We start from the raw sequence: 72,089 nt of genomic DNA, 5'->3' as shown, positions 1-72,089 counted from the left end.
GGATAGGGCCCCCTTCGTACCCCTGAATAAATAAATATATACATCAGAGTACCAAAAGCTAGGATCCAATACAGTGGAGCTTTTCCCAAACTTGCCGAGTGGAACCCTAGGCTGGCGAATCCCTAAAGCGCGCGTCGGTACCTACGGGCATGAAATGCAGCCCCCCGAGAAAAGGGAGTCAGTACGACATATGTACTGAGTATGTAAGCATGTAACAGTATATGAAGAATTATAGTTAAAACAGGGATGCAGGGGCAATTATAATATTTAACCATTCACCATGCCTGTTTTATGAAATAAAGTCGTACATACTATTATCACATACCGTACTCGGCCAGTTCAGGGACTCGAGGTTACAAATACATCATCTATCATGATAGGCATATGCATATTATTAGCACTATGGGACGTATAGCCCGATCTATGTATATAGCAAACACATGTCGAGGAACGACGGCCCGATCCATATGTCATAAGATAATGCCGAGGTACGACAGCTCTATCCATATATTACATGATGATGCCAAGGTATGATGGCCCGATCCGTATAATGCATAATAATGCCGAGGTACAATGGCCCGATCCGTATAATGCATAATTTGTTGTGGAACGTACGATCCGATCCTTACATACCAAAATGTGTCGAGGTATGTACGGCCCGATCCATATATATATATCATAATGCATATACATGCACGCAAAACTCTGTAACATATCAAACATCCCTTAGATATCATCATAAAGAATGTTCAAGAGCCCCTAGGTATAGGAGCTTACACATCCCAACACTATTCAACCTATAAGAGGCTCAAGGGTCGTAGTTCAACTACTTCAAGGCCCTTATCATTCAAAAGTGGATACAATTCATGAGTTACATCCAGAATCTATAAATGGGGCTATATCCAAATCCATTTCCTATAGAACCTTTAGTCTAGTCTTTCTAGAAGCAGGAAAAGACAAGCTTTACATGCACCACTTCCTATCACATGGAAGACTTGAAAAGTAATGACTAAACTTATTACAGGAGTTTTAATTAGTAGGAAGTGAAAAAGAGTCTTAACTCACCCTCAGAGTTTTAAGAGTGGAATAACTTCAACTTCATATACACAATACTTACACCTAAGTCATGCCAAAAGAGAGGAAGAATAACTTTACATACACTACTTCTCAGCATATAGAAGACTTGAGAAATGGAAGCTTAACTACTTTAAGAGTCTTAACATTCAACAGTGAACACGAATTATGAATAATGAATCATGTTCAGAGCTCATGAATAGAATTACCCCAGGCTTCATACACATATCATTTGTCACTTAAATCTAAGATATGCCCAAAGAAAGAAAAGATAGGCTTTACATACCTTTTACGTACTTCTATTAATTGCATTCACGTCGTCGTCCTCCAAACCTATTTAACATGGAAGAAATATGAATATCAACCACCTTAGACTTTTCCAGCATCTTATATTACCTACGAGTATTCACAACATTCATTTCCTTGCTCGCCTTCTCGACTAGTTCCTTAACTAGTTAAGGCGTTAACGGAAATCGGGCAGTACCTCCCCTATAATATAGCCTATCCGAATTTCCAATTACACTCCTAATAACTACAGCCAACCAACAACAACAATCTGCATCACATGTATAAGCAGTTCACACCAACATAATACAACACAACCTGCAAATGACTCGCTCGAAACCACGATACCAAAATAGGGTTTCTAGTTTCCATTTTGCAAAACCTTTAACTATACGAAATGGGGGGTTGGGTGGATACAACCAGAAGCTCCCACACCCCTTTTAGTATAATTTTAGTCCCTGCAACACAACACCACAACCTGCAGCACCACGCTATAAGCACAACACCTTCCTTCGACTATAATTCAACTATAGCGACTCCAATTTTGTTTTTAACATCCAGCACTTACATGAAGTTCTTACACTTCCAGAAGAATAAAAGATGTATAAAACACCCTATGATAACACCATAAACTTCAAATTGAAAGGAAATACCTTACCTTCCCCGAAATTGGCCAAAGCTAGCCAAAGAAGTTCCTTAGAGTGCTGAAAAGTAGTGGACTGTTTGTGTCACGTTTTTGCTGCTCCAAATAGAAATTTTTCACTATTAAACACCGTCATATCACTGTAGAATACATTAAATAATTAATATATAGAACAAAATCGTGCCTTACCTCTTTCTTGGCTCAAACCCGTAGCCAGTCTCTCTTTTTCTCTAGCTTTGTCTAGCTTTTTTTTTGCTAAGTATAAATGCTGAAATGAACAAGTAGTCAGGAATATACACTTATATACACCTCATTAGCAGGTTCCACATGGCATCCCCTAAGGGTGACATATGGCAGCCCCCTAGGGTGCCACCTCAATCATGCACCCAATCCAAAACCGCCACGTGGCAGCGTGGGACCCACCTCAAGTAGGTGTGTCACCTACTTGGTCCAAGTAGGTGCATCACCTACTTAGTCAAAGTAGGTGCATCACCTGCTTGCTTCTGAGTAGGTGCTACGCCTCCTTCTGCCTTTCCCGTGGGTTCGTAATCTCGTCTTACTTTAGGAGCCTATGTAATCCTTGATACATAAGCTTAACATGTACTCCAGTGTCTTAGTTATGTAAGTCATCCAAGTTGGTAGCTTACGTAAGTAAGTCGGGTCCTACGACTTGTTATTTTGGCCTCCAACTTGTTTCAAATCCTTATAGACCTATTTCCAACCTTCACTCTTACGGGGCATCACGTCCTCCCTTCTTTAGAGTGATTTAGTCATGTTATAGATAATCTGTGTCACATAACAACTTTTAAGAAGCTTAATAAGACATTCTGAAGCATAAATGTACGGGGTATAACACTATGTATCTAATTGCTTAAGTTGTCAGCAGGTAAAGGTCAAACATTTAAGGCCTGGTGATGAGTTTCAGAGGTTACCCATTCCTAAGTGGAAATGGAAATGTGTCACCATAGACTTTATTATGGGATTTCCTCCCACTTTCAGAGGTGTTGATAGTATTTAGATCATTGTTGATTGATTGACCAAGTCAGTACACTTCCTCCCCATTCATAATTCCTATAGTGTTGAGAGATTTTCTCTTATCAACATTAGGAGGTCATTTGTCTCCATGGTGTACATTTCTATCATATAAGTCTGGGGCTCATAATTCAAATCCATCTTTTTAAGGACTTTTCAGGAGGAGTTTGGCACCCTCAGAGTGATGGTTAGTCGAAACATACTATTTAGGTTCTTAAGGATATGTTGCGGGCCTGGTTAAGGATTTTAGAGGTTAGTGGGACTAATTTTTGCCTTTGGCAGAGTTCGCGTACAATAACATCTTCAACTCTAGTATTCAGATGGCCCTATTCGATGCCTTATATGGTAGATGTTGTCTCTCTGGTTGGTTGGTTTGAGTCTACAAAGTCGAGGTCGCGTGGTACAAACTTGATGGAGGAGGCCTTAGATCATGTGAGAGTGATTCAGGATAGGCTCAGGAAATCTCAGAGTAGACACCAGAGTTATGTGAATCATAGGCGTCTGCCATTGATATTTGTCGTTGGTGACAAATTATTCCTTAAGTATCACCCATGAAAGGCATGATGAGATTTGAGAGGCAGGGCAGGCTTAGCCCCAGGTATATTGGGCCTTTTGAGCTTTTGAAGATAGTTGGTGATGTTGCCTATGAGTTAGCTTTACATCTATCCTTCTTAACTATTCTTCTAGTTTTCCATGTTCCGATGATGCACCAATATGTTCCAGATGAGTCGCCTATGCTTCAGTATGATTCAACTGAGTTAGATCGTCTCTTACCTTTATTACGGAGCCAGTTGACATATTAGACAAAGATGTGAGGCAACTGAGATCCAGATCCATTCCTGCGATTAATTTTTGTTGGAGGCATCATTTAGTCGATAAGGCTACCTGGGAGATTGAATTTGATATGCGGGAGTAGTTCCCCAGCTTATTGGTGCCTTTAGGTACTTCTTGACTTTTACTTTCGCAGACCAAAGTTCTTTAGGTAGTGGATTTTATAATGACCATTCGGGTCATTTTTGAGTTAATGCATTTATTTCATCATTTAGAGAATTCTATAGTGGTCGTAAGTTATTTATGACTTACTGATGCTGACTGTTCGGTTGCCTGGTCGTTCATTTGGATTTTAGGCCCATTTCACTATTTTGGAGCTTTTAAAACTAGAAAAATTGATTTTAGTCATAACATCAGGTAAACAACCTCAGAATGGAATTCTAATGGTTCTATCAGCTCCAAAATGGCCAAATTAGGTTGGAAGTATGATTGGGATGAGTATCAAGGATTTTGGTGCAAGTTTGGACCATTAGGCATGTTAGCCTTTGAAATTTTCCCTAAGTTTGACTTTGGTCTACATTATTGGAAATTACGCTCGGATGAAAATTCCATAAGTACAGTTAGTTTCAGAATGTCGAGTTTGGTCTAGAATGACCCTTCGTGCGTTTCTCGAGGCTTTTGATCTAATCCTGAGGGCCGATGTGGAATTTTGTTAAATATTACACTTGGGTGTTGGACCTATTTTTGTCAAAATGACCTATAACAAGAACTTTGGCTGCCCCATTAAGTCTGAAACGTTGAATTTTCTAGGGTAGCATATCTTGTTTGTGTGAACAGGGTTCCGAAGGAATCACGAGCACCCCATCGGACACTTGGACACTTTCAAAACTCCATTTCACTAGCTATTTCTGTTTGTCGCTAAAGCGGCCCCTAGTCTATAAAGTCACCCTTGCTAAAGAGATAGGGTGTCGCAAAAGTAAAGGGGCCCCTAGGGGCGGGTATCGCTAAAGCGATAGCTCGCTTAAGAAATAGGGTGCCGTAAAAGCGATGTTCTCCTCTTTGAGGTGGTCGCTTAAGCGACCTCGTTGGTCAATTTTGCAACCCTTGGGGACTTATTTTATGTTCAATTTTCAATTTAATTCCAAAAGTCCAAACTCTCATTTCTCTCTATTTTCTTGGAAACATTTGGTGATTCAAAGGCTAAAGTATGGGTAATTGTTGGGAGATCGTATAGGAGTGTTCTGGAGTTAGCGGAGAGGCTTCGTTTGAAATAAAATCATGATATAACTTGTTTCCATTGTTGATTTGAGCTTAAATGGTTAATTATTGTATGATCTTAATTCCGCTGATTCGAGCCTCCAATCTTATTCCATTTTGGAACACAAGTTCAAGGAGGTAATTTTAACCTCTTCACGGATTCAATTTCCAAATTACTCAAGAGGGTCCCATATTACCATTTTTAACTCTGAAATTGTTCTATCTCTATTTTTAGTAAATTTAGTGTCAAAATGGCCATATTGACATTGTGTGCCTATATTTGATAGCATGGCAGCGTTTGAAGGCCGTACGAAAAAGGAAAGCTCCGATTTTGTGTTTTTTAGCACGCATGATCAGCCTATAGGTAGTATACGACTTTCCATTCCTTAGATTGAGCTTGATTATGTAAATACTTGTTGATTAGATGGAATTTGAGGTGATTAGCTCTTGAACCATGCTTAGGTATTTATAAATCATGTCTTAGGTTTATTTTGGGGAATTTTTGGAACTTATGAGCATGTTGTTATTTTAAATGTGATCATTTATACTCGTGGCCTGGTTAATTACTATTTTATGTTGACTTGAAGCATTTTTGGCCTTATTCTAGGTTTGAGTAGTGCTTGCCTTAGTTTTGCCCCGATGTTGCTTCAGCTGGCTTAGATCCTTATAGACTGGTGTAGCAGACTTGGGTCTGATAGTTTGTGCCTTAGTTAGGTGGTAACCGTTCTCCATTGATACTCTATCCTTAATTCCTCGATCATGCAGCTTTGTGACATAAATTGGTGTATTGAGTTATGTTTAGCTCAAGTGGTTGAAATGATAAACTAAGGATAGATGGCATTCCATGGAGACTTATGACCATAGCTTGAGGTGGAAACTCTCAGCAATTACATTGATATTTTTGGCGGGCATACAAATTCAAGGTCTGGCCTTGACCACATTGATACTTTCGGCGGGCATCCAGATTCAAGGTTTGGTCTCGACCACATTGATACTTTCAATGGGCATCCAGATTCAAGGTCTGGCCTCGACCATATCGATATCTTCATGAGCATCTGAATTCAAGTTTGGCCTCGATCAAATGGATACCCTTGAAAATCATTCAGTTTAAGGTTTGATCTCTGTGCTTTCGAATTCTATTTGTTTGGGTTAAGGTTTTGGTACTATATTTTCTAGCTTGTATTTGCGGGTTCAGTTCTCAGTAGTTTTAGCTATTTTGTGTACCCATTGGGCTTATAGGGATCTGCTCAGGTTTTTATTTAAACATTCGCACTAATATACCTTTTAGGTTTATGGATCCCAGTTAGGTATAGATAGCATGTAGATTACCTTAGTTAGTTCTTTTACAATCATGTGCATTACTTTACTTTAGACTTCCGTTCTTGACCTCCGTTCTGTTCTATTCCCTCTTTTTATATTGCATTTACTTTTCAAGCTCAGCCGGCCTATGATTCCTACTGGGTACCTATTGAGTTTATAGTCATACTACACTTTAGATCAGTTTTCATGCTACTGGTCTAAGTACCAGTTACCAGTGCTGATTTGGGCCAATTGCAGTCTACTTCGGAGGCGTGGGTGAGCATTTAGTATTTTTGGATCTTCCTATCTCCATCTGTACATATTTGACTTGTATTTTGCATTTTGAGAGTCTTTATTTCCATGGTCCACTTTTGGTACTTTTATCAATATCTTGTAGTAGGTCTGTACTTGTGATTTCAAGGCTTTGGGAGGGGTCTTATATTTTGAAGTATATACAATCGATGTGCTTCCTCTTACTCTTGTTGTTCCTGCATTTGTTTAGTACTGTTTAGTGTCTACCCTGAATCCTATTACACACAGTTCCAGGGTACAGGTTGGATTATCTACTAATGGGTTATAGTAGGTGCCATCATGACTCGTGGCATCGGGTTGTGACAAGTCACATGAGGTAACTTTATGAAAAACTGAGGTCGGGCAATCTCTATAGACCCTCTTAGCTAAAACTGAATCCCCAATAGGTGTATAGACCAAAAAGGGTTCTAACAAGATTTAAGGGCTAGCGTCAAATTTTATAGCAAAATAAGGAGTAACAATAGACAAATATTTGCCCGGATCAAGTAAGAAATAAACATTAAAGTGGAAGTCCCTTAACATACTAGTAACCGCATCAAGAGACTCCTCTAAATCCTGCTTATTCTGAAGAGCATAGAAAAGATTTTGGAGCTGACCACCACGAGAACCTGTAATAGAACCCAGTTAATCCAGTCGGTATGTGGTATGAGCCTAAGACTGGGGTCAACCACCACCTTTACACTCTCTATCATGGTAACTTAGCTTGCCAAACCTATAGCATGCACCCAATCCTGTGAAGCATTCTCCCCTATGGTTTCTTCCCTACTTCTTGCATGCGGGGATAACTTGACTACTTGGAGCACCTTCTTGAACCTTAGGGTTAGACAGCCTATCCTTACCAAACTTTGTTGCTGGAGTATTTAAAGATTTTGACCGAAGTACTTTTGATGAAATTGAGGATGACCACCATTTTCATACCTAGAGTGTGAAAAGTCACCATCATCGATCCTTTCCCTCTTGGACTCTCTTTCCTTCTCCTAAGCTTTTCCCCTTAAATTTGTTTGGCATGAGTCATGAGCATTGAGATATCCATTTCCTTGATGAGCATGGCAGTCCTACATTCCTTCACACCAAGTTTAAAACTCTTGATACGAACTTTCTCATGCAAGCTCTAGGGTCGGATACCATGAACTGCATACTTTGAAAATTGTATGAACTTGAGGGCATACTCTCTCACACTGACATTCCCTTGCTTCAAGTTGATCACTTCTTGAATTTTATCCTCCCTTAGATCACAGAGAAAGAAATAGTCGAGAAACTTCTCTTTGAACTTTTTCCAAAGCAACGGGACCCGCTTTTCTAGCCCACTCACTTTTCAAGTATATTTTAATTGATGCATTTCATTACTCTCATACATGATATCATTGAGTTTAATGATTTAAAGTTAAATTGGCTGAACCCATCATGTTTTGCAATGATTTTTAAAGAATGTTGAATTGATTGAAAAGGGGTTCTAACCCAATGTTTACAAAGGTTTATTTCTACGAATGTGAAAGTCTTTAAATAATAATTGAATGATGATGAAAGGTATTCTTATACAAAGAATGGATTCAATGTGATAAGGAAAATTCTCACATATTTGAATCAAATGAGATGTTTTAATGAGTTATTCCACCGAATGATGATTTGATGTCTAAGGTTATATAAATGCTTATGTTATTATGATCTTTAAATGATATTCTATGGGATTGACCTAGAACTTAATGTATCATGTACATGGGGACTTGACCTAAGGGGTCCTAAAGTAAAGTCTCATATTGCATTAACTATGCGCCAACATAGGAGCCCTTGTAGGCTTTTAAGGCTAGTGGATCCACAATCAGGCCTTAAAGTTAAAGTTAAAGAAATGATTAAAGTTGACGGAGTTCTACCCGGTAAGTAGTCTTCCCATTCCAATGTAGGGGGTTATGTTGGATTCCATTAATAGCTCGCATGGTCTTAAATGTCAGTTATGGTCATCTTTCCACAAAATAAATGTTTTAATGCTTTATATGATGATTTCTTATGCATTCACTCATGTACTTTGCTTATAAACATCTTAACGCTTTTCATTATATTGCATGCTCACATACTTAGTATATTCAAAGTACTAATGCATACTTTTTTGCCTCTATGATATCACTATCTAGGGACCGGCGTTGCTCCTCATGCACCTCCACATGGATAGTCGAGATCATTGAAGGATAGATTTTGGTGAGTTCCCATATTTCGGAAATAATAATCCTTTTTCTATCTAGCTTATTAAATATTGAGAATTCTAGACATTTTATTTGACTTTCATTTTATATCATTTGAGGGTGAGCTAGGGACATGTCTTAACCCCCGCCAAGTCTATGATGTAGAAGGTATTGTTGGATATAGATGTATGATGTTTTATTTTGATAATGACACCTATACTACATTGTTTCTCTTAGTCCTATTACCCCTTTTTATTTTTGCTTGTTTAAATGTCATTACCTATGAAAAGCTGAATGAATGCTAAGAGGCTTGGATGAGGTATCTTCGAGTGTCTCATTCACCATCTCATGTGTAGGCCCTAGGCTCGAGTTATGACAAACTTGATATCAGAGCTTGAAATTTTGAATGGTCATCGAAGTCTAACATACCACATCAAATAGGATCTTATTCATGGTTGTGAAATATGTCACAACTATGAATAGGAGACTATGGGATGTTTAGGAAAGTTTTCACTTTTTTCAAATTTATGTCGTGCCCTAGAGTGTTCAAAGACTTCCTCTAACTAACACATTATTTTATGTCTTCAAGATCATGCCTCGAGGAAGAGTACCTCCACCTAGGAAAAGAGTCGAAAATAAGGAACAAGCTCCTCCAGTTCCCGAAGCTCCATATCATGAGGAGGGACTGAATATGCAGAGTTCTGCAATATCATCACATTATAGGCTCAAGCCATAGCCAACCAAGATAACCAAGGCAATGATCCTCCCCCTCCTCCTCAAGTGCCTACTCCGGCTTCTAGGATTCGTGATTTCAAGAGAATGAATCCACCCAAGCTTGATGGTTCCAAAGTTGATGAGGACCCTATGGAGTTCATGGATGAAGTGTATCAAATTGTGGCCACTATGGGTATGCCTCCAAATGAAAAGGTCAAGTTAGAGGCCTATCAACTCAAGGGTATGGCAAGAGTTTGATATGAGCAATGGGTCGTTGAAAGAGGTAAAAGTATGGGGATGATAGAATGGGAAGAGTTCAAAGGTATCTTCCTAGGCCGCTTCTTTCCTTTGGAGCTAAGGGAGGCAAATATTCAAGAGTTTATCAATCTTCGCCAAGAGGGTATCAGTGTGAGGGAGTACGCACTCAAGTTCACCAAATTGTCTAAGTATGCTCCTTTCATGGTCTCTGATCCAAGGGGAAGGATGAGCAAGTTCATTTCCAATGTCTCTAGCTTGGTTTCCAAAGAATGGAAAATGACCATATTGGTCAAAGAGATGGATATCTCCTGACTTATGACTTATGCGAAAAAGATTGAAGAAGAGAAGTTGAGGGAGAGGTCGAGAGGGTTCAAGAAAGCCAGAGTGGATGGTAGAGGTTTCAACCCTCGAACGTCCAATTATAGTGGTAGTAGAAATGGCCAAGGTGGGCAATGATTTTTGGGACAAGGTTTCACCAATGTTCCTCCTTCTCGGTTCAACAAGGAAAAGGGTGCTAACCCGGTGGTTTCAAAGGAGAATGTGGGTGCAAAAGCTTTTCCCACTTGAAAAAAATGTGGGAGGACTCATAAAAGGGAGTGCTTAGCTAGGTCCATTGCATGCTTCAAGTATGGTAAACTAGGATATCATGCTAGGGATTGTAAAGGTAGTGGTGGTGGTAAGCCTCAAGGAAAAATAGCTCATGGTCAACAAGCTCAAGTAGGTGGCCAACACACCAACCGCTTTTATTCTTTGCATGGGAGACAATAGGTTGAGGAAGCACCAAATATTGTTATCGGTATGTTAAAGGTCTTTGCTTTTGATGTGTATGCATTTTTATATCCGAGTGCAAATTTATTAATTGTTACTCCATTCCTAGCTAATATGTTTGATGTGTTACCTAAATTGTTAGTAGAGCCTTATTTAGTGTCTGCCCCCGTTGGTGAGTTGGTTGTTGCTATAAAAGTCGATAAAGGTTATCTCGTGTATATCTTGCATAAAGTTGTCCTTGTGATCTCATTGAACTCGACATGATAGATTTTGATCTTATACTTGGGATAGATTGGTTACATGCATGTTATGCTTCCATAGATTGTAAGACTCATTGAGTCAAGTTTCAATTCCCAAATGAGTCTATTATTGAATGGGAGGGTCGTGATTCGGTGGTGAAGGGTAAGTTCATCTCTTATTCTTAAGGACAGAAAGTTTATTGCTAAGGATTGCATTTATCACATTGTGAGGGTTAGGAATGTTGACTCTAAAAGTCCTCCCATTAAGTCGGTTCCCGTAGCAAGTGAGTTTTCCAATGACCTTCCTGGTGTCCTTCCTAAAAGGGAAGTCAATTTTGGTATCGATCTCCTCCTCGATACCCAACCTAGTTATATTCCTTCTTACCAAATGGGCCCGACAGAATTAAAGAAGTTAAGCAACTATTAAAGGAATTGTTAGAAAAAGGGTTCATAGGACCAAGAATTTCACCATGGGGTGCTCCCATATTTTTTGTGAGAAAGAAGGATGGGTCGCTTTGAATGTGCATAGACTACCGACAATTAAACAAGGTAACCATTAAGAACAAGTACCCAATCCCTAGGATAGATGAGTTTTTGAACAATCGCATGAGAAAAGTCATTTCTCCAAGATTGATCTTTGGTCCAGCTATCACCAACTAAGGGTGAAGGAGTGTGAAATTCCCAATACGGCATTCTGAATAAGGTATGGTCACTTTGAGTTTGTGCTGATGTCGTTTGGGTTGATGAATATGTTGGAGGTGTTTAGGGATCTAATGAATAGGGTGTTCGAACCCTACCTTGATACTTGTGTTATATCTTTATTGATGACATCTTGATTTACTTTAGGGGTGAGGAAGAACATAAGAATTACTATAAGGTCATGCTTCAAGCCTTAAGGGAAAGACAATTATTTGCCAAATTTAGTAAATATGAATTTTGGCTGAAAGAGGTGGCTTTCCTTGGTCACATAGTATCTGGTGATAGGATCAAGGTTGATCCTAAGAAAATGAAGGGGGTAAAAAATTAGCCTAGACCATTGTCTCATTCGGACATTAAGAACTTCTTGGGTCTAGCTGGTTATTATAGAAGGTTCATTGAAGGGTTGTCTTCCATCTCATCTCCTATGACAAAATTGACCCAAAAGAAGGCAAAATTCATATAGACGAATGAGTGTGAGAAGAGTTTCTAAACTTTGAATATCGACTTACCTCCACTCCTATTTTGACTCTACCAGAAGGATTAGAAGGGTTTTTGGTTTATTGAGACGCTTCAAAGATTGGTTTGAGTTGTGTATTGATGCAAAATGGTAAGTCATAGCCTATGCTTCTAAGAAATTAAAGGTGCATAAATGTAACTACCCTACCCATGATCTTGAGTTGGCAGCCGTTGTTTTTGCTTTAAAGATTTGGCGGCATTACTTATATGGGGTACATTTGGATGTGTATACCGATCATAAAAGTCTCCAATATGTGTTAACCCAAAAAGACTTCAATCTAAGTCAAAGGAGGTGGCTATAACTCCTCAAGGACTATGACATGAGTGTGCATCATCATCCAGATAGACAATGTGGTTGCCGATGCACTTAGTAGAGTGACTATGGGTAGAGTGGCCTATGTTGATGAAGGGAAGAGAGAGTTGGTAAAGGAGGTTTACCGATTGTCTATATTAGGGTTGAAGTTGAGTTGTACCGATGATGGTGGTATAGTTGTTCATAATGGGCCCAAATCCTCTTTGGTGGTGGATGTTAAGTCAAAATAAGACCTTGATCCGACCTTGTGTAGTTAAAGAAGTTGGTGAAGGAAAAGAAGGTAGAGGTCTTTTCATAAGGGGGAGATGGGGCACTTCACTACCAAGGTCGGTTATGTGTTTCAGATGTGGATGACCTAAGGGGTTTAATTTTGAAGGAGAATCATAATTCTTCATACTCTATTCATCCCGGTTTGACTAAAATGTGTTGAGACTTAAAGGAACTTTATTAGTGAAGTGACATGAAAAAGGATATAGAAAGGTTTGTGGCCGAATGCCCAAATTGCCAACAAGTTAAGGACGAATATCAAAGGTTGTGTGTCCTAGCCCAAGACAATGAAATCCCCACTTGAAAGTGGGAAGATGTGAACATGCACTTTGTAGTAGGTTTGCCTCATACTCGGAAACGTCAAGACTCAATTTGGGTGATTTGTTGATAGAATGACGAAGTTGGCTCACTTCCTACTAGTCAAGACCTCTTATAGTGCCAAAGATTATGCTAAGTTATATATTCAGGAGTTGGTGAGGTTGAATGGTGTGCCGTTGTTAATTATTTTGGATCGTGGTACCCAATTTACTTCTCCTTTTTGTAAATCATTTCAAAAGGGTCTTGGTACTAAAGTAAAGTTAAGCACCACATTCCATCATCAAACAGATGGGCAAGCCAAACAAACAATTCAAACAATAGAGGATAAGTTAAGGGCTTATGTGTTGGAGTTCAAGTGAAGTTGGGATGATCACCTACCGCTCATTGAATTTGCATATAATAATAGCTACCACTCAAGTATTGAGATGGCATCGTTTGAGGCTTTGTATGGGAGATGATGTAGGTCTTCTGTTGGTTAGTTCAAAGTAGTTTAGATGACCTTGTTGTGTCCCAATTTGGTGCTTGATGCTTTAGAGAAGGTGAGAGTCATTAGAGAAAGGTTGAAGATGGCTCAAAGTCATCAAAAGTCCTATTCCGATACTAGAAGAAGGTATCTTGAGTTTAATATGGATGATTGGGTGTAAATGAATGTTTCACCCATGAAGGGTGTGGTTCAGTTTGGAAAGAAAGGGAAATTGAGCCCTAGGTACGTAGGGCCTTATAAAATCTTAAGACGTGTTGGTAAAGTTGCCTATGAGTTGGAGTTGCCTTTGGAAATGGCCATGGTTCATCCAGTGTTCCATGTATCTATGTTAAGAAAATGTGTGAGTGATCCTAGTTCTATTTTTCCATTGGAAATAGTGGGTGTTGAAGAAAACTTGACCTATGAATAAGTTCTAGTTGAAATTTTTGACCGGCAAGTTAAGAGATTGAGGAACAAACAAGTAGAATCCGTCAAAGTCCTTTGGAGAAATAAGCAAGTTGAAAGTGCTAAATGGAAAGCGAAAGTCGATATGATGAAGTTTTGTCCTCATCTCTTTCATTCTACACAAGCCTAAGGTACTAAGTCATTCATACTCAAATGTTTAAGACAAATATGTTTCAGTTTCTTCCCAATGTATTCATCTTCATGCATGTTCATGAAGTTGAGTTTTAAAGTCATGTTTTTACCCTAAGTTTGAAGATGTTATGTTCAATGCATTTCAAGTATTATCGTATTCATGTTGGATGGCTAGACCTCCTGTCGTGTCTTTTCCATGCTAATATTCTCATTTGAGGATGAATATTCCCAAGGAGGAGATATTGTAAGACCCAATAAGTCGAAACATCGAAACAAAGGAACAATTATGGAAAAGGGAAGAAAATTAGGTCTACGACTCACTATAGGAGTCGTAGAAGGTCCTACGATCCATAGGACTGACTCATCAGACTCACCATGAGGCCTAGAAATTAGACCAAGGGAAGAAGGGTTTAGGATTCTATTAACAACTCATAGAAGTTTAGATGAGTCGTAGAAATGACTCACCAAGGAATTTTAGAGATCCCAACTTGCAAGTTTTCCAAACCTTGCAGAATGAGTCCATCCTACAACTCATCTTTGAGTCTACAACTCGTAAGAATGAGTTGTAGAGGAGGTTCAGAGGCTCAGTCCTAAGGGTTCCTCCAACCTTGCAGGACGAGGCACTTCGATGACTCGAAGGAAGTATTACAACTCGTAGAAACGAGTCGTACAGAAACTTCAGAGGCTTGGTTTCTCAAAGCTTACATGACGAGTCATTTCTATGACTTATCGACTATTCTATGACCCGTAGGGTCGACTTATAGGGTCAGTTCCGACCAATTTTTAAAAGGATATTTTAGTCCTTTCCCACATTTTAACATCAAAGTATGGTCGTTTTGAGGACTAAATCTAAGGACCCTAAGCTATTTTAATCCATCATTCTAACACTTGAACTCAAAAACACAAATCTCTTCCCCTTAAAGTTCTCCCAAGGGTTTCAAGCCAAGGTCTAGGGTTTTAATTCAATGTCCTCCAAGTCTCCATTCCAGAGCTGCATTAAGGCTTTATTATCCAAGGTACGTGGGTCTCATTCATGGGTTCTTCCACCCATAGAGCCCAAATATTTTCCTCAAACTCCAATTGTTCAATTTCAAATGATGAATTGTATGGGTTTTCATATTATGCCTTTAAATGTATATTTTCTGAATACTTGAAGTCTAATTATCTATCTTAGTCTATATTGACTCTTATTTTCATGAAAATTGATGATTTTATTTAAAGTCCTTATATGAAGGTATGAAAGAGATTTAAGATGAATTGGTGGGTAGTTTTCAAGTATATTTTAATTGATGCATTCCATTTCCCTCATGCATGATATCATTGAGTTATATAATTTGAAATTAAACTGGCCGAACCCACCATGTTTTACAATGACTTTTAAAGAATGTTGAAGTGATTGAAAGGTGGTTCTAACCCAATGTTTACAAAGGTTTATTTCTACGAATGTGAAAGTCTTTAAATAATGCCTGAATGATGATGAAAGGGCTTCTTAGCCAAAGAATGGATTCAATGTGATAAGGACAATTCTCACATATTTGAATCAAATGAGATGTTTTAATAAGTTATTCCACCGAATGATGATTTGATGTCTAAGGTTATATAAATGTTTATGTTATTATGATCTTTAAATGCTATTATGTGGGATTGACCTAGCACCGAATGTAGCATGTACATGGGAAATCGACTGAAGGGGTCCTTAGGTAAAGTCTCATGTTGCATTAACTATGCGCCAACATAGGATCCCTTGTAGGCTATTTAGGCTAGTGGATCCATAACCATCCCTTAAAGTTAAAGTTAAAGAAATGATTAAAGTTGACGGAGAGTAGTCTCCCCATGCCAACGTAGGATTATGTTGGATTTTATGTAATAGCTCGCATGGTCTTAAATATTAGTTACGACCATTTTTCCATAAAATGAATGTTTTAATTCTTTATATGATGATTTCTTTTGCATGCATTCACTCATGTATTTTGATTATAAATGTCTTCACACTTTTCATTATATTGCATGCCCATGCACTTAGTACATTCAAAGTACTAATGCTTACTATTTTGCCTACATGATATCACTATGTAGGGACCGGTGTTTCTCCTCATTGATCTCCACATGGCTAGTCGAGATCGTTGAAGGCTACATTTTGGGTGAGTTCCCATGTTTTCAGGAATAATAGTCCTTTGTCTGTCTAGCTTATTAAGAGCCCGTTTGGATAGGCTTAAAAAAGTAACTTTTATGTATAAAGTGCTTTTAGAATTTTGAAGTGCTGAAAGTTATTTTTATAAATAAGCAGTTGAGTGTTTGGATAAAAGTGCTTATGATATGAATTTTAGGGTTAAAAGAATAAAAAAAAGGTAGTTTGAGAATTTAGTTAAAATATAAAGGATATAAAAGTAATTTCCATGGTCAAAGAAAATGACTTTAAGCACTTTGGAAAAAAAAGTTAGAAATCCTAACTTTTCATTTCTGACTGACTTTAAGAACTTTATGGCTTAAAGTCAGCATTAGGCAAACACGTCCAAAAGCTGAAAAGGGGCTTTAAGTTGGTTTTGACCAACTTAAAGCCAATCCAAACGGGCTCTAAATGTTGAGACTTTTAGACATTTTATTTGACTTTCATTTTATATTATTTGAGAGTGAGCTAGGGACATATCTTAGTCCCTGCCAAGTCTATGATGTAAAAGGTATTATTGGACATAGATGTATGAAGTTTGATGTCGATAATGACTCCTATACTACGTTGTTTCCCTTAGTCCCATTACCTCTTTTTATTTCCTCTTGCTTAAATGTCCTTACCTATAAAAAGTTGAATGAATGCTAAGAGGCTTGGATGAGGTACGTTTGGGTGTCTCATTTGTCGTGTCACGTTTAGGTCCTAGGCTCGGGTCAGGACACCCGAGGGACTTCAATCAAGCCTTTTAGCATACATCACCTTTATTAGGTAATTAAAGACATTAATAAAAGTATAAAGTGGAAGATAATTCTTAAACTGGAGTCTCAACATAAGGGAGAACAATTTCAAACCATCTAAACATGCCTCTACTTCTATTTGATGGTGCTTAGGACATGTTCCTAGCTCACCAAAATATGAGAATCAAAGTCATAGAACATAAGAGAAGTCATAATTTCACGTCATCGACATACGAGGACTCACCAATAAGGAAAAGTAGTTACAACTCTAGCCACGAGCGAGAGGATGAGTGTGATGATTGTCGGATCCTACATTAAGATATAATATAGGCAAAAAACATGCGTTAGTATATGAAATGTATTAAGTATGTGAGAAATATGCATATTGAAGACATGATAACATGATGAATATAAAACATGGGATGCAAGACCAATAATCATCCAAAATATGAGATTTAAAATCATAAGTCATAACGTGTGGTCAATGCATCATTTAAAATTATCATAAGGGCTCATAAGGAAACATTGTTCATTTGTGGATATAACCTTTAACCAACATATAAAATCATGCGAGTTATAACATGGAATTTAGTGTTACTCCCACACCGAAAAAAGAGAGGCTACTTGTCAAGGTAGACTTCATGAGAACATCATAAACTTGAGCTATTTGTGGACCAACTAGCTAGGCCATTAAGTAAAACCTATGGTTGCAACGCAATTTGAGACTAGAAGTTGCTACTAGAGTTCTCTTGGGTTTCTTCTTGAGCTTTCGGACCAAACCCCACCTCAAATTCCTCTTAGTGCTTAGTAAATATTCCAACGGAAGTCATAAATCATAATCATTAATATCATTAGTAAAGGCAATAATAAATACCAATCCACATCATAAAATAGTCAAAAAAAGTAGCTCATTAATATGGTGATTCATACAAGAATGAGAAAACCTATCATCTTTATGGATTCATGTGTCGGTGAAAAAATATTTCACCTCTTAACAGGGTGTTTGAGAAAACCTTTCACAATCTTTATTTTTGCTTGAGAACATACTTGAATAATAATTCATCATCATCATAAACTATTCATCAATCCATGATCATAACTTCATAATTCATACTATGAAAATAGCATAATGCATGGGTCCATGAAAACTCACTTGAAAATATGCAATTTAACTTGAAACATGCATAAATCATAATTGAATTGACTCAATGCATTCTCATGAAAATTCTAAAATCATTGAACTGAAATCAATTTAAAAGGAGAGAAAATATTTGGGATTCATGGATGGAAAGGATCCATGAATGAATTCCCAACATACCTTGATTAAACCAAGCTTAAAATATGAAGAAAACAAAACCTGAATGCTTGAGCCCTAGCCTTGTCCTTAAGATGACCTTGAGAGGATTTTTTTAGAGAGATGATTTTGTAAATAGAGAGTAGTTTAGGGAATAAGGAGAAATTAAAGGGTTTGGGTAGTTATAGGTTTAGAAATAGATTCAAAACGACATAACTTAGGAATTAATTGAGTAGAAAAAGATAGAAATGGCCTTGAAATTTAACAAACGGGGTCAGATTGGTGAGATTGGCCATGCTCGCCGACCCAGTCGGTGAGTCGCCGACTTGGCTTCTATCTCGCCCAATCTCTTCTTTTTCCTACTAACTTGTCTGATAAATTAGGCGAGATGATTCAGCTCGCAGAACACATTTGGTGAGTCGCCAAACCCAACACCTCCTTGCCTAACCTCCCTTCTTTTGACTCAAATTTTTCAAAACTTATTGGCAAACTTATTGCCACTTGGCAAGCCACCAGGGCCCATTCGATGAGTCACCGAGTCCATTGGGCGAGCCTCAGGCGTCATTTTCTCAGTTTTCCTTTTTTAAATCTTAACTTTTCAACTTTCGGGGCCTCACACATGTTGAACGGAGACTGCAAATACCTAAACTTAAAGTAAAATAATGCAAGTAAAATGAAAAACCTCAAAGCTTTATAACTGAAAAATATGCAATAATATTGAATACTAAACATAATATACCTTTAGTTTTTTGGGAGAGTTTCTCTAACCGACAATCATCACTATGAGCCTTGTGATAATACAAATACTGCTCACATTGCCAGAGAAGCTATTGACTTGCTAGGATAAAGGAAGCAAACTCAACTCATGGATCCATATAAAAACCATCAATGAGGCTGGTGAGGAGTCGCCCGAATCAACGGAACGATCATATCCTACGATGGCTACATAGTTTATGAGGTTTGAGTTATCTAAACTCTTACCCAAATTGGGGCTCAATACTATTCCCAAAACATGCAATAGATCTCATAAATACAATAAAATCTATGTGAGTACATAAATCTCTGAGAGTACATAGTCAAAATACTCCTCTGAAATCACAATGAAATTTACTTTAACTAACTAGAAACTCTTCTCAACTCTTTATACTTTCTTTAAAATAGATATATGTTTTCTCAATAGAAATAATGTGTTTGGAATTATTCAAGATCTCTTAAGAATCATCCTCAATAGTAATGCATAATATTTTGACTAACTTAAACTCTGAAAATCATGCATAATGAATAGAATGCAAAAACCTCAAAATCAAATAATGTACTTGGGACACTCATGTTCTCTTAAAACTCTTCTTTTACTCATCATTTTGAAATACATTTACTTTCACCGAAAATAGTGCCTAATGTATAGCAATGTAAAACCTTCAAATAACTCTTTTCTACATATGGTTCATGTGAAAAATAGGCATGAACACAATTAAAAATAAGGAATACATGAAAAATCACGACGTTAATGATAGTATCACAGTTCAATAATGAAGAGTAACAAAAGAACTCGAAATTCAAGGAAGCTTGGGGTTAAAATTCTATATTAAACTCTTACTGACTGAATTTAAATGTAGGGTGTGAGGACGAACTTAGTACAACATTATGATTAGCCTTACATACCTTATTATGAAGCTATTAGACTAATAATTTGGTAGAGGCTTGATTTTTCTTGAGCCTGAGGAAGAACACTAGCTTTCTTGGAGGAAATATTTGAGCTTGGAATTTTGGTACTTGATCTTAAGAAAAGAAACTTTTTTTTGAGTTCTTAGAGTGGACGAACTTGGGAAAACCTTGGATGAAAGGCTTCTCTTGATTCTTGAATATTTTGACTTGGAAGCTTTAAAGTTCATTATGGAGAAGAGGAACCCTAGGCAAATTATATGAGAGAATCTCTTGAGACTTGGATGTTTAGATTCATGATTATAAGAGCAAAACTAGTTAGTTGAATGATATACTCCTTTGAAACACCCAAAAATAATTTAGAATAGGGCTAAAAAGCTTTAGAAAGGGCCAAGATAACCCTAGAAGATGTGCAAAAACTTTTTGGAAAAAAAAGCAGCTAGCTTTTATGGATGGCTTCACTATCCGTGAAAACTTATACCGTCCATATATGCGTCCGTCAAAGTGTAATTGTCTGGCAGAGCTTCACTGAAACAGGCATAACATTTTATTCTAAACTGCAAATGAGGCAAACTTGGTGGTGTTGGAAAGATGATTCATAGGCCTTATATTTGATAGGTTATGGGAAACCTAAATCTTTATATTCTAGGAGATATGATCGTTTGAATTTGACCCAAGTAAAATCTTATATCAAAATTCAATAGGTAAGGAAGCTTCAATTCAACTTTGTGCTATAGGATTATTGTGACATTGATTCATCTCCAAATCTACTCCCACAATAATAATTGACCTTTACACCTATGCGCGGTTAAAAATCACCCGATACGACCTTATACCCATATGAAAAATAGTTTGGGTCTTCACTTAAAAAAATTTGGGGTGTTTCAAATCCAATGATAAATAAGGTAATAAGACTAAGTTAGGGGTGAAAAGATAATTGTGTCTAGTCCATAACTTGATAAAAAGAATACAAAAAATAGATAATATTTTGACTGAAGTAAAAATAGAAAAAAATAGAAGTAAAATGAAAAGTAGTACACCACAGTCATTAGAAGCAAAAAGGTGAGAAGGAAGAGAATTATTTTAAAAAAGGTATAAGAGAGTATGATGTAGTGTTCAAGAAAGACGTAGTCACTATTTTTTTAAATATGTATCCTACCCTTCCCCAAGCCTTCATTACAAGCTTAGAAAGTCCTTTGTGATCTCAATAAAAAAAAGTCCAAGAAAAATGACATTTGAAAATAAGTGCAAGCCTATGGTATTCGCATTCATATCATGTGAATTTCTTTGTCAGTATCAAGTGTTTTCTCTTTCCTTTAGTCTTTTGGTCCCGTTCATTCATTGTAAATATGTGTGAGTATTTTGGGACATTCTTTGGTCTATGTGATGAAACTTGGATGAAAATATTTGAAATAACCGACTTTCCAAATATAGTCTCATATTCATGTTAAGAAGAAATTGTGGTGCCATTGATTGTGGTTGCATAGTTAGTCTTAACTATTTGGGCAATGCATTATGTTTAAAAAAAATGAATGAGGGTTGGTAATATGTGAAGTTGTATGTCGGCAACTAACTGTCAAGACTATTATACGCAAAGTACTTTGTGATATTTGGTGTGGTAGAGTGTCTTGTGTAGTTGCTTGGGGACAAGCAAAGACTGTAAGTTAGGGGGTGTTGATACGGTGATGATTTTACTACTTATCTAAAATTTATTTACTTCAGTTTTATGTCCTTTACTGCTATTATAAAGATATTATGGTATGCATTCCCTTATTTCAAGCACATTTGATGTAGATATTATGGTATGTATTTTTCTTGTTTCAAACACATTTGATGTGGAGGAAGATTTAAGGTGATAAAAATGGAATCAAACAAAATAAAGCAAAAAATGATAAAGGCAGAAAACTGGCAAAATCAGTTTCTGATGTCACAATTACGACATTAGAGCTCGCAATTGCAAGGTTTTCTAGGAGAGCAGACAGGGAAACAGAAGTATGCAAATGCGTACTAGAAGTCGCAAATGCAACACTAGCATAAAACTTCAAAGTTCACAAATGTGAACCCAAACGTAACAAATGTGATTTATGCGGCCCAGATCCAGGACTAGGATTTTACTAATTTTTCAACCTCACATCTATAAAGGGGACCCAGCTACTTCGAATATAGATCTTTGACATATTTTGAGTAATATTACCCTTTAGTATGTCTAGAGCATTGGAATTGGCGATAAACACAAGTCTCGAAGAAAGGGCTCTACACAACTACAAAGATTGATTGTAATCTTTCTTTCTATTTTTTTGTAAACATTGTTAATTTTTCGTTATGGTTTTATGTTCTAAAACTTAAATCTTATCTATGAGTTTTCTGATTTTGATCACAACTCTTGTTTTGCTTATTTTTTGCATGATTTTTATTCATAATTAGGTGAGTTCTTAGTTTCTTTGATTAGTTTTGTTCTTGAATGTTTTCAAAGGGATTATATAACTCGAGGACTCGCCCATAGACTTCAAGCTAAGCTTGGAAAAGACAACATATGCTTGGAAAGATTAATAAATAAGAATTTGAGGCACTGACCATCATATAATAAATTGTCATTGGGATGACATATAAGCAACTACTCTAATTTTAATAACTCATATAGTTGTGTGAACATAATATCGATATAAACTACTCAAATTTTGGAAAAATATTGAATGGTGGTTTAGGTTGAATGCAGAATTTAGATGCTTCACCATTATTTATAAAATTTTGATATGAATTGGATCGGTATTTGCCTGCGTGCTCTTGAGTATTCCGTCTTGTGGTCGTTGATCAATTTTAATTTTTAAATTATAAATTAGTCATAATCATATATTTCACCACCATTGATTTATGTGGCACTGCGTTGTTGGTGATGATTGTAGACTAAACTAAAAGCCCTCATATTATTTCCCGTGGGAGTCAACCCCAACCTTTGTTGAATTAGTATATTGGTACACGACCACGTTGCATAATCTTAATATGTAACTTTGACTGTATCATAGCTCAAAACCAATAGTGAAAGCATACTATCACCACGAAAGAGCCACTAATGTGGTGCGTTATTCGGGTGAACCCAAGCACAACACTAACATCGATGTTGTCGCCCCATACGTAGTCATGCCTCATGTGTAGAAGGTCATCCTCACACACTAAGACACATATTTTGACACCACCTTGCCATGCCCCTAGTGTAACAACCACCAGAGAATATGAAATTTTTTTGTAAACAATAAGTTATTCCTCACAGAATCCTTCTGGAAATCTACTTAGATGGGTCTTCTGTTAATGGTGATGAAGCGATGGAATCCCTTTTCTACCTATCCTCATCGGAATGCTGGGAAGAAGGGAATTTTGAGAAGAAAGTGGTAGAAATTCAAAGGATTGCGTGAATTTAAATAACGGAAGAATCATCATTACAAGAGGAAACCAAAAATGATGCTCAGTTAGAATTGGACATGCAGCCGAGAGTATTAAATGTGAGAAGGCACCTGTCTAATCGATAGTGTTAGAAGTCTTTTCACATACTTTCTTGCCAAGAATAGATAAACTCCTCTTTCCAATACCCCGATTACGTAGGTGTTTGAAAACTGGGGAGACTATCTGTATGGGGGTGAAAACCAGGCACAGACGTGTGGTCGAATCGGGGAAAGACACGTGGAGAAAGTGACAAGTCAGGTCTAGCTCAACCATGATGTGACCAGAGGAAGCATTCTTGTTCTCGGGTGTCTAGTATTCATTAAACTTGAGTCTGATGTCACATCCACAGACCCGCCGAGCTCCGGAGCCACGAGGCTTGGCATCAGACTACACCGAGATGGGATAAGGATGAAGCTCAACTGCTACTGGAAGATCCATGATATATTATCCTCCCTAATCATTGCATAACAACCGTGGACCTGGGTCATTAAGAGTCTTCATGGATGCTGAGTTTCACAAAATCTGGTCCCTAGGGTTTAAATATATGTAATCTTCTAGTCATTCATTGTGATGCATCAGATTTTCATTCATCCACATTAATTAAATTATATTATCTAAATTACACATTGTTGAAGGTGTAAACAATGTTGCTGTTGTTGGTCACGTGGGACATGGTGGATGAAGACAAAGAAGTAAAACTATACGGTAAGAGGCCAGCTTGTCATGTTCTGTCACTCCCTTTTCTTTTCTCTCTCATGCAAAATGAAAACAGCTCTCTCTTTTTTTTGTTACTCTAGACTTGAGAGTCTTGACCAGATACCAGACAGTAGTGTACCCTACACTGCATTTTGGAGCTTTGTATATTCTAGCCTTTTTCCCCAGTACCCTTTTGTTATCGTCAGATCTTTCGATGAGTATCCATTTCAAGCGGAATTATCCTATTATTACCATTTCCACAAAGGTAAATATATATACTAGTAATTCCTTGGATACTTTATTCATTTAGGATCTTCTATATAATAGTCATATTGTGCAATGTATTGTTGTTTAGAATTATGTCAGATTTACTTCAGCGTTTTCCTCAAGTAGTGAATTAAGCTGTCATTGTGCCAGATTAAACTGGTGAAGAAGAGAATCAGTTGTTTATAGAATGGAAGATAATTTTGTGCCATTTCGTGGAATTAAAAATGACCTCAAAGGGAGATTAATGTGCTTTAAACAAGATTGGACTAGTGGTCTCACCGCAGGCTTCAGGTACAATTCTGTTTTTTGATGTCATTACCTACATAGTAAGTTAGTTCATTGAACAAATTTGATTTGTGTAGGATTTTAGCCCCCACTACCTACATATTTTTCGCTTCAGCAATTCCGGTTATATCATTTGGTGAGCAGTTGGAAAGAAGTACTGGTATGTTTCTACTCTTCTTTTTCTAACTTTTGTATAGAAATAAGGATATATTGAGTAGATTTGACAAGTTTAGAGTTGCAGATGGATTGATAACTGCAGTTCAGACTCTGGCTTCAACTGCATTATGTGGGATTATGCACTCTATTATTGGAGGGCAACCTCTGTTAATTCTTGGAGTTGCAGAACCTACTGTGCTTATGTACACATTCATGTACAACTTTGCAAAAGATAGACCAGAACTAGGACCAAAGCTCTTTTTAGCTTGGACAGCATGGTAAGTACCATTTCCTTTTTCAACTCCCCACCAAATCCCATATTTCATTACCTTTCTTCATTGTTAATTTCCATCATCAGGGTGTGTGTTTGGACTGCAATCTTGCTTTTCCTTCTGGCTGTCCTAGGAGCTTGTTCCATTATCAACAGGTTTACACGCGTTGCTGGGGAACTGTTTGGCCTTCTAATTGCAATGCTTTTCATGCAGCAAGCAATCAAAGTAAGACAAACATACATATATACCTACTTAAATTGTAAGGGTGCTGAAAAACCATACTTAGTTGCACAAGGTTTAGATAATAAAATATGATGGATTTTTCTTAGTGATTTGAGTTGTGGTGGATTGTAGGGACTGGTATATGAATTTCGTGTACCAGAGAGAGAAAATCCAAATCTCCCAGAGTTCCAACCTTCATGGAGGTTTGCAAATGGTATGTTTGCATTGGTTTTGTCGTTTGGTCTTCTACTCACAGCTCTAAAGAGCCGGAAGGCAAGATCTTGGAGATATGGCTCTGGTGAGATCTTTTGTGAAACTAACTACCACTGCTTTCATTTAAATAGGACAAGATTGAAATGTTCATTTAGTTCTAGACATGATGTTGTACTATTTGTCCCTCTTCCAGGCTGGCTTCGGGGATTCATAGCAGATTATGGAGTGCCACTCATGGTTCTAATCTGGACCGCTGTCTCTTACATTCCTGGTAAAAGTGTTCCAACCGGGATTCCAAGACGACTTTTCAGTCCAAATCCATGGTCACCTGGTGCCTATGAGAATTGGACAGTGATAAAGGCATGCCTACCATTTTCAATTGTTCTGTATCTAGCAAATTTATCTTCCATCTCTTGACAGTTTATTTAATCTTCAAATTTGTAGGATATGCTAGACGTCCCAGTTCTTCACATAATTGGTGCTTTTATTCCAGCAACAATGGTAGCAGTCCTGTATTATTTTGATCACAGTGTGGCATCTCAACTTGCTCAGCAAAAAGAGTTCAACCTGAGAAAGCCACCTTCGTACCACTATGATCTGCTGTTACTGGGATTTATGGTGTGCCATTAGATTCTCCCTACCACCAATTGGCCTTTTACTTCATTGAATGTCAACAAGTTGTATGGTCTATTGATTTTGTTATGGCAGGTTATCATTTGTGGTCTTCTAGGAATCCCCCCGGCAAATGGAGTCATTCCACAATCTCCAATGCATACAAAGAGTTTGGCCACACTGAAGCATCAGGTATACCTATTTGATGAGAGAAAGTTGTGTGTCAAAATCATCAGGTCTTTGAATATATGTGAGGAAAAGAGAACCAGATATCCTTTGGCTTACCTTCCTTTGTCATGCAGTTGCTTCGTAATCGGCTAGTTGCAAAAGCACGGAAATGTATGACTGAGAATGGGAACTTGGCTGAAGTATACGAAAGTATGCAAGAAGCCTATCAACAGATGCAGAGTCCACTGATTCACCAAGAGCCATCATCTCGGGTATGATCTTGTCCATTTTACATCTTTCATTCCACACAACTGTTTTCCTTTCCTCGATTTTGCAAATTGTTGGACTATCCGGTCATAGTGAAGTATCCAGTAATACCAAATTCATGAACAGGGGTTAAAAGAATTAAAAGAGTCTACCATTCAATTGGCTTCAAGAATAGGCAACAGGGGTGATCCTGTTGATGAGACGATGTTTGATGTTGAGAAGGAGATAGATGACTTGTTGCCCGTTGAAGTAAAAGAACAGAGGTTGAGCAACTTGCTTCAGTCCACCATGGTGGGAGGATGTGTGGCCGCCATGCCTCTTCTCAAAATGATTCCAACATCAGTCCTTTGGGGCTACTTTGGCTTCATGGCCATTGAAAGCTTACCAGGAAACCAGTTCTGGGAACGGATCCTATTGCTATTCACAGCTCCAAGCAGAAGATACAAGTAACTCCCTCCATCATCCTTCCAGACTTGCGTTCGGGCTGTGCTTCGCTTTTAATTTAAAAGTAAAAGAAAGTGCATGCATTATTATTGTGATCTCATAAACATTTTCTTTGCCTTTGACAGAGTAATTGAAGAGTGTCACGCTGTGTTCATTGAAACTGTACCTTACAAGACAGTAGCATTCTTCACCATTTTCCAGAGCTTCTACTTACTAATCTGTTTTGGGATCACATGGGTTCCCATTGCTGGCGTTCTCTTCCCACTAATGATCATGCTTTTGGTTCCTGTCAGACAGTACCTACTACCTAGGTTCTTTAAAGGAGCACATCTTCAGGAATTAGATGCTGCTGAGTATGAAGAAGCACCACCATTATCATCATGCAGCATGACTAGAGTAAGCTTCACACATTTTGTATCTGCATTTGTCTCTTTCAACAAAAGTTAAAGGAAAAGAGTATAAATCATTGATATAACTCTTCGCGTGACATGTTTTGATACCATAAAATGTCTACATGAAGTGATTACTACTAAGTCGTGTATCTTCATAACGTTTTAGCAGGAAAATGAAGGTTCATTTGCAGATGATGGGGAGATTATGGATGGCATGATGACAAGAAGTCGAGGTGAGATTCGACGTATGTGCAGTTCAAAGGTTACAAGCTGCAATGCTACACCAGCCAGAGATTCTGTTAGCATCCAAAGCCCAAGGCTTCCTAACAAGGTATACAGTCCTCGTGTTAGTGAAATAAAAGGGGAAAGTCCTTGTCTTGGTCGAGGAGGATCCTTCGGTTCCAGAACTGGAGAAGCAAGACGATCAAATCTGTCAAAAACTCACAGTTTCAACTAAAATTAGCACCAAGTACGAAAGAATATTTACATTCACAAACAACCAAATATTGTTTCATAGACACGTTAGTTTAGGCCATTATTCTTGTACAATTTTTTCATCTTCTGATTTATCAAAGGAATGAAGCGTTATTAACGTACGCCATGTTAGCATTTTTGGTGGCTCTTTTGCTTATGCTTATAGAGAGTATGAAGCATGAAGTAGAACTCTCGAGAATAAGAAATTATCTGTGTTCCAAGCAATGATAACTTCGCCTGAGAATTCAAGAAATGGACATAGAATTAAAGGTAGTGTAATTTAACTAGTTACAGTAGACTATTTACCTTATCTTTCAAGTTATAAATTCATGCTATTTCTAGTATTAATTTAGCAGATAGTATTGAAAAAGAACTTTAAACACTTGATTTATTACCCAATCAAATAGCAAGGGAAAAAGGTAAATAACATAAGGAAAAGAAAATACCAGCTTTTGCTGTCATCAAAAGCTGAAGATGAACCATTTTGAGAGGGGAAACGTTAAACAAATGTTGGTTCTCTATCTAAATTTGTTTCTTAGGAAAATACGAAATGTTTTTAACAATTTGATAGGTTTTTCCACATGATTGTACTTTGAAGTTACAAGAATCCTCCTTGATGCACAAGGCAGTTTGTGTAATTTTGCACCATTTCTGAAAGTTGTCACTTTATGATTCAGTTTCAGGACAACTAACTACTTTGCAAAGAAAAAAATATTCATCATTAAAATACTTCAATAATTTAGATACGTCTGTATCACTAAGGTATGGAAAGGTAATCTAAATGAAATTTCTGGGCTGCGGCCAAATGTTAAAGCCAGACTCTCTCCAGGGCTTAGAGGGGGAGATATATTGAGCCTTAAAGTGACAAATGGCATATTTTAATTATTCCGGGATTCTCATTGATCAATAGCAAAAAAATATATATAATCACAGCATAATCAGAAATGATACCATATTCTCAAGGTGGTATTGAGCTCATCAGAAACTCAACTATACTGCAAAATTGTCTATGCATTAATTATGCATAAAACATCAAGATAATACTAATATCGAAAACTTTTAGTACATCCTAAACCAAGCTTGAGACTGGTATCTTGGAATTCCTTGTAGCAGTTTGCTAACAGGCAAATTCAACATCTCTGGCTGAATTTCCGGCCAGTCATCTTCTCAGATTCATGCAGCATATGATTTATTAGCCCCCTCGCGGCACTGCACTACCAAAGAACACAGTTTCCATCAGTAAAATCATTTTTTTCCAGAGATGCAATGAGAATGAGTTCAAAAAGTAAGTACAATTTTTTTTAAAAAAAATGCATCAAGTAGGTAGAATCAGGATGCAGTGAAGGTATGTCAAGTTTAGGAGGAATAGTAGGTCAAAGAACTTGTTTACGTAGTCATACAAGAATTTTTTCAACTGCAAGAGGAGGAGTACCAAACAACCATATCGGATGAGACGGAAAATTGTTGAAGAATCATTCAATTAGTAAGTGGTTGAAGATGAGGAAATCCAAGTTAAAATCATTAGAAAATTCCCACCAGTTTGGAAGACATGGGCTTTATTGAGCGGGAAAAAATAAAAACAAGAAAGGGATGAGTTTCAGCTCATAAAACATGATTAATTAGCCATTTCATCAAACACCTTGAATGCACTATTTCAAAAACCCATACAAAGGGGTTGTTTCGACAATACTAATCAATCAATTAAGTACACATAAATCCTGTATATTAGACTATTTTACACCATCAAGCCAACACAAGTGAAGCCTCTCTGTTTAGACCAGATGGAAACCCACACATATGTTAGAACCCAAATGCTATACCTATACCTGTTTCAATAAACCAAATCTAAAGAATGGGAGTACATATGTGAGAACCCAATTCTAAGCAAACAGTGGAGATTCATTTGGATTCTAGTATTAGGAAATTAAATGATATACCTGCTCTTTTAATCAATAGCCATTCAGCTCCCAAAAACTAAAACCTAAGTTTTAACTATACAACATCTTTAGTCTTAATTTAGATTATTATATGTTTTTACAAATAATAAAGTTTTAAATGTTTATTTCTTTCTCATTTCTTCTTTACATGTTGATATAATTATGTATTTCTCCCCCCTTTTTTTTAATGTCAAAATAACTTGATTAAAATATTATTTTATCTTTGAAAAAGGGTCAAATGGTCCTTGAATGATTGAATTTGAAAAAAAAAATGTTCTCAGTTAATAATTTGATTTAAAAATGATCTTGTCATCAATAGCTTAGTCCAAAAATAATTTTATTATTTCTTAATGTTTCAAAATGCTCATTTTCTAAATAAATATATTATTTGTACCAAACTATTGAAGTTAGGGGCATTTATTTTATCAAACTATTAATTGAGGACATTTTTGTTCAATTTCATATATTTTAAGGGCAATTTTTTTTACCATTTTTCATTTTATCTATAATCAAATAAAATTATAACGTTATTCCAAATGTTTTATGAGCTTTTTGAAGCTCAAAGAGTTGCTTACTACCGCTCCCATTTTGATTTCTAGTTGAGGGTGAGGGTTTCACAGTGTATTATGATGCATCTGGCGTTGGTTTGGGGTGTGTTTTGATACAGCGAGGAGCAGATGAGTTGAGGCAGTTGAAGGTTCATGAGCACAACTACCCAACCCAAGAGTTGGCAACGATAGTTTTTGCGCTTAAGATTTGGTGACACTACTTGTATGTGGTGCGATGTGAGGTTTACATTGACCACAGGAGTCTATAGTACATTATGAGCCAAAAAGACCTCAACTCGAGGCAGCGTCAGTGGATTAAGCTCCTGAAGGACTATGACCTCTCTATTATCTACCATTCGGCGCAAATGTAGTAACGGATGCCTTGAGTCAGAAGGTGATGAGTATGGGGAGTCTAGCTTTCCTTTCTGCATCGGAGCGACCTTTGGCTTTAGACATTCAGTCTTTAGCCAATATGATGACTCGGTTGGATATTTCAGATTCTAGGTGAGTGTTGGCTTATGTGGGAGTTCATTCGTCTTTTTTGGATCAATTCGTGGTCGTCAGTTTGAGTATAAGGACTTGGTATCTCTTTGAGAGCGGGTTCTACGAGGTGAGGCCAACAAGGCACCTTAGATTCTGATGAGGTTTTGAGGTTTGATGGCCATATTTTTGTTTCGAGAGTTGGGGGTTTGATTCAGCTAATCCTTCGTGAGGCCTCTGATTCCAAATATTCTATCCCACCTGGGCACAAAGGAAGATGCATATATCTGAGACAGAGGATGGAGTGGAATGAGAACAAGATATTGCGGACTATGTGTCCTATTGTTTGTGTTGTCATCAGGTAAAGGTCAAACACTTGCGGCTTGGTGGTTGTAATGACCCTAAAGGTTATTTTTGAAAATTTTTGTAAAAAGACCATTTTACCCTTCCTGGTAGTTTTTCCGAGTTATATTTAATTAATATCTGATGTCGGTTCCGTAATTTTCTTGAAAAGTTGAGATTTTTGGTAAACTTTGAGTTTTAGAGGTTTAGAATGACTCAAAAGTGGTACTTGAGGTCATTTGAAGTTTCCAGTCACGGAATGAAATTTTGCCGATTGCATCAATTCCGGAACCAATTAGTTTAGGGGAGTTGACGGAATCATATTTGGGGTTATATCGTGAATTTGAGGGGTTGAGTTGGAAATAATTGAGTTTTTGGCTATAGATTTGACTTTGGTCAACATTTGAGGACCGAATGTTCAAAATTAAATTCTTACTACTCCATTAGATTCGGAGGGTGATTTTAGTCCTAGGGAGAGTTCCTGTGTATTTTTCAAAAGCTCCGAGGGCATTTTGGTCATTTGAGACACAATGTTGGTCTAGTTGCGACTTTTTAGTTTTTGGGTCAAGGAGGCCTTGAAATCGAATTCAGATGGTTTCGTTGAGTCCGAAATATCGAGTTTAGTAGGGTTACATATATGGTTTGTCTATACGGGGTTCCGAACGAATCCTGAGGGTCATTCAGATGCTTTGGGGACTTAAGTAACATTGCTGTCATTTGGTGCCTGAGAGTCCTTCTCCGCGTTCGCGGAGACTTGCCCCCATTCGCGAAGGCTTGTCCGCGTTTGCGGAAGGACAGTTGTCCCTTCTCCACGTTCGCGAAGGGATGTATGGTTAGCCTCCACGTTCGCAGAGTTAGTGATTCGCGTTCGCGGAGAACAAATGACCCCTAAACAATGACAAAGTTGGAATCTAGCCTATTTTCATCATCTTTGGTGATTTTGGAGCTTGGGGAGATGATTTTCAGAGGAGATTTCATGAGAAAACTTTGGGATAAGTGTTTCTAACCTCCAATATTGATTACCCATTGATTATTTGAGAGTTTTAGTATGAAATTGAGGTTTTTAAATTGGAGAGGTTGGGTTTTTAAGAACTTGAATTAGTTTCAATGTTTTGATGATTGTCAGCTTGTTTTAAGTCCAAATCAACTTCTATTTTCACTAATAAACTCCAATACCTTGAGGACGTTGTTTATTAAAAATTTCTGAAATTTTCTGCTCGTTTCAGAATTGGTTTTTTTGGGCATTTTGGGTTAATTTCGGCCCGATTTCCAAAAATATGATATGGATATCGTTGGTTCCTTATTTCTATTGAGAACTTGAATTTGTATAGATTGTGGTGAATTGGAGTGCATTCGGAAGGGAAAAGCTCACGTGGAGTGACCTATCGCATATTGGCTAAGGTAAGTGGACTCTTAAAACTCCGTGAATCTCTTAGAATTCTTGAATATCCCATTGTATATGTGTTGGGGCATAATAGGGATGAAGTTATGGGTTTAATTGTGATATGAAATTATCTGAAATAAAATGATCGGGTTAATAAAAGACTATATGTGAGATTGTTGAGTATTAAAACTTTGTCACGACCCACGCCTAGGGTCTAGACGTGAAATGGCGAATGAGGAACCCGAAAGTACCTCAAACAAGCCTCTTAACATTTTTTTAGCCTTTCATAGGTAATGAAAATAAATAAACAAACATAAATCATAATAATAAATCTTCAACTTACATATGTCCAACATTACCTCTAACTTTTAGATTTAACAGGGCTAAAACAAGTCCCTAGCTCACTCTCAATCATAATAGAAAGAAATGTCATAGTAAGTGTCTAAAGATCTCAACATATCATAAGCTAGAAAGATAAAGGAGTATTGTTTCCGGAACATGGGAACTCACCAAAAGTAGTCTTCAAACGAAATCTCAACTAGCCACGTGGAGGAGGACGAGGAGGAGCACCGATCCCTACATGGTGATATCACGCAAGCAAAAGAGTATGTGTTAGTACTTTGAATGTTCTAAGTATGTAAGCATGCATGAACATTGAGGAAACATTAAAACATTTATGTACAATAAAACATAATGCAATGTATGCATAATCAATCATACAAATATCCTTTAAAATATTTATTTTGTGGGAAAATGACCATAACCGACATTTAAGATCATGCGAGCTATTACATGGAATCCAACATAACCCTCTACGTTGACCAGAGAGGCTACTTGCCGGGTAGAACTCCGTCAACTTTATTCATTTTTTTAACTTTAACTTTAAGGGCTTTCATGGATCCATTAGCCTAAGCCTACAAGGTCTTCTATATTGGCACATAGTTAATGAGACAAGGGGTTGCTACTAGGATTCCCTTACCGAATCTCACCTCAATGTCCCATTTGGTGCTAAGTCAATCCAAAGAATAGTTTAATACTTCAAAATAATCATAGTATATAGCTTGAGAATTCAAAACATCACATTCGGTGGAATAGCTCATTAAAAGCTTTAGTGATTCAAATATGCAAGAATTGTCCTTATAGCATAAAGAATACATCATTCATAGAATTTTACCTTTCTTTTATTTCATAAGACTCCCTTTTGATCATAGACATTGCTTTCATAAATATTTATTTGGAGTCAAAGTTTTCAAGTCAAACTTCATTAAAATTATAGTAAAACTAGGTGGGTTTAAATCACTTCAACTTTCAAACATGTATGTAAATAAAATTATGCATAAATAATTTGAAATTCATTAATTAAAAATCATGCTTTAAACAACCATCATGAATTTCAAGAACCTTTAAATAGCTAAATAGGGAAAAATACTTGAAAACCATCAATTCATATATATGAAATCATGTTGCATCACAATAGACCAATAATTATTAGTTTAACCATGATTCATGCTATTAAGTAAAAATAAGAATTATCCATAAGAAAATATTACTTGAAATCAAGAGATTTGGTTGAAAAAGTTTTGGACTACATGAGTGGAAGAACCCATGGATAAACACCCACATAACTTAGAGTAAAGCTTAAAGAAAATAAACATAATTTATCATATAATAAAAATACGTTAGGCATGAGAGTGGAAAGAATACTCTCATTGAAGCCTTACATACCTTGAATTCAAAGCATTACTCAGAATCAAATGACTTAATAAACACTCTTGAATCTTAGCATTTTCTCCTCGCCGGAGCGTTTTGTGTACTACCCGAAGTATATGAATCACCAGAATAGTATTTCTACACTACTAAAAATTAAAACTATATTTTGAGAATGAGTAAAAAGTGTATAGAGAAAAGACTTGCTTGAGAAAGCGTGATGAACAAAATGATGAAATAAGGTGGGTATTTATAGGTGTAAAGGAAGGACCTAACAATAACTAAAATAATTATAAAGAAAAATCTAAAAATTTAATGGAAGATTGTGATGTCGTGGGTGATGTCAAATGGATGACTATTGATGTCATGGGTGATGTCAAATGGATCTAGACCTTTCCATGGTCGGTGAGATGGACCTTTTTTTAATGGAATACCCTTTTTTGGAACTGCGTTTGAAAAAGATAACTTCCTCATTAGGATTTGGTGTCTCATGTGAATTGTTGCTCTAGAAGTCTAATTTTATTTCATTCAAGAATCAATTGATTTGGAGCATCCTACAGTGAGATATGATTTTTATTCTACAAATACTCTATTTCGTCACAGCATAATATCTTGCATCAATTAATTTATTTGACCACTTAACCTACAAAACATAAAATATGGTCCACAAAAATTGTAGGTAATGATGTTTGGGTTATTTAGAAATTTGAATCACCTAATTTGGACCGTCCTATTAAAAGTTATGCCCAAAATATAGAAGCGATATCATTTTCATCGAGAATTAGAATTTCATATACAACGTTTTTAGGGGTATTACAAACTTGCATGCCATAATCTAGATATATATGTGTATTTGATAAAATATTTGATAGTCTAATTGTGATTGCGGTTTGTCTGAATTTATTATTCCTCATTACTTGTGCGAGCATGTTATTACATTGGTTCTGAAACACTGTATGAGAGGTATATGATTGTGAGATCGAGATCATTTTTGGTCAGAGATATAATATGGCCGAGGTCATTTTTGGCGAGATTATATGGTCGAGGTCATTTTCGGTGGAGATTGATAGGTCGAGGTTATTTCCTGTGAGATTATACGACTGAGGTCATTTTCGATAAGAGATTGATAGGACAGGTCATTTTCGGTGAGATAATATGGCCGAGGTCATTTTCAGTGAGAGATTAATAGGCTGAGGTCATTTTTGGCGAGATTATATGGATGAGGTCATTTCTGGCGAGATATTAATAGACCGAGGTTTTTTCCGATGAGATTATATGGCTGAGGTCATTTTTGGCGAGAGATTAATAGGCTGAGGTCATTTTTGATAAGATTATATGGCCGAGGTAATTTCTGGCGAGAGATTGATAGGACAAGGTCATTTCTGGTGATATTATATTACCGAGGTCATTTTTGGAGGGAGATTAATAGGTCGAGGTCATTTCCAGTGAAGTTATATTGTTGAGGTCATTTCCAATGAGAGATTGATAGGACAAGGTCATTTTCAGAGAGATTATATTGCCAAGGTCATTTTCAATGAGAGATTGATAGATCGAGGTCATTTTCAGTTAGAGATTATGAGGCCGAGGTCATTTTCAATTAGAGTTTATCATGCCGAGGTCTTTGTCGGCAACTGCACATATGCATGATCATTGACTGTGCATATACATATTTTGCATATTTGGGTTGACAATTTGATACTTGTTTGCGACTTGTGAGTACTTGTACGATACATCTTGTGATATTTAGCTGTGATCTGTATCTTATTGAGTTGTATAGTATGAACTATTAGGTTGGGTTGATTTCTGTGCAGGTTGTAGTCTGGAGGTTCGGTTGGGTTGGAAATGGAGTTCGTGTATTCTTTTAGATTTACTTAGTTTTTCTAGTTAGCTTGCTGGGTACCGCATTGTTTGGTACTCACCCTTGCTGCTACACTTGTGTAGGTTTCGAGCCTGGACTATCACCATCTTTTTTCTTGATCATTTGAGGCTTCTGGAGTTGAGAGAGGTAGTCATTGATATCCAGCGAACTCTCGTACTTCCTCTATTGTTATGCTTCACTCTGTTTGAGAGTTGAAGACATATTGAGGCTTGTACTTTCATTTTAGTTTTTGATATTTAGCGGCTTGTACATGTGACAAACAGTCTTTGGGGATATTTAAGTGAAAGACTTCCGCCTGTTGATTATTAGTTACTTATTTAGATTATTTTCATTTTATTTTATCGAGATGTTGGATTTTAGGCTGACTTGTCTCTATATTTCATTGGCTAAGCTTCATAACTCCAAATGGTACTTCAAATGATTGCACGGTTCTAGCATGGTCCATGATATGTTACGTATTTATGACACTTTCGATGCTCAAAATGGTGAATTAGTGTGTGTTGCAAGCATGTTTCTGTAGAAATGATGTTTGTTTTGTCTATTTTGCAGGAAAACTAAGTCGCACACGAGTTTGGATGATTTGTTGGGTCTAAACTATTTTTTTGCTGAAGACTGAGGATTACAAGCCTCACCACAGACTATAGTGCCTTGAACGAGCCGTGGTGGTTGGCGTAGTGCAGATAAAAGAAGAAAACTGATGTTGAAGCTTTGAAGTATAACTCTACGGAACCCACCAAAGATCGTATTACATAGTATGGGCCATGGTGGCTATCGTAATGATGACCTTGTGAAGAGGTTGATGCTGAAATTTTGGCCAAGTGTAACTCCACGGAACCCGTCATGGGCCATGGAGCCCACTATGGATCGAAATGACTGATCGTAAAGGATGATGGAAGGAAGTGGAGAATTGGCAAAGGCTTTCACCACGGACTCCAGTATAAATCGTATTCAGCACCACGAGGCTTGATGGTTTCCCGTGAAAATAAGACCACATAGCATTGAGCCAAGTTAGACACCATGGAGGAGGACCATGGACCGTGAAGTTTAGTACGGTCCATGGCGAGTGAGTTTGAAAAGTGTCGACTTAAGTTTTCCTAGTTGTTTTAGGATTTGGTTTTGTATTTCTATAAATACCTGATTTATTTTACTTTTAAAGTTCGGCGTTTTATTAGTTTTTGGAGTATTATTGTGAACACATTGAAGATATATTCTACTACTTTTTGAGATTGATTCTTGAAATATCATTTCAGTTTTAATTCTTGATTTGTGGTTCGTGTATTTGATTTAAGGTTTACTTCTTCATTCATGTAGGTATTGATTTATGAATTCTACATAAATTCTTATTCTCTTACTTACAATTATGAGTAGCTAAGATCACAACTAGGGTTGTGGAAACCATGACAAAATAATGAAGTAGGTAAACGTATAAAGTAAGTATCATAATTTATCTTGCATGTGTTGTGATTTTCTTCATTTATAAGTCTTTTTTGATGAGTGCACGTAGTAGGAACTTACCCGCATTTATTGCTTGCCCGAGAGGGAGGTAGTTATTAGGAAAAGATTATCACAATAGTAATTTGGAGAAATAAAACTGTCTAAGTTACTTGAGCCCGAGAGGGGATAATACTCTGAGATCCAGAGCTAGGGTTAGTAAAGCATACATTTTGAGAACAGGAGGAGATGAATGATCTGCATCTAAGAAGGACCGGGAGGTGAATTAGATGTTACATAACTCGCTAGAATTTACATGCATTACACTGAAACGTTACCACTAACACGATTAGTCTGCTGAGTTAAACGTCATAGAGAACACAATCCTAGCTAAATTCTCAAATTGTTCACAACTTAATCGTTAGTTACTTTGTTAAAATATTATTAATTGTTACTAAATTGATCAGTAACCCCCCCCCCATTTTACTTTATGCATTTGTTTTTGGAAAGTAGATACTACAATTGAAACGTTCTTTCTAATAGACTTGTTTCAACCTATTCCCCGTGGGTTCGACCACGACTCTTAGTTAGGTAAAATATATTAATAATGACTGTCTATATTTCTTTCGAGAGGTATAATTGAGCGTTATCAGTCCATGGAATCACCTTATTGTATCATGATATATTGCATTGCATACTTACATACTTAGTACATTCAAAGTACTAATGCATAATGTTTTCTACATGATATCACGATGTAGGGACCGGTGTTCCTCCTCCTCCTCCATATGTTTAGTTTGGATCGCTTGAAGACTACTTTTGGTGAGTTCTCATATTTTGGAAATAATAATCCTCCCTTTTCTAGCCTATGTTATGTTGAGACATTAAGATACCTATTTTGGTACTTCGTTGTTATTTTATTTGAGGGTGAGCTAGGGACATGTCTTAGCCCCCGCCAAGTCTAAAGGTAGAGGTATTGTTGGACATATGTATGATGAATCTTGGTTATTATGGTTCTTGTTATGATGATCTCCCATAGTCTCTATTTCCCCATTTGGTTCCATTATTATTAATATCATTAACGCTGAAAAGGCTAAATGAATTCTAAGAGGATTGTTTGAGATATTTTCGGATTTCTCATTCGTCGTGTCACATGTAAGCCCTAGATTTGGGTTGTGACAGTATCACCATGGACTTTATTGTGGGATTGCCTTGGACTTCCAGAGGTGTTAATAGCATTTGGGTCATCGTGGATCGATTGACTAAGTCAGTGCACTTCATTCTCATTCATACTTCCTTCAATGCTTAGAGGTTGGATCGTATCTATATTCGAGAGGTGTTTCGTCTTCATGGGGTACTAGTGTCTATCATCTCCAATAAAGGTTCTTAGTTCACTTCCATCTTGGGACCTTTCAGGAAGAGTTGGGTAATCGTGTTGATCTTGACACAACTGTCCATTCATAGACAAATGGGCAGTCAGAGCGTACTATTCATACGCTGAAGGATATATTGCGTTCTTTTGTTTTAGATTTTAGAGGCCAGTGGGACTAGTATTTGGCTTTAGTAGAGTTTGGCTAAAACAAAAATTACCACTCGAGTACTAAAATGTTCTCGTTTGAGGCATTATATGGTAGACATTGTTGCTCTTCGGTCGGGTGGTTTGAGTCTTTAGAGCCTAGGCCGTGTGGTACAGACTTTCTTTAGAAGGCCTTAGATAGGGTTCGGGTGATTCGGGACAAACTTAGAGCAGGCATAAGATCTATGTGGATCGTAGGCGACTGCCTTTGAGATTTGGAATTGGAAACCAGTTATTCCTCTAAGTGTCGCATGATGATATTTGGGAGGTGGGGAAAGCTTAGATCTAGGTGTATTAGGCTATTTGAGATTGGAAACTAGTTATTCCTCCAGGTGTCGTATGATGAGATTTGGGAAATGGGGCATGCTTAGCTCTAGGTGTATTGGGCTATTTGAGATTTTGAGGACTATTGGTGATATCTCTTATGAGTTGGCCCTACCTCCAGTATTTTTAGTTTTTCATCCAGTGTTTCATGTTTCTATGCTTTGCCTATGTTCCCGATGAGTCTCACGTGCTGAGGTATAATTCAGTTGAGTTGGATGACCACTTGACCTTCTTGGAGGATCCAGTTGCTATTTTGGCCAAAGATGTCAGACGGTTGTGATCTACAGCCACTCTTATGGTTAAGATCCATTTGAGGCATTGTCTAGTCAAGGAGAATACCTGAGAGATGAAGCAAGGGATGTGTGAGAAGTTCCCCAGTTATTTAAGCTTCAGGTTCTTCTTGACGCTTACTTTCGTAGGCGAAAGTCCTTTTTAGTAGTGGATGTTGTAATGACCCTCCAGGTCATTTTTGTGTTAATGCATTTATTTTTTCATTTAGAGCTTTTCTATAGTGACCCAAAGTCATTTATTACTTGCTGGCATTGACAATTCAGTGTCTGTTCGTTCTTTTGGTCTTTATGCAAGTTTATGTGTTTTAGAGCTTTTGAAACTTGAGTAGTTGACTTCGATCATAACTTCAGATAAACGGCCTCAGAATGGAAATTCGGCGATTCTATATCTCCGAAACATCTAGTTTGGTCTAGAAGGACATTTTGTGTCATTCTGGAGGATTCAAGTATAATCGCGAGCGCAGTTGTTAAATTTGGATAAGACGATGCTTGAGTGTGGGACCCACTTTTTGTTGAGACTACCTCGGTTGGAAGTTTCAACATCATCATTCAGTTTGGAATGTCAAATTCTATAGGGTAGCATATTGCCATACCCCATACTAGGTCCTAGATGTGACACGACAATCGAGAATCCGAATGACCCTAACCAAGCCTCTTAGCATACATCGCATTCATAAGGTACATAAACATAAAGAAACAAGCAGAACAATCAACTCTATAAGGATGTCAAGGAAAGTAAACTCAACTCAATTACCCAAAATGGACTACATCAACTTGATCGTCTAAACATGCCTCTAAGACTATACTTGATGGGGGATTAGGAAAAGATCCTAGCTCACTCGAATCATAAAAGGAATCAAAGTAGAAAATAAAATAAAGTCATGTCCTCAATAAATGAGGACTCACCAATAACAACTCAAGAGTGCTAAGTCAACTCTAGCCACAAATGTGAGGAGCGTAGAGGTCGTCTGTCCCTACATTATGAGACAATGTTGACAAAATATGCGTTAGTACATAGAAGGTACTATGTATGTGAGATATGCATGAACAAGAAATATCACATGAGCAATATGACATAGGATGCATGACCAACTGAAAAGGCTTAAAACATTTGAAATCATATGAAAACTTATGGTCTATGCATAATAAAACTTCATAGTAAAACTTACATCTTTACATACAACTTGTGTGGAATAAGACCTTTAACCGACGTCTAAGACCATGTAAGTTATAAAATGGAATCCGATGTAACTCCCACATTGAGAAGAGAGATGCTACTTTCCAAGGTAGACTCCATGAGAACATCTTAACATCATGAGCTATATGTATATCCACTAGCTAAGCCATAAGGTAACCTACGGTGGCGACGTACTTTGGGACTTTAGGTTGCTACTAGTATTCCCCAAGTGAAACTAACTACGTTACCGGACCGAACCCCACCTAATAGTCCTCTCGTTTATTAGTTAATATCCCAACGGAATTCATTAGAAACATTAAAACATCATCATTAGCATCATCATGAAAAATAATCATTAGAGTAGCTTATTAACTTGGTGATTCATAAGAATTCTTAAACTTTGTGAGAATTTTCCTTATCACCATCTAATCATGTTTGTGTGAGAATTTTACTTATCACACCATATTAACTTCTTGAATCATCATTATAACTTTCATCAGTCATTCATAAGTCTCAAACTTCTTTCAGAAAAGCTTTCTTTGAAAATCATTGAACTTCATGATCATAACTCGTGTAAATCATCATTGAAACTAACTTTATGCATGTTCATTTATAAATCAAATTGAAATCATCCAATTAACATAAAATCATGCTTGCAATAATAATTGGAAATAATTGAAAACATAATTGAAATAGTCCAATGCAATTCATCAAATCTAGGGTTAGAAAGTAATTGAAATTGAGAAGATTTTTGGGAAAAACCTTGGGACTCCATGGGTGAAAGGAACTCATGGATCAAATCCCACATACCTCGATAAATTTAACTCAGAAACTGAAGAAGAAACTCGTTGCTCTTGAAAACCTAGCTTGAATTTGTAGAAGAGAACCTTGAGATAATTGCTTGGTCTTGCATTAGAGAAATTTAGAGAATGATATAGAATCGAAAGGGATTTTGAAGGGTTGGATAGTTATAGGCTTTGAATATTGCCATAAAAGGCGTCTAGGTTCATCGAACCAAATTTAGGAAAATACCCTTATACCCTTCATTAAACTCAAATTTTGAACCTACGACTTGGACTCTATAAGTCATGCAAACTTCTATGAATCGTCAACTTGAGTCATCCTGCAGTTCTAAGAAAACCCTAAACTCTGAGCCTCTGATTCATCTCTACGAGTTTTGGTTGCAACTCATCAAAACTCTTATGGGTTGTAAACCCAACTCATTCTGTAGGCCTGAGAAACCTGCAATTTTCTTGAGTTCTGAAGTTCTTCTACGAGGGCCCTTTAAGAGTCGTAATCCTATCTACTAGTCGTCAACCTGGCTCGTAGACTTCATCCTTTACTGAATTCCATCTTCCACTTTAATGACATTTCTACGAGTCAGTTTTACGACACGTGGAAGCACCTACGACTTGAAGGTTGAGTCGTAGAAGCTTGGGTAGTCTCTTTTCTTGAAATTCTTTCTTTGCTCCAACTTTCCAACTTTCGGGGTCTTACACATATCTCATTTGTGCGCACGGGTTCTGAATGAATATTGAGCTCCTCATTGGAGAATTTGGACTTAGGCCAAAATAAGTTGATGCAGGGCCCATTTGCCCTTCTAGTTCGCGGGATTCGGGTTGTGTTGGCTAAGGCAAGTGAGCCTTATCATCACTTTCCCAAGGCTTAGCCGTGTCGCGGAGACCTTGTTGGTTGTCTACCGCGTTCGTTAGTGCTAGGCTGTATTTTTTGAGGTCAGTATTCTGATCCACTGCGTTCACAGGCCCTTGCACTGAGTTCGTGGAGAAGGAGTTTGTCTGGTCTTTTAAAAAGACCAGACGCCATCAACTCTCCTTAGGAAATTTCATTTGTCAATTTCGAGAGTTCTAGAGCTTCAATTTGGGTGATTTAAAGCTTGGTGTGTTCAGAAAGTTTGTGGGTATGTATTAGAGTATTTGAGGAGCATTGGGGACCATTGGTTTGAGGTAAATTTTACCCTAAAAAGGCTGCCAACCCTCTCTTTCTTTGCTTTAATGGTGTATTTTTGTGCATGTCTTGATTTTGGGTTGTTTCTAGCCCCAAATTGTGTTCCATTTTGAGATACAAGTTTGGGGAGGTAATTAGGACTTTTTAAAGGAGTCAATTCTAAATTTTTTAGCGTGGGTCCCACATTCACATTTTAGAATCCAATTTAGGTATGTGTTTGTTTAATGTGATTGTAATGTCTAAATGAATGTATTGACATTATGATTCTATTTTAGATAGCATGGTAGCGTTCAGAGACCGTACAAAAGAGAAATGTTTTGGAGTTGTGATTTAGAGCGAGTGCGGTCGACCTTGAGGTAGGCTATGACTTTCCATTCCTTAGATTGAACTTGAATATGTAAATGTATGCTCATTTGTGTGAATTTGGGGCAGGAATCTAGTTGATCATGCTTAGTTAGCTAAATATCATGTTTTAGGCTATTTTATCGGGTTTTGGGGACTTAGAGCATGCTGGCTTTGCTGTTTGAGATCATCCTTACCTTGTGGTAAGCGTGACAGCGATATCGGAACTGGCCATGAAAGTGGAGGTTCCGTACGAAACTGGACAGGACCGGTACTGGTAATAACCGATAATTCCTATAATGATTGGTAATATCGGGATGGAACGGGGATGGACTAGACCGGTATTTCAGAATTTAACATTTTTTTAATTAGTAAAATAAACTCAATTAATGATTAAAAATATTCTAAAATACATTATTAATTTAATATTTCTTCCAAACAACATTTTTAAGGTTTAAATTTCAAATTTTAAACTTTAAAAATTTTAAATTTTCAAAGTTTAAATTTCGATGTTTAAACTTTTAAATTTGAAATTTAAACTTTGAAAATTTTAAATTTTAGAAGTTTAAAATTCAAATTTTGGACTTTTTAAGTTTGAATTTTTAAATTTTAATTTTCAAATTTGAAAATAGCATTTTAAACTTTTAAAGTTTTAAAGTTTCAAAGTTTTAAAATTTGTAATATTTGAAAATTAAAATACTTGAAAGTACTTGAATTAAATTGAAGACAATAAAAAAATAATAAGGCGAATAGCCTATCATTTTTTTATAAAAAAGTTATTAGTATAATTTATATTACAATTTTCAAATATTTGAAGAGTACCTAATCGATGCAGCCACTTTTTAGGAAGGGTTCTATTTTAATTAGGCCTCAATTTATCTAATATTTATACTCTCCAAAATAGTTTCGTCTTAATTCTTCTAATGTTTCTCTAGTTATTTGTTCGGAAGTGGTTGTATAGCTTCTTCCACCAATGCATCCATTTCGTCTTCAGTTGAATCTACCAAAATATTTTCAACATCATATTCAAATTGGGCAGGTAGTGGCGGACGCCCAAAATTTCTATCCTTCGCATTAATCCAATTCCTAAATAATACTGATATCTCTAAGCTATCAGATGCTAACGAATACCTATGCTCTCCTATTTGAAATATGGATGCACTAAAATCTCCCTCCGAAGCTACTGAAGATGCCTGAATAGCAAACAAATCTCGAACAACCCGTTGAAGCTTTGAAAATGCCTTGTCGCGGTTCTTCCACCAATTCAAAAGGTCGGGTTTGCCTTCTGCATAAATTCATCAAAATCATTTTTTTTGTTATAAGTAAGTCCTAGATAACTTTCTAACATATCATCAATATTATCTTCAGAATATTTGGGTTCTTCTTGATGTACTACTTTATTTAAAATAGTAGAATTATACAAGTCCTATAATTTTCTAGCTTCACTTTTAATACTATATTTAACCGTGGATAAACTAGGTTCTTCATCATCTTTAATACCTAAATTTAAATAATTTTTTTAAACCATTAGTGATGCACCAACTTCTTTGTATGTTGGATTTAATAAACAAACAGTTAAATAAATTTGAGGAATAGGAAAAAAAATAAAATTTTCAATCATCTTAACAATAGAATCTTTAAATTTTTGTTTATTTCGATAATCATAAAATTTACTAGAAATTTCATAAATATTTGGTAAAACGCAACAAATAGTAGGGTAATAAAGTCCAGAAATTTATTTTGTAGCTAAGTAAAATTTTTTTAAAAACCCCACAAGTTCTTTTACGTCATTCAGTCTGTTTCTGAAAGTCTATAATTCATATATGTATTATGAGTATTCCAAACCATTTGCAAAGGTTTTCTATATTCATAACCTACCTTAAGCATTTCATATAAAGAATTCCACCTAGTAGCAACAATTTTTGGAATTTTTCTGTATGGAGATTAAATTTATGGCACCTATTTTCAAATTATTTACATCTAGATTTTACTTAACATTTGAAAATAAAATGACATGCATGTTCACATTTAACGCAACCATTATTATATATTGTTATACCATCTCTAACAATTAAATTATATATATGTGCAGCACATCTAGTATGAAAATCATCATCATAAATAGGGCTACGTACACCTTTTAAAATATCACTAGCAAATGTATTATTAGAAGCATTATCTAAAGTGACACTCATTATTTTGTTAGTTATTCCAAAAAATTCTTTAACTCCTAAAATAGTTTGAGCAATATAAGCACCGGTTTTTGAAACTTCACAACTTTTGTAACCCAAATACATTTTTATAAATTTAAATTTTCATCAATCCAATGACCGGTAATTGTAAAATAATCATTACCATTTACACTACGACACATATCAGAAGTTATAACTATTCTACAAGTATTATAATTTAATAAACAACGAAGATAATGAAAATATTGGCCTTGATAATCAAAAGTGGCCTTTTTAATAGTGTTTTTTGAAAAATCATTAAACAATGGATTATACACTAATCTAATATAATGAAAAAAACATGATTTTTACCAAAACTAAAAAGCAATTCAGTAACAACAATCATTTTAGCCAATTCTTCTAGATCTCTTTCTCTACTATATGATCGATGTGTACTAGGGCCAGAAAGATTAGAAGGGTTTAATGTCGATTGTACCATGTTAGAGCCCCCTACTCCCATAGATGCATCAGAAAGGGGCGTACCATTTTTTATTGCATCCGTTATCGCGTTAACTTCCAAAAATTCTCTTTTACAACAACCCATCAAATAATTTCGTAAATGCCCTGTACCACCACCCTATCCCACAGTTTTATGGTTCATGACATGTTTACATTTATTACAAATTGTTTTAGTTTTATCTTCACTTTGAGTCATAAATTATCAAACAACAAATTTTTTTACGTTCAGGATTAAGTTTAGCTCTACTAGGATGTACAGGGGGAGTGGGAGAGGGAGTGGGAGCGAGAGCATGAAAAGGACTAGTAGTCGTAGGTGGCTCAGTTTCATCATCATCAAAAGTATCAGTATCATCATTATCTATATTATCATCATCATCAACTAGTGATTCATCAAAATTACCATATCGGTCTAATTGAGTATTACTATCAATATCAAAATAAATATCATTTATATGCGTATAATCATCCGTATTAATACGTAATGGTGGTTGTCTAATTTTAGATTTAGAAGAACTACCACCAAATTTAGTATTTCCGATTAAAACATTAGCAACACTACCCAATTTTTTTTTTTTTACCTTTTCTAGATATATTTTTGTCTCCAAAATCCATATTACAATTTTACAAATATACAAATTAAATATAATACAAAAATCAAACACAAACAAATAAATAAGTAAACCAGTGAAGACTAAATAACAACAACAACAAGAACAACAACCCAGTGAAATTCCACAACGTGAGATCTGGGAAGGGTAAAGTGTACGCAGACCTTACTCCTACCAAGGTAGGACAACTGTTTCCGGGAGACCCTCGACTCAAAAAAAGTATAAAAAGAGGTCAGATAAGGCCAAGAAGTTCAAAGCGTTATGAGAACGCAAATAACGAAAGCGACACAGATAAAATAGAGTAATCAAAGTACAGAAAGTAATAGAGAGATAATAACAGAAGTCAGAGCACAAGAAATTATAGAGCGCTAATGAGCCTACTAATATTCAAATTAGTAGTTTACTTATTTAGTCTTCTAGTTGGTGATCGACACCTACGACCATACAACACCTCAAATGGTGTCATCTGAATGCTGGAATAATAACTGTTATTATAGGTAAACTCCGTTAAGGGCAAGTGTTGGTCCCATCAAGCACAAAAATCAATCACACAGGCCCTAAGCACATCCTCTAACACCTGAATAGTCCTCTCAGACTGGCCATAGGTCTGGGATGAAATACTGAACTCATCTCTAGTCGCGTGCCCAAACCACGCTCCAATGATACCCAAAAGTGAGAGGTGAGCACAGAACCCTAATCCAACACAATAGAGCTAGGCACCCCATGCAATCTAACAATCTCCCGAAGGTAGATCCTAGCTAAGTAGTCCACATTGTATCTAGTCTTCATCGGAAGGAAATGAGCCGATTTGGTCAATCGGTCCACAATCACCCAAATAAAGTCTTACTTACCCAATGCCATGGGTAGCCCAGATACGAAGTCCATAGTAATATGCTCCCACTTTCACTCGAGAATGGGCATCCTTTGCATAGAACCACCTGGTTTCTGATGCTCATACTTCAGCTGTTGGCAATTCAGACACTTAGCCACAAAATCAATAATGTCCCTCTTCATGCCACACCACCAATAGTATTATTTCAAGTCATGAAACATCTTTGCTACTCCCGGGTGAATGAAATACTTGGAACAATGAGCCTCCTTCAATATCATACGTACCGAATTAGTTCTGGGACATGGGTATTCGCCCTTAGTCCATCTCGGTGCTAGGTAAACACACAATAGAATAACATTTAAATATCATAATAACATAAGCATTTATATAACTTTAACATAAGATCATCATTCGATGAAATAGGTCATTAAAATCTTTGATTTGATTCAACGCGAGAATTGTCCTTTCACATTGAAACCTTACTTTGACTAATAAATCCTTGCATCATTCAATCAATCATAAGACTCCCATTTCATAAACACTTTCTTCATATCATTCATGTTGGAGTCAAAGCTTTCATTTCAAATTTCATCCAAACATAGTAAAACTAGGTAGGGACACTTTTCAGAAACATTCATTCTTTCGTTGAAAAGACTCTCATGACCATAGTCATTATCTTTCTTAAACATTTAATTGTAAATTTAATTAACAAGTTGTCACTTTTGCTTTCTTGCCTTTTGTCACTATTCATCATTATTTCCTGCAACAAACAATTAATTCCAATAGAATAAAGTGAACCCTATTTTTTAATCCTAAAGTCTTCAATATACATTCAAATTTGTTGAATCTTTACCTAAAAACACTGAAAGTTGTCGTCCTCTCTTCTTCCCTTTTTTTAATTAGCCTATTAAAAAATATAACCCACTTCAATTATTGAATAGCCAAAATTAACTAAATATTTTGGAAGACTAACTTATTTGAACAAATCGGTCATTCTTGAAATAAAATTAGTATGAATTAGTAACTAATTAATTAATCAAGCTTCCTAATTTCGAATAATATACAAAAAATAATATTTATTTTTAACAATAAAAAAATATATTTTATCCAAAATGATTTAACCCTTAAAAATGATATTATTTGGTATGAATTTCTCAAAATGATAAAATATGTATCAAATGTTTATTATTATTTTTATATAAAAAATAATATTTATGAAATAAATTTGCCGAATGAAATGAGAAAGTTTATCAAAAAAAATATATTTTTATGAAAGTTTTATTATTAATTATTATTATTATTATTATTATTATTATTAATACGGAAGCTTTAATTAATTAAATATGAAGAACCAAAATTGGGTGTCAATAGTACTGATTTGAAGCTTCATGCTATTGGCACTGTGAAACGCATCATCTCTTTTTTTGTAGGTTTATGATGGACCTCAAAAAGTCTCAATATCAAACCAAAAATATGTGAAGGATAATACATAATTGGCGAGAAACCACTTGGTGCATCTTCGTTTGTAATTGCGGCTTTGACGATGAATTATACTGGGTGCCTTTTGTGTTTCAAATATGGCTTTGGTGGAGACGAACCACGCTTTGTACATCTTCTTTTGGAATTATCACTTTAGCGACTAAACACTTAGTTCAGGTTCTTCTCGTAGTTGCGGCTTTGACGAGAATCACACTCAGTGCATTTTTCTCTAAATTGTGGCTTTGGCAATGAACCACACTTTCATTTCTTCCTTTGCAGTTTCAACTTTGAAGAGAAAGGCATTCTGGTGTAGTCTGTCCTAGTTTTGGAGAGCAACTGCTTGGAACATCAACTTCACAAATAAAATTTTAAAATATGCCCCCATGTCGATGATAGAGTCTTGCTAAGGGCTACATCGATTCATAAAAATATTTGAAATGATGATGTTTGATGAAGAGATGATTCAAACTTGGTAAAGGCATTCAAGACGAGTTGGCAAGCCACTTTCTAGCATCTGATCTTTTTTTATTCCTACTTAGGCTTTTTTTATAGGATGATATGTCATTATTTTTCATCCCTTCCTTATGATTGTTGATGTATAAAAACTATTGCAATTTTGAAGCAATAAAACATGTTTACTTTGCACTTTAATGCAAAACACGTGAGGTTTTTTTTTCTAATTTACTTGCGCCACCTATTTCAAGGTTTCCAACATAGTGATTGTTTTGGACCATATTATTACAGCCTTATTTTTGCAAATAAGACGCAACATCATGGGACTCGTAAAAATAAATAAATCAATTTAATAATTTTAAAAGAATTTAAAGAAAAATTTTAATTTAAGGAGTCGCCACCTAATTTTAGGATAATTAGAAAATTAATTAATTATTTACAAAAATGTCTACAAAACTAATAGACTCTAGGTAAGGTGTTCAAGTGATTCCGAAGGGAAGGTATTATCATCCTTCAGAATCTACAACTGTGGGTCCCGATTGAATTCACTTTTTAAAAGGAGTAGATAAGAATGATGTACAAGTATAAGCATAAAATATACGCAAAGAATAAAATAAAACAATAATATTACAAACAACCTAATATTTGCATAAAGCCAATAATATACACAATAAAAATTAAAAATATTATTCGAATTTAATTCGAATAGCTTTTTCGGGAGGAAACTCTAGGTACCTGTAAAGACACTTAGTGAAAATGTTAGTAATGGATAATAAAAATAACAACAACAACAACAACAACAACTGAAAACTAAAATCCGTCTTATGAACGTGAAAGGCCTTAGAAATGGACGGTAATTTCTTCGGTCATTTTAACCTACAATCAATTATGTCATCTAATGAAAAAATCCAAAAGAGCACAGTTACAATATTCTAAATTAATCAAAGTGCTACTTCTTAGAACCAAAGAAATTATAACAACGCGTGAAAAAAAAATAGTAACGCAATAGTAAACAAACATTATCAAACGACACAAGGAGTCACTGAAAAACAAACCATTGAAAAGAAAAATGTAATGACCTGTTCTCGTCGTTAGGGATAGGCCAATGGAGAAGGATTTCGGACCAGAAAATTTCGAGTAGTAACTTCGGAAAATTTGAGCCTAGGCCAGACTTTGACGAATTCTGAGTCAGGTGAAGTCTAAGGTGATCACGTAAATGATGGGAGGTCAAATTTATAATTTAATTGTACAGACTGATAGCCAAGATGATACGGAGCATTTACTGCTTCACAAAATTGCATTCGGGTGAGTAAAATCTCAAAATTGAATTTGGCATGAAAGGTATAATTTTTATACATCTTTGAAGGGTGTGTTGAGAAATGGGGGCTTGGAGCACAAATTACAAGTTCACTTTTTCCACATTTGCAGCTAGAGTGGGATGTATCGCGCCAAAGTGGGACAATCACGACTTAAATTGTGAAAAAGACCAGAAATAGTCTTTTCTGCAATAATTAGTTTCTAAAACCCCAAGAGGCAACCTAGAGAGATTTCCATTGATTTTCCACGGATTTTCACGCTTAAGGTAAGGTTTTTACTCCCTAGATTCATACTTTGATTCTTAGAAACTAGAAGTATGGGTGATAATCATTGGGGAGGGTTTGAACTGAAAATCTATGGTGGAAAATAGCCCTAGGGTAAGGTTAAGATCATGGGTTTGGCCTAGGAAGTGAAATTATGTTATATTTCTTGATAGTTAGGCCATTGTATTGATCCTTGATATGTATTTAATGTTTTCTAGACCAAGAACAAGAAGAACGAATCCGTAAAGAAAAGGCTCTTGCATTGTAAGGTTGTGAAATCTTGAATTTGAGGTAGGTGATGGTCTAGTTTCCCGTATGTATTTTATATACTTATTAAATTGCTTCATGATATGCATATGTATATATGAATAGGGAAATATGCTAAATTATGTCTGAAATGATCACTTGCTGACCTGTTATTGTGATGAACCTGTTCTTGGTGGTATAACTGTTGTAAACATTGAATGTTCTTATGATTGTGATATCTTGGGATCAGGGGTCATGTTCCAACACATACTTGGATCAGGTGTCACGTTCCGACACAAAGTTGATTATTTGTAGGTCCCTTGAGAGGACCCTAGTGTGAAATTATAGCATGTTGAAAACATTGAGCTGAGATATTAAGACATTGTTGACTTATCCTGTATATGTATATGCCTATTGCATTGAATTTACTTGTTTATCATCCTCTTACTGACTAACCATGTGATCCTACCAGTACACCGTTGTTTTGTGTACTGATACTACTCTTGCTCTGCCTTTTTATTAAGTACAAAGCATATTCAGCCGACTGTAGAGAGACCTCGATTGGAAGACTAGAAGTTTGTTAAAATTTCAAGGGTGAGCTATTCTGTCATGCTGCCATGGACTTTTCTATTAATGTCAGTCCTTCTTTCGGGACTCAAATATTTAGACACTATTTAGTATTTAACTTCTATGTGGGGAGTTATCACGGTCCGAGAGGGTACCCTAGACGTAACCAGCACTCAAAAGTCATTGCTGGCTCCCAAGCGAACCATTTGGCCTGATCATACATCCATTTATTCAATCAGCGAAAGACTTAAAATAAAGAGATAATTAGGTGAGCAAATTCAATCAACAATCTAGCTCAAGGAAAAAAGGCCATGGGCCGACAAGAACAATTCAAGGAAATAAAATACTCAATCGACCCATCATTATCTAGTCTATGAAGCATCTATCACTACTATCTAATTTGTGTCAATGACATGTTCATAGCTACCTCGAATCAAAATGAAAAGACTAAACTCAACGCAACAATAACATAAGTAGTATCCTCCGAATGTAGGGGAGGACTAACCAATAAGCTGAGTGCGAATAGTTCCTCAACGATGCACCTATTGATGATCTCTTAAACCTGTCTCTGCATCATTAAATGATGCAGGTCCAAATGGACGTCAGTAAGTGAAATGTACGAGTATGTAATATGGTAGAATGAAACATGCATCAAGGTAGAATAATATCAGTTCAAATATCTCAAATCTAAAAGATAAAAGAGACTCAATTAAGGTGTCATAAGTCTAAGCAAGAATACGGTTTAGACAGACACCAATCATATACAATTCAATTCAATCCAATCATGTACAATCCAATTCAATCCAATCATATATAATTCGATCTAATTTAATCATATACAATCTGATCCAATCCAATCCTATACAATTCGATCCAATCCAATCATATATAATCCGATCCAATCCAATCATATATAATCCGATTCAATCCAACCACATACCATCCAGTCATATACAATCTGATCTAATCCAATCATATATAGTTCGATCCAATCCAATCATATACAATCCAATCCAATCCAATCATATATAATTCAATCCAATTCAATTATATATAATCCGATCCAATTAAATCATATACAATCTGATTCAATACAATCACAAACTATCCGATCCAATCCAGTCATATATAATCCGATCTAATCTAATCATACATAGTTCGATCCAATCCAATCATATATAATTCGATCCAATCCAATCATATACAATTCAATTCAATCCAATCATATATAATTCGATCCAATCGAATCATATATCATGAACTCAACGAATAATGTCAAAGGACTCAACTCAATAAATATGTGAATTAAAATTTAGAAATGGTCTTTCAAATTGACTCAATCATCTACAATCTCAATCGAATCAATCATATCACACACAATCCACCCAATTTGGGAGTTTTTCTAACCGACAGCCATCACCTAAGAGCCAGTGATGCACAACAAACCGACATTATTGCCACATCCGTTCATACTTTGCCATGCTAGGAACAAATCAATAATCATGGATCCATAACCAATCAAGTTCTATCATGTTAGGACAGTAATTTTGAAAACATCTGACTTTAACAGTTCAATTCTCTCCTACGTTTGGTGATGTAGTTATTGAGTTCAAGTTATTACTTACTCTTATCCAATTCGGTGCTCGATACTCTTCTTAAGACTCAATATGCTCATATCTATCGGGTGAAATTTTCAAATCATCGCATCTAGTCTTATTAAACCCTTTTCAAAACTCAATCAATCTGATCTCATGGGACCCTTTTCAAAATTCAATTAATCTGGTCTCATTGGACCCTTTTCAAAACATCAATCAATCTGGTTTCATTGGACCTTCTTTCAAAACTCAATTAATTTTAATCATTAATTCATTCAATTAGGCAATTCTTTCAAGACTCATTTATGACTCATCAGAACTCCGAGTCAACAATTATTAATACTTTCATTTAAGACATGCTTTCAACTCATTCATGTTGTCCCATCACTTTTTCTCAAAACGATTATTTATGCCGAAGAAATATTCATGTTTCAAAGTAGTAAAATTCTTAAAGACATCAACTTGACGCCTTCTTAATGCATCCTCTTTCAAGACATTCCAAATCATGCTTTCAAACTCAATCAATGCAGTAAATATTAAATGCATTTAAACATAATTTTAACTCTTCAACTCAATCTCAAAATAGACGTTTCAATATAAAAATACTCAACTCGTTCATACTCAAAATACTCATGCTCAAACTAATAATTAAGAGACTTATCAAACTCAACTCATGCTTAAACACTTTCTAAATCAAAGATGAAAATAATCATTCTTTAAACTCAAAATAGTGCATAAATAATTTATGCAAAAACGTTTACAAATTATTTTTAAAACTCTTTCTCAAACAATCATTTATACTCAAAATCCTCATAAGACTCCAACCAAATTGAATTATGCAAATTATATCATGTAGTCACATTAGACTCCAATCCACTCCATCTCCAAATATCATCATCAACATTACCTCTTCATCAATCATTTTACCTTTTTAAAATAAACATCATTTACATCATCATCAAACATCTTGCTCCAAAATCCTCATTTAACTCTATGTTTAATTTCATCAAACTAATTAAAATATGCATCATCTCACTTTGAAAGCGATATTTTAGTTATACATGAAAATCATCAATCTCAACTTCAAGACAAATTATGAAAAAAATGAAATCTCATATTGGGTTCATTGGAATGAATACATAAATGTATACCTCAAATACTCAACTCAAAGACATCATCAATACATATGAATTTATATACAAAAACTTGATAGAAATTTTAGATAACTCAAGAACTCAATTCATGGAACCTCAAAACTCAACTCAACTTGAATCAATGAAGATGAAGGGAACGAGGATGAACTCAATCTAATGTTGTGATTATCCTTACATACTTGGAATGAATTTTATCTCACCAAAAATCAAAGACATAGCTTGGAGATCTTGAATCCTAGTTCTTCTCCTCCTCTCACATCTCTTCTCTCAAAAGCTCTAGTGGTGAATTAGAAGAAAACACCCCTAGGATACTGATAAGGGGCGGATTTTAGCCCTAAAACGTAGTGGGTTGGGTGGGGAAATAACCGAAAAGCCCCTCCCAAAAATTAAAAGCGGGCAGAAATTTGAACTAGGGTGGAACAAGTCTGCGTCGCAACGTTGTTCCCCCATAGTTCATTTTTTTCCAAAATTTTTAAGTTGAATCAAAATTGGCCAAGTCTGCGATGCGGACTGGTCGCGTACCCTTCTAGTTAACTGCACATAACTTTTTACTCCAAACTCCAAAAAATACAATTTTGGTAGCGTTGGAAAGAAGACTTAAAAATCTTTAATTTGATAGGTCATGAGACACTCAATTCATTATATTCTAGAAGATATGATCATTTGAAATTGACCCTTATACGGACTCATACGAAAACTTAACCGATAGAAATTGTTTGTACTTGGCTTGGTGTTAGAAAACAAAACCAATAGTAACATCAATAAAAAATGTAGAAAATTAAAAAAAATAAGTTAGCCAAATCGAGGTATAAATCAAATTGTTAACTAATTATTAAGCCTATTAGATATTGGATGTTTCCAAAGTGGAAAATATTAGGTATTAAATGTTTTTCAAGTGGGCCCCACTTGTAAGTGGGCAACTTACCCACTTGGTGTTTAATCATCTTGTATGCCTATATATATGGGCACTTGAATGATCATAAGAAAATACAAGAAGAAAAAATCATTTGTACTCCCTCTATATTCTCTTACTCACTTTCCTTTATTAATTGTCAAGTTAATTAATTTATAACACGTTATCAGCATGAGGCTCCGACTATTTTTTTTCAAGGTAACAAAAAGTGGTAAGAGTTTTATTTAATTTTATTTTCATAATATGACAAATATTTCAAAACTTGAATTTGTGTCTTTGGACATTTCTGGAAAAGTCTACTCCTCATGGGCACTAGATGCCGAAATTCATCTAGAATCGATGGGTTTGGCAGACACCATCAAAGATGAAAACACGATATCTAGTCAAGATCGTGCAAAAGCTATGATTTTCCTCTGCCACCATCTTGACGAGGGCTCAAATTACAATATCTTACATTAAAGGATTCTCTGAAATTGTGGAAAAATTTAAAAGAAAGATATGACCACCTGAAGTTGGTCATGCTTCCACAAGCACGTCATTACTGGTTAAATCTGAGACTAATGAACTTCAAAAATATAACTGAATATAATTCTGCCTTATTTAGAATTATAGCTCAGTTAAATTTATGCGGAGACGAAATCACTGAGCAAGATAAACTTAAAAAAACAAACTCCATATTTTCACCCGCAAATATGCTCCTACAGCAATATCGCAAAAAAGTTTTACAAAATATTCTGAATTACTATCTCACGTTTTTATTGCTGAAAGACATAATGAATTATTAATCAAAAATCATGATAGTCGGCCTGTTGGTTCTTTGCCACTCCCAGAAGTGAATCAGATAAATTATAACCGACGAGAAAGAGGTCATGGCCCCAGTCGTGGTCGTGGTCATGGGCAAAAAAGAAATTATAATCATGATACTCGGCTGGCATCGAGAAATGATCAACAATATAAAAGGCAGGGTAAAAAGCCAAAAGCTTTACCTAAGAAAAATTCAAAAAATGTATGTCATAGATGTGGAGGTGTGGGGCACTGATCGCGAACTTGCTGGTCGTCAAAACGCTTGATTCAGCTATATCAGACATCTTTGAAAAGGGCAGAAAATAATCCAGAGATAAATTTTATCTCTGAAGATAATATTGAGCCCATGCATTTAGATATATCAGATTTCTTTAATTTTCCAGACGAAAATATGAATATTGATAGGACTAATAATATGTAAATATTTTTCTTTTTATCTGTATTAAATATGATGTTTGTATTTTCCTAGTCAATGTAAATAAATAAAATTTATGTAATATATCATGTGTTAATACTTATTTTATTTCTTATTGAAGAAAATATGGAAATGCCTCAAATCTTATCTGAATCAATGATAAATCAAGAGGATATTTGTGTAATTGATAGTGGAACAATTCATGCTATTTTTAAAGACGAGAAGTATTTTTCCAATTTACTTAGAAGAAAAGCTAATGTTATTATAATTTTTGGTAATTCAAAAATGATAGAAGACTCCGGAAGAGCTACTTTAATTCTGCCTAAGGGGACAAAAATTATTATAAAAGATGCACTATTCTCTTCTAAATCTCCTAGAAACTTGTTAAGTTTTAAAGATATCTACAAAAATGGATATCATCTTGAGACACAAAATGAAATAAATTTTGAATATCTTGGTATAACCAAGAGTGTCTCAGGCCAGAAATATATTTTGGAAAAATTACCAACTTTGCCCTCTGGACTATATTATGTAAAAATTAATGCAATTGAAGCACATATGATCGTAAATCAGAAGTTTACTGTTCCAAATATATTTGTGCTATGGCATGATCGAATAGGTCATCCTAGATCAATAATGATGAGACAAATTCTTGAAAATTCAACTGGACATCCGTTAAAAAATCAGAAGATTCTTACAAATAATGACTTTTCATGTGCTGCTTGTTATCAAGGCAAATTAATTGCCAGACCATCGACCCTGAAGGCCGGCATCGAATCTCCTGGCTTTTTAGAGAGTATACATGGAGATATATGTGGACCTATTCATCCACCAAGTGGATTGTTTAGATATTTTATGGTCCTAATAGATGCATCATCTAGATGGTCTTATGTGTGCCTCTTATCATCTCACAACCTAGCATTTGCGAAATTATTGGCACAAATAATAAGATTGAGAACGCAATTCCCAGATTATCCAATTAAGGCCATTCACCTTGATAATGCTAGAGAATTTACATCCTAAATTTTTAATAATTATTGCTTATCAATTGGGATAAAAATTAAACATCTTGTTGCTCATGTTCATACTCAAAATGGCCTTGCAGAGTCATTTATAAAGCGCTTACAATTGATAACAAGACCCCTACTAATGAAAATAAAATTGTCAATTACTGTTTGGGGTCATGCTATCTTACATACAGCAGCACTTGTACGTCTCACACCGACATATTATAATAAATACTCTCCATCACAATTAGTATTTGGTCATGAGCTAAATATAATCCATTTAAGAATTTTTGGTTGTGCGATATACTTGCCTATAGCACCACCACAACGCACAAAAATAGGCCCTCAACGAAGGTTGGGCATATATATTGGATTTGACTCACCCTCTATAATTCGATACCTTGAACCGTTGACTGGAGACTTATTCACTGCTCGATTTACAGATTGTGGTTTGATGAAATAATTTTTCCGCCATTAAGGGGAGAGAAAAAGGAACCCAAAACAAGAAATTGCGTGAAAAGTTTCATCACTATCTCATTTTGATCCACGCACCCGCACATGTGAGTAGGAGGTCCAGAAGATCATCCACTTACAGAGAATAGCAAATCAAATGCCTAACGCATTTACTGATTTGAAATGGATAACTAAATTACATATCCCTGTAGTGAATGTGCCTATCCGGATTGATGTCCCAAAAGGACCATCTATAAGTATAATAGCTTCTGAATCCCAAACACGACAGAAGCGTGGTAAACCACTGGGTTCAAAGGATAAAAATCCTAGACAGAGAAGCGTGAAAAATAATAAAGATGATACTACAGAAGAACCTCTCGAAAGAGGTCATGATTTGAGTAATCCTGATATTCTTGAAGAAATCAGTGAACCCGAGACTCAAGTGAATGAAGAACTTTCAATAAGTTCTACCGATGATGAGATAAATTTAGATCGATCAAAAATCACAGTTGATAATGTTTTTGCATATAATATTGCACTTAACCTCATGCAAGATAGTGAAATTCTTGAGCATAAATCCATCGAAGAATGTCGACGTAGATGTGATTGGCTAGAATGGCAAAAGGCAATTCAATCAGAATTAGACTCACTTGATAAACGTGAGATTTTTGGACCTGTAGTCCAGACCCCTGAAGGTGTGAAACCAGTTGGCTATAAATGAGTTTTTGTGCAAAATCAAAATGAGAGAAATGAAATTGTAAGATACAAGGCACGCCTTGTTGCACAAGGATTCTCTCAAAGACTCAGGGTCAACTATGAAGAAACATATTCACTTGTTATGGATGGAATAACATTTCGATATCTCATCAGTCTAGTTGTACATAAAAATCTTGAAATACATCTAATGGATGTAGTTATAGCTTACCTTTATGATTCACTTGATAATAACATTTACATGAAAATACCAGAAGGATTAAAATTGCCTGAAGCATGTAAAAAGTCTCGAGAAATGTACTCAATAAAACTGCAAAGATCATTATATAGTCTAAAACAATCAAGGCGCATGTGGTATAATCGCCTAAGTGAGTACTTAATAAATGAAGACTATATTAATAGTATTATTGTAACTTCAGTTGAGTGTAATGGTTTAATATAACACACAGTTTAAGATATTATTGTAACTTCAGTTGAGTGGTGATGAAATTTAGCAAGCGACAATCATAGTCAACAATGTTACATTCTTTTTTTACATGACATTATCAAGGTTCTGTATTACATGCGAGGATTCTTCGATGATTTACAAGTTCTTTAATCATTTGGTGTGAGTGTGGTATCAGTTGGATGTGATGATAAATATAGGAGGTGTACTGAAAGTGTTTAGGGTCTATAGGGAGCCCCAAGGGCAAGCAGTTTGAAATTACATGATTGACTAAAGTTTCAAGCAAGCGAATTCACCTGATCGTTATTCCCGATATATATAATGTGTTAGGCTTTGGGTGGGATATCAAATTAGTCCTTTGGGTCCAGTTTTCAATGTTTCAAAGTCGTTCATCATTTAGACGTCTCCACTGAAGGTTATGTTCATTTATAGATGGGTGACGAAGCTATTGCTAGGTGCAAGAAAATGGCTTGTAAGTTACTATAGGTATGGTGGTGTGCGCCAGTTAGCATGCGCGCATGCATGATTCTGCGGGACCACCTGAAGCCATTAAAATTAGGCATCAGGAAGAGAGAAAGGAGATGAAAATTTTAACGTCTTGGCATTTTAGAGAGAAGCTCTCGACTATTGGCATTCTATACACTCCAGGTTGAGTTTTCTTGGTGTATTTATGATAGAGAGATTGCAAAGTTGCGGTGGGATGGTAGCAATAATCTCCATGTCTTAAATTCTCAGTGCAATCACTCATTCACTTGTTGACGACGAGAGCTATAAGTGATTCCAATCCAATCACAAACAGAGGTAGCACAAGGCCAGTGTTGAAAGAATGTGATTAGGATCTGAAGTAATGTGCTCTTTTTCAAGTCAAGAAGAGAAGATTGATCAGTTCTGATATTCATGGCAACAGGCCAAGCAGCAATTAGTTGGTACAAGGTAAATACAAGTTAATAAAAACGCTAGATTCTCCATTATTATTGAGAGAATGTGATCAAATGCTAGTACAGAGTTCAATATTATTGTAGCACAATTAACTTGGTTAATTGTGCAAGTCCTTGATCATGCTAGATTTTTCTTAAGGAAAAAAGGTTTGATATAGCCCTCAACTTTGCGATTTAGAGCTAATATATATTTTGTTAGAAAAGTGCCTCACATACCATATTGTTATACAAATGACCTAGATGTACATTTTAGTCTAACAGAAGTGAAAAAAAATAATTTTAAATTTTTGTGACTCACTTTTGAAGCAGTATGGGTATATGTGAGTCATTTTTGTAATGAGAGGTATATTAACTCTAATTCGCAAAGTTAAGAGGTATATCAAACCCTTTTTTTAAAAAGAAATGTTGAGAAAACAATTCAAGATCAGCTAGTTGTAGAGCTGTCAAAATGGGCTTAGCCCGTGAGGCCAGCCCAACCCAACCTTTGAATTAAGTGGGGATGAGCTAAATTTTTTCAGCCCATTTAGGAACGAAACTTTTTAGCCTAGCCTCATTTGGCCCGCCTGCCGCATAGACATTACTCGCAAGCCTCAGAGGCCAGCCCGTGGGTCGTGAGTTTTAAAATATTTATTATATATATTTTAAGTAGTGTTTTATTTTATCAAATATTCAACAACTAGGCAATTGAAGTTATTGTACTTATGAATTTTTGAATAATGTATGTTGTTCTGATGAATTATATGAATGTTGACTGTTGTATCTTGCTTATTATATTGTTTTGTAAGTATTCCACTAAAGTGTGTGCAACTCATGGACATGTGAGTTTTGACGTATTGGTATTGTGTCCATCAATGTTCGATGGTCTTTCTAAGAGGCCAATGTTGTCCATCTTTTGATTGAAGGGCTAACTCGTCCCGTCCCAACCCGTAGTCAGCTTAGGGCTGAGTTGGGCTGCTATTTTATAAGCCTTTTAGTTAAAAGAGTCAGTTTGTCCTAACCTATTTAACTTGCTAGCCCTTGAGGGTTGGATTGGATTGAGTTGGGCCAGCCCATTTTAACAGCTCTAGCCAGTTGTTATAAATGCTAACACATGAAAAAGGAACACTACCTCCACAACTAGCGATTTTTTACTTGCATCCAAAAATTGATTAAACTAATTAATTATAAGAAGCTCAGCAAAGGGAGTAGGTTGTTAATACATTTAGGGGTCGTTTGGTACAAAAATTAATAATACAGGGATTAGTAATGCATGGATTGATAATGCAAAGATTAGTAATGGATGGATTAACAATGCAGAGATTAATAGTTATATTCCGTATTTTTGCACATTGGACTATTCATGAGCTAATGGATATAAATTCAAGGACTTTTAATTTTAAATTTTAAAATAGCATGATTTGTTGTAAATGACAAGTTATATGGATAATATATGTGAAGTTAAAGACATCTCAAGAAGGATCTTTTAGTCAAATCAAAGTAGAAGCCATCCAATATTTTTTTCTTAAAGTCACGTTTTCGGGTGAGCTGACTTCGGGAGGCCATAACCCCTTTAGCATTTGGGAATTTGGGAAACTTCTAAAAATGAAAGTTGTATAAAATTTAAATATATTTCCAACTATAGGTCGTGGTTCTAGAGGAGACATCAAGATAAGGAGATATTGATGTTTTAAGGTATAAGGGTCAAGCTGAACAGTGGATTCGACCCAATCCGATTCCAACTCAGGTCAGGCCTAATACCCATATCATTTAAAGGATATTTTCATCTTTCTTCCTCATTCTCAAACCAAGAAATATCCATAAATTTCTGGAGAAAGAGATAGGAAGATCTTAGAGAGAAACACCAAATCCAACCAAAATCTGAGTCCCGAAATCCGAAGCTCATGAAGAGAAAAGTGTTGTACGTCACATTGTCTTCAATTTGAGCTAAAGATCAGCCAAGAAGGAGAGTGTTAATGTGATTGATGCATACTTAAGGTAATATTAAAGTCCCTTTTTCATTATTAACAAGTTTATTTAGAGTTTTAACTGATTAGAATAGAGGAAATAACGTTATAAACTCATTTGTTGTTTTGTTGAGATTTATGGATTAAGGGGCTGTTTTGGGTGGATTAAATGGATGGAATTAGTTGAGTTATGTTGTATAGTTGTTGATGTTATTAATGAATTGTTGTTCTTGAATTTGGAAGAATAAAGTGTATGAAGATATAGTATATATTTTGAAACTGTTTGGTATGATAATTGTGGCTATTTTACAATAATATTTTGGGGATTGTTTCGTGGGATGGAATATCGTAGGATTGGCTAGAGTTGTTGTTGTTGTTATACTATGGATATAGGGAAATGAAGAAGTGAATATAATCATTGACATCCGAATTTATATTGGGTTGTTTTGAAAGTAACTTAAGGATGGATTTAAATTCTATATTGATATGAAATTGTTGGTGTTGTTGTTGTTGATATTTTAATTGGTGTTTAGCTAAGTTGGAATTTCAAGGATTATTACATTGCAGGGAAAATGCTACCCAAATTTTGTTAAGTTTCAATTGTACTTGGATTAGTTAGTAAGTGATGTGGATATCTAACAGTGGCCTATGTTGTCTTAATTTTAGACCCACGAGCTCGAGAAGTAGACGTTGGACATTTAGATAGAGTTTAAGGTATGTAAATCTATCCCTTCTTTCTTTTGACATGTCTTAGATTAAGTAATAAATGATATGCGCTTGGGGTAATTCTATTCATAAATTCCGAATGTAATTCACGATCCTTATTTAATTCTTGATGTTAGAGCTCCTAATGTGATTGAGCTATTTCCCCTCGAATCCTCTATACATTGGACAGTTGCTGATGTATAAAAGTCCCTATTTTTACAGACTTTATCATAATTAGCATCATTAAATTACAATAGTTGTTCGCATTATCTTGTTGCATTACCTACACCCAAGTCCACGACGCGGACTTGTCGCGGACCGCACTGTCTAGCAAATTATATTCAAGCTTTAGTTTTGATCGATATTTGTCCCAGGTCCGCGATGCAGACTTGTCGTGGACCATACTACCTCATGCTTAAATTCTTGATTTTGCTTGAGTTATTCCTTATGGCCAAGTCCGTGACGCGGACCTGTCGCGGACTACACTGCTTTGGCCAATAAATTTCATACTTTGGGCATTCGAGTGTTGATTATTCCACTCATTCTATTGAGTCTCAAATGATGATCTAGTTGTACATGGTTGCTCATGATATTCCATTCATGCATATTGTTATTGTATTATTCACCGAATCCCGAGTCGGGTATGTTGTCGTGCAAAGATTTACTACATTATTAACCGAGTCCCTTACTAGAGGGCCGGGTATGGTACATGATGATACGATGTTATGATGATATAGTTATGACACCGAGTTCCATAATGAGCCGGGTACGGTAAAGTGTACACTACTCTATTCACCGAGTCCCTTGCTAGAGGGTCGGGTACGGTATATATATATATATATGATATAATGATATAATTATGACACTGAGTCCTATAATGGGTCGGGTATGGTATATGATGATGATATACAAGACTTCATTTCATAAGATGCAGGTACAGTGAATTATTGATTATTATACTTATCTTTTGAATCTTTATTTCAGATGTGATCTCCTTTATGGTATTTTATACTTTATATACTCAGTACGTATTCCGTACTGACCCCCTCTCTTTGAGAGGCTTCATTTCATACCCGCAGATATATATACTCATTTCGGGAATCCGCCAGCTTAAGATTTCCACTCAGCTACTTTGAAGTGCTTCATTGTACTAAAGCCTAGATTTTGGTACCGATCCTTTTGATGTGTATATTTATTTATTCAAGGGTACGGTGGGGGCTCTATCCCGCCATATGATAATGTTGTTACTCTTAGAGGTCTGTAGATATATATGTGGGTTCTGTATAAGTTTGATCAGCTGAGTCTATACGATATGTTGTGGATATTGATATGTAATGGTAGCCTTATCGGCTTGCGCATCCTTTCATGATATAATAGTGGTGACTCCTCAAGAGATAAATGATAGGGATGTATTATATAAAAATATCATGAACTGTTGGATTTCTTATGTAAGTTATCATATTGTTCGTAGTTCAGCTTGACTGCATATGATAGGTATGTATATGGGTGTCCAGGTCGGGCCCCAATCACGGCCTACGGGGTTGGGTCATGACAAAAGTGGTATCAGAGCAGTTTGTCCTCAGAGTGTCTACAGACCGTGTCTAGTAGAGTCTTATTTATCGGTGTGTTGTGCACCACATCTATAAACAGAAAGCTACAGGAAATTTAGGATGTTGTCTTTCTTTCTTACTCTAGATTGTGCGATAGAGCTATGTTATTAGGAAAATCCCTCACTAACAGATTATCATGTCTACAGCTATGCCTCCAAAGAAAGTGACAGCTGCCCAGAAGGTAAAATTAGAAGAAGGAGAGACTAGTCATACTCGAAGAGTCACTAGGGCCCGTGCCCAGTCCATGCCCGAGATTATACTTCAGTCAGCAAGCTCTGCTACTCCACCTCCAGAGGAGCTATGAGTAGCGGCAGCTACAGATCAGGGGGTGGCTCCACTGCTAGCCCTAGTACCTGAGCCTCTAACTCCCCAGCCAGGGGCAGATGATAAGGCTATGAGAGACGCAGTTCAGTTACTGACCAGGTTAATAGTAGGGAAGACTCGTAGGCATAGGCTAGGAGTTGATTATGCAGATAGACATGATAGTTTAAGGGTTTGTGATTCTTGACTTGTAACCCCCTAGAGTTCTATGGGTCGAGGCCTGCGGATAACCCATAGGAGTTTATCCGATAGATGCAGCATACGTTAAGGATAATTAGGGCTTCTAAGATTGAGTCTGTTGAGTTGGCTTCATATCGCCTGCGTGATGTAGCCATTAATTGGTATGAATCTTAGGAGTTGTCTAGGGTAAGGGTGTTCCTCCAGCGGTATGGGATAAGTTTGAGGAGGCTTTCCGTGGCCACTTTCTACCTCCAAAAATGAGATGAGCCAAAGTTGATATATTCTTTTATTTGAGGCAGAATGGCAGGAGTGTTCAAGATTATAGCCTTGAGTTTGATTCATTGGCAAGACATACGCCCACTATTATAGCTGATATGGCTGATAGAGTGCATCATTAAATGATGGGGCTAGATCGTTATTTAATTGATAGCTGTGTGGCTATGGCTTCTCAGCTAGGCATGGATATTGCTTGGGTACAGGCATATGCGCAGGGGGTAGAGGATCGGCCTAGAGGGCATCAGCCAGATAGAGATTATGACAGAGGCCAGCATAAGAGAGCTAGATTAGCTTGTTATTCTAGTGAATTTAGAGATGGGCAGCCTCAGCAGTATAGTAGATATCCTTCCCAACCAGCCCAGAGTGCACCCCCACAGTTCAGAGGAAAGAGATTTCATAGCACAGGATATTCAGGAGCTAGTCAGAGCTCCAGGGTTTCAGGTTCATAGATGAGCAGGGGTTCACACCAGTCGAGGCCACCTTTACCTCGGTGTTCTTATTGTGGTAGGTCCCATTTTGGGGAATGTCGTTATGCCACATGTGTTTGCTTTACTTGCGGTCGTCAAGGACATATGATAAGGGAGTGTCCATTCAGGGGTAGTCTAAGTGATGCAGCTCAACCTACTAGGTCAGTTCCTAGTTCTTCTTCGGTGGCTATGCGCCCTACGGGGCAGGGTATTTATACATCAGTAGGCCGTGGTAGAAGTCATAGTGGAGCTTTTAGTTCTAGTGGTCCCTTGAATCGCATATATGCTTTGACTAGTAGACAAGATCAGGAGGCGTCACCAAATGTTGTTATAGGTATATTATCGATTTTTTCTCAGGACGTATATACATTGATAGAACCAGGCTCCACCTTATCATACATATCTCCCTTTGTTGCTAATAGAATTGGAATAAAACCTGAATTGATAGAACTATTTGAGGTAGCTACACCAATAGGAGATTTTGTTATAGCCAAACAAGTATATAGAGATTGTTCGGTGATTATAAATGGTCGCCACACCAAGGCAGATTTGATAGAGTTAGATATGACAGAATTTGATGTTATTATGGGCATGGATTGGTTAGTTTATTGTTATGCTACTATTGATTATAGAGAAAAAGCAGTTCGATTTCAGTTCCCAGGAGAACCAATTATAGAATGGCTGGGGAATACAACATCGCTGAGAGGTAGGTTCATTTCATACCTCAAGGAAAGAAAGATGGTTAGGAAGGGGTATATTTACCATCTGGTTTGTGTGCATAACTTGGAAGCAGAAGTACCAACTCTTCAGTCGATTCCGGTATTTAATGAATTTCCAGATGTATTTCTAGATGAACTTCCAGGTCTTCCTCCCGAGCGGGATATTGAGTTCCCCATAGATATATTACCAGATACTCAGCCTATATCTATTTCTCCCTACAAAATGGCACCCGCAGAGCTAAGGGACTTGAAAGAGAAACTGAGAGACTTGTTAGAAAAGGGCTTCATTAGGCCCAACACATCACCTTGGGGAGCACCGATACTATTCGTGAGAAAAAAAGATGGGTCTCTGCGAATGTGTATTAATTATAGGCAGCTGAACAAGGTAACAATAAAGAATAGATATCCCCTCCCCAAGATTGATGATTTATTGACCAGTTGTAGGGAGCTAAGTGTTTCTCTAAGATAGACCTGTCGTCAGGCTATCATCAAGGATGGGTGAAGGAAGCAGATATCCCAAAGACTACATTAGGACCCCGATACGGGCATTATGAGTTTAGGGTGATGTCTTTTGGGCTGACCAATGCTCCAATAGTGTTTATAGATCTAATGAACCGAGTGTTCAAGCCATTCCTAGACCTATTCGTGATTGTATTTATTGATGATATTTTGGTCTACTCACGATAGTAAGGGGAGCATGCAGATCATTTGAGGATGATACTTGGGGTGCTCCATCACCAGAAGTTGTATGCTAAGTTCTCTAAATATGAATTCTGGTTGATTTCAGTAGCATTCTTGGGGCATATTATTGGAGCTGATCGTATTCGAGTAGATGCATAGAAAATTAAAGCTGTAAAGACTTAGCCTAGACCTACGATGCCTACTGAGGTACGTAGTTTTCTAGGGCTAGCAGGATATTACAAGAGATTCGTAGAGAAGTTTGCTTCAATTTCAGCGCCTTTAACAAGGCTAACTCAGAAGGCAGCAAAGTTCTAGTGGACCGATGCTTATGAATAAAGCTTTCAGTTGCTGAAAGATAAGCTAACTACAACCCCAGTTCTAACTTTTCCTGAGGGACTAAATGGCTATGTTATTTATTATGATGCTTCCGATGTTGGGCTAGGTTATGTATTGATGCAATATGGAAAATTCATAGCCTATGTCTCCCGGCAACTCAAAAAGCACGAAATAAATTATCCTACTCATGATCTAGAGTTAGCTGCAGTAATTCATGCTTTGAAAATATGGAGGCATTATCTATATGGCATGCATGTTGATATCTACACGGATCACAAAAGTCTCCAATACATCTTTAAGCAGAAGGAGCTAAATTTGCGACAGAAAAGGTGGCTGGAGTTGCTAAAAGATTATGATGTTGACATTTTATACCACCCAGGAAAAGCGAATGTAGCAGATGCACTCAGTCGTAAATTTATGGGTAGCTTGGCAGATGTACAACCAGAACAAAAAAAGATAGTCCGTGAGGTTTGCCAGTTAGCTAATCTTGGAGTCCATTTGGCTGATTCTAATGATGGTAGAGTTTCTATTCGAGGAGTTGTTGAATCTTCTATCATAGGAGAGGTCAAGTGACGCCAGTACGAGGACCCTGTTCTGGCACAGTATAGGGATGCATCCCTTCAAAAGGGAAAGATCCCATTTGAGATCACACCTAATGGAGTGCTAAGATATAGGGGCAGACTCTATGTACCTGAGATTACAGGGCTACGACAACATGTCATGGGAGAGACATACTATGCCTGATATTCTGTTCATCCAGGGTCAACAAAGATGTATCATGACCTTAGATATTTATACTAGTGGAATGGCATGAAGAAGGACATAGCGGAGTTCATAGCCTAGTGCCCGAATTGCCATCAGGTTAAGATTGAAGATTAGAAGCTTGGTGGACTATTATAGGAGATGGAAATCCTGACTTGGAAATGAGAAGCAATTAATATGGACTTCATTACAGGCTTACCTCACACTCCACGGAAGTATGATTCCATATGGGTTATTGTAGATAAGCTGACAAAAATAGCCTATTTTCTTCTAGTTACGACTACATATTCAGCTAAGGAATATGCAAGGTTATATATCAAGGAGATAGTAAGACTCCATGGGTTCCCACATCTATTATCTCAAATAGAGGAGCTCAATTTACAGCTAACTTCTGGAGATCATTCCAAAAGGGATTGGGAACACATATGAATTTTAGTACAACATTTCACTCTCTAACTGATGGACAGGCCGAGCATACTATTCAGATGCTAGAAGATATGTTGTGGGCCTGTATTATTGACTTCAGAGGCAGTTGGGATGATCAGTTTCCACTTATTGAGTTTTTTTTTATAATAATAGCTACCATTCTAGTATCCATATGGCACCGTACGAGTCTTTGTATGGTAGGAAGTGTAGGTCACCTATTGGCTGGTTTGATATTGGTGAGGCTAAGTTAATCGGCCCCGATATGATTCAAAAATCTGTAGATAAAGTAAAGCTCATTCAGGAGAGATTATTAGCAGTCCAGAGTTGACAAAAATCATATAAAGATAATCGACGTCGACCTTTAGAGTTTCAGGTTGATGATTGGGTGTTCTTGAAGGTGTCACCCATGAAGGGGTTAATGAGATTCGGCAAGAAAGGGAAGCTTAGCCCGAGATACATTGGTCCTTATTAGATTATTCGTAAGGTGGGAAAGGTTTCCTACGAGTTGGACCTACCATCGGATTTGAAAGAAGTCCATCTGGTTTTTCACGTATCAATGCTTCACAAATGTATAGGCGACCCTTTCAGAATATTTCCTGTAGATGATGTCCATATAACAGAGGAGTTTTCCTATGAGGAGAATCCTATCTCCATCCTGGATCGGCAGATTAGAAGGTTGCGAACTAAGGACGTGGCTTTCGTCAAAGTATTGTGGCAAAACAAGAATAGAGAAGAGATGACTTGGAAAGCTGAAGAGGATATGAAGAATAAGTGTCCTCATTTGTTTCCTATACCTACAGGTAAGCTAAACCTCTAAATTGATTATATTGATTGATAGATAAAACTATATGTTGTAGCAATAAAAGAGATTCCCTCAAATTTCTTATAAGATTTTATGAGGCTAGTTTAACATTTGAGGATGAATGTTCTAAAGGGGGGAAGAATGTTATATTCCGTATTTTTGCACATTGGACTATTCATAAGCTAACAGATATAAATTCAAGGATTTTTAATTTTTAATTTTAAAATGGCATGATTTATTATAAATAACAAGTTATATGGATAATATATGTGAAGTTAAAGACATCTCAAGAAGGACCCTTGAGCCAAATCAAAGTAGAAGCCATCAAATATTTTTTTTTAAAAATCACGTTTTTGGGTGAGCTGACTTCGGGAGGCCATAACCCCTTTATCATTTGGGAATTTGGGAAACCTCTAAAAATGAGCTTGGGATAATTCTATTCATAAATTTCGAATGTAATTCATGATCCTTATTTAATTCTTGATGTTAGAGCTCCTAATGTGATTAAGCTATTTTCCCTCGAATCCTCTATATATTGGATAGTTGCTGATGTATAAAAGTCTCCATTTTTATAGACTTTATCATAATTAGCATCATTAACTTATAATAGTTATTCGCATTATCTTGTTGCATTACCCACACCCAAGTTTGCGATGCAGACTTATCGTGGACCATACTATCTAGCAAATTATATTCAAGCTTCAGTTTTGATCGATACTTGTCCCAGGTCTGTGGCGCAGACTTGCCACGGACCATACTACCTCATGCTTAAATTCTTGATTTTACTTGAGTTATTTCTCATGAACAAGTCGACGATGTGGACCTATCGCAGACTACATTGCCTCAGTCAATAAATTTCACACTTTGGAAATTCGAGTTTTAGTTATTCCACTCATTCTATTGAGTCTCAAATGATGATATAGTTGTACATGGTTGCTCATGATATTCCATTCATATATATTATTATTGTATTATTCTCCGAGTCTCGTGCCGAGTATGTTGTCATGCATAGTTTTACTACATTATTCACCGAGTCCCTTACTAGAGGTTCGGGCACGGTATATGTTGATACTATGTTATGATGATATGGTTATGACACCGAGTCCTATAATGGGCCAGGTATGATAAAGTGTACACTACTCTATTCACTGAGTCCCTTGCTAGAGGGCCGGGTATGGTGTGTGTATATATATATATATATATATATATGATGATATAATGATATAATTGTGGCACCGAGTCCTATAATGGGCCGGGTATGGTATATGATGATGATATGCATGACTTCATTTCACAAGACACAGGTACAGTAAATTATTGATTATTATACTTGTCTCCTGAATCTTTATTTCAGATGTGATCTCCTTTATGGTATTTTATGCTTTATATACTCAGTACGTATTTCGTACTAACCCCCTCTTTTTGAGGGACTGCATTTCATGCCCGCAGGTACAGATACCCGTTTTGAGAATCTGCTAGCTTAAAATTTCCACTCAGCTACTTTGGAGTGCTCCATTGTACCAGAGCCTAGACTTTGGTACCGATCCTTTTGATGTGTATATTTGTTTATTCAGGGGTACGGGTGGGGTCCTGTCCCGCCATATGATAGTGTTGATACTCTTAGAGGTCTGTAGACATATGTGTGGGTTCTGTATAAGTTTGATCAGCTGAGTCTATACGATATGTTGTGGATATTGATATGTAATGGCAGCCTTATTGGCTTGCACGTCCTTTCATGATATGATAGTGGTGACTCCTTATGAGACAAATGATAGGGATGTATTATATGAAAATATGATGAACCATTGGATTTGTTATGTAAGTTATCATATTTTTCGTAGTTCATCTTGACTACATTTGATAGGTATATATATGGGTGTCCAGGTCGGGCCCCAGTCACGGCCTACGGGTAAAGGGTTGTAAAATCGAACAAACCATCTATGTTTATACCTAAAAATTGCAAGTTGTAGTTTTAATATATATGCAATTTTATAAATTGTTCAAAATAAATATAATTAGAAAACCACATATATATACATATATCAACAAATAATACATTCAATTAAAATCGCAAACATCATGTGGTAAAATATTTGCCTTTTCAATTAGTAAATGTTAAACAACTCACATTTCAAATATTGTATTGATTTGTACTTAATTTATTTAGCAACAAACAACTCTCTCTAAATAATAAAATTTGTAAGCTAATTTATTTAAATAAATTTACTAGTAGAAATAAAAAACATAAAATCAAGAAAATAAATAAAATGATTAAAAGCATTTTAGGGGTATTTTTGTCTTTACATAGCTTAATCTCATGGTATTAAACATATGTATTACTAATACCATCAAATGGAAGGTATTAATTAATACCATGTAGGGTGTATAACTAATCCATGGATTAGTTATACATAGTCCCAAAATTCCTACCAACATAGTATTAAATAATACCATACATAATACATGGACTATTTATCCTAATACTTCCTACCACACAACCCCTTATTGTTGTTTCATACTTATAAAGTTCTTACAAAGATAATATTAATATAGAAACCAAACACCTCATTATAATGCAACATTCAACATTGGAATATTTATTTTGTACTCCCTCGTTCCAATTCATGTGACACTTTTTATTTTTCAATAGTCAAACAATTTAAGTTTGATTAGGGATTTGCATATGAAATCTTTAAATTTTTTGAAATGAAATTTATACTTTTGTAAACTATGTAAATAGTACTATAAGTCACAACAATTAACAATTCAAAATATTTAAAAGATATATGAAAAATTTATGATCAAAAATAAATTTGTT

At 36.1% G+C, this 72,089-nt stretch overlaps 1 protein-coding gene across 1 annotated transcript; it reads left to right on the top strand.

Moving 5' to 3' along the window:
- Window positions 1-22,645: 22,645 nt before the first annotated feature.
- On the top strand, window positions 22,646-27,890 carry LOC129887372 (boron transporter 1-like). The gene is made up of 15 exons (XM_055962445.1): window positions 22,646-23,846; window positions 23,936-24,005; window positions 24,098-24,261; window positions 24,414-24,554; window positions 24,626-24,708; window positions 24,790-24,982; window positions 25,063-25,201; window positions 25,331-25,496; window positions 25,605-25,771; window positions 25,856-26,029; window positions 26,120-26,215; window positions 26,326-26,463; window positions 26,585-26,904; window positions 27,028-27,298; window positions 27,464-27,890. The coding sequence occupies exons 4-15, from the start codon at window positions 24,451-24,453 to the stop codon at window positions 27,749-27,751; spliced, it is 2,139 nt and encodes a 712-aa protein (XP_055818420.1). The 5' UTR covers window positions 22,646-23,846; window positions 23,936-24,005; window positions 24,098-24,261; window positions 24,414-24,450; the 3' UTR covers window positions 27,752-27,890.
- The last annotated feature ends 44,199 nt before the right edge of the window (window positions 27,891-72,089 follow it).

Source organism: Solanum dulcamara, chromosome 4 (genome assembly GCF_947179165.1).
Source record: "Solanum dulcamara chromosome 4, daSolDulc1.2, whole genome shotgun sequence".
In the NCBI taxonomy this organism is placed as follows: domain Eukaryota; kingdom Viridiplantae; phylum Streptophyta; class Magnoliopsida; order Solanales; family Solanaceae; genus Solanum; species Solanum dulcamara.
Note: the sequence above shows the minus strand (reverse complement) of the source record. Positions and strands in the feature narration are given on the sequence as shown.

Coding starts and splice junctions, on each gene's coding strand:
- LOC129887372 (XM_055962445.1), top strand. CDS start 24,451: ATGGAAGATAATTTTGTGCCATTTCGTGGAATTAAAAATGACCTCAAA. Junction 24,983..25,062: donor TTTTTAGCTTGGACAGCATG/GTAAGTACCATT, acceptor TTCCATCATCAG/GGTGTGTGTTTGGACTGCAA. Junction 26,030..26,119: donor TGCTGTTACTGGGATTTATG/GTGTGCCATTAG, acceptor TTGTTATGGCAG/GTTATCATTTGTGGTCTTCT.